The 72089-nt window shown below is 36.7% G+C and overlaps 1 protein-coding gene across 3 annotated transcripts; it reads right to left on the bottom strand.

The window, feature by feature from the left end:
• Nucleotides 1–24332: 24332 nt before the first annotated feature.
• On the bottom strand, nucleotides 24333–40827 carry LOC140164217 (uncharacterized). 3 transcript variants are annotated; one of them, XM_072187461.1, is made up of 13 exons: nucleotides 40710–40827; nucleotides 39911–40092; nucleotides 38396–38443; nucleotides 36509–36556; nucleotides 35204–35539; nucleotides 34079–34462; nucleotides 33165–33476; nucleotides 32441–32770; nucleotides 30145–31185; nucleotides 28918–29214; nucleotides 28029–28325; nucleotides 27139–27444; nucleotides 24334–26403 (listed from the first exon to the last, which is right to left on the bottom strand). In XM_072187461.1, the coding sequence occupies exons 2-13, from the start codon at nucleotides 40014–40016 to the stop codon at nucleotides 25541–25543; spliced, it is 4368 nt and encodes a 1455-aa protein (XP_072043562.1). In that variant the 5' UTR covers nucleotides 40017–40092; nucleotides 40710–40827; the 3' UTR covers nucleotides 24334–25540. The 3 variants fall into 3 exon arrangements, with proteins under 3 accessions (XP_072043564.1, XP_072043562.1, XP_072043563.1); XM_072187462.1 differs by having other exon boundaries at nucleotides 34079–34393; XM_072187463.1 differs by lacking the exon at nucleotides 28918–29214 and having other exon boundaries at nucleotides 24333–26403.
• Nucleotides 40828–72089: the final 31262 nt, after the last annotated feature.

Raw genomic sequence — 72089 nt, 5'->3', positions numbered from 1 at the left:
TGAGATACAGACGAATCAGACGATTGTGAGATAGAGACGAATCAGACGGACGATTGCGAGACGATTGACTGTGAGAACGAGACGATTTTGAGACCGAGACGATTGTGAGACTTATCCTGAGAAATCCTTCCATTTAAATGTTTTGCAATCTGATCTATCCATGCACTGTTAGATAGTCACTGCAATCAAGGAGATTCACATTAGGGCGATAATGACGATTAATATTATCGATTTGTTATTGGCTACTGTATCTAACCAATAATAAATGCCCGGGAATAAATGCACTGTTGCAGTCATGCAATCAAGGATAGTAGACCTGCTATATTGTAGGCTATATGTTAGTACTGTTAATTTCTCATTAGTTCCTGCAAGCCCTTTTGCAATGCTGCAATCAGGTACAGTTAAAGCCTGATTAGGCCTACGTCACGTTTGACACACCCCCATACAGCATGACAGTGGGAGAGGGAGTTTATGGATATGAATGCAAAGAAGTACAATATCAAAATAAATTGTCGATTCTTACAAAAATGGACAAAAATATACTTTTAATACAAAGTTCCGTTTGAAGGTATGTGCAGATTGTGTTGGATATTGTTTGCCTGTTTGTTTGTTAGCTCGTTTATTTCTTTTTTACCCATGGTCCATATTCAGAGAGAAATTTAAGTATCCATTTTGTTTTTACACATCAAAGTGGCAAAAAGTTAGATAAACCTTGTTACTAGTATTAGTAATTATTGAATTGACTAAATTTATGTTATGACGTAGGCCCTATAACTCTGGAAAGCCAGTTCAGACCTTCCTTTTCACTGACTAGATTTTCCCATCTTAGTGTTCTTAAATCATATAAAACGGATTCATTGGGTTTTTTTATGATTATCTATTCCATTTTGAACCAATTATAAACCTGACATTTTCTGGCGGCTTCGGTAAAGTTTATTTTTTTTAATTGTAAATCCTAATACGAACTACAAAAAGGGAGAGATTGCAACCCCCTATATTTTTTCTATATTATATCCCTGGTTATACTGTCATACGGTATTGTGGTACCAAGGTCTCCTCTATCCATGCCAAAATAAGTAGGGCCTACATGTACAAACATTCCCGTGACATGCCGTGATATGTAGCTCTGACGTCATCAAATTAGGAAATTCTGGATGTACAAACCTGAGACTAGTATTCAGGTATATACTACAATACCGGAAAAAATGTGTTCGAACACCCACTTCAATTTCCATGTTCTTCTTAATTATTTTAGTGCGCACGCTATACATGTATGAGTCATATTATTGTATGTACCTACTCCCCTTTCCCCCACCAAACAATGTTGGGAGAAGATACGATATGCGGTGAAGATGAGCATATTGGACATGCCAATTTGTACGGGGGGAGGGGGGAGGGGGGGGAGGGCAGAAGGTGGACATTTCAAATAAGGCCTGTAAAGTGTTCGACGGGGTGTTCGAACAATTATTTCTAAGATTGTAGTCCCATACAAAGATAGACAGAATTGCGAATTTTACCATACCGGATTTTCTGCTAAATATGAAAGAAGTGACCATTTGACAGTCAACATTTATGGGTATATTTTCACGGGAAATTTTTCTGGACACGTGACCAATGCATGTGAGTGTGACCTCGAGCCTGATCTCTGACCCCCGGCGGTGACCTCGTTATTCAAGTCTTAGTAATTTTGAATTGGAATAGTATTCTAGGCTGCAATTTCGATAGAAATTTGTGTATTGCAAATTTATTGAATATCATGCAATCTTAATTTCTTCACAATATCATCAAAACGTAATTTCAAAAATATCTACCTACGGAAAAAAATCTTTATCTATGGAAACTCTGACCATAATATTATTAACCTGCGACAAGTTACTTATTTTGCATCAAAGGAGGACTTCTTCCTATTCAAATACATTGGTACACCACCCGCTGTGCTCGGGGTCACATTCCATAATGCATATCTGCGCCCATGGGTGTCACGTGTCCCGACAATTTTCCCGTGAAAATTTACCTATTAATTCTGACTGTTTGAACGAACCAAGTTTAAAGTTATTCCGTATCCCTTGAAATAAGAACAGAAGAGCAAAATAAAAATCATGCATTTTACTGTGGTTATCATCTATCATCATGGTATGTGCAGGGGCACGCATGATGTGCGGAGTGATGTGCCTGTCAATCATTGACCCCCCCCCCCACCCCCACACTTTTTGCCTTGAAGCTACATACAATGACCTTCTTTTATTTTTCAATATTGGACATATTATTTAGGTTGCTTTCAGCATAGCCCCAACACAGGAATCAATCACATTTTAGTCCACCATTCCATTTTAAAGACAATTTTGAGTAAAAGTGGTTACATTTGGCTAGACCTACGGAGCCTACATGCTAATTCTAAAGCTAATGCTAATGCTAATGCAACGGTTAATGTAGTTGTGAACAAAAATGGTTGAATCGTTTGTTGCACTCTCTGGATGCTACCAAAGATGCTACCTAACGGTACTTGAGTATCTTTGGAATAAACCTGTGTACACGCAGTACTTATATGATATAATTACCATTAAATGGCCATATGTTTCAAAATTAGTCTTTTGGTAAAGGGCTTGTAATTGTTGGACATGTTAGAAGACAATTTCTTTGCTCTTTATACAAATTATACCATGTATTTTCGGGACAGCTATATATGTTAGTGCACTATTAACACATAATTGTCCCGAAAGTACTAGTATGCGTTTGTATTTTCGGGACAATTATGTGTTAGTTACAGAATAAACGATAGGAATTTTTATTTTGCCTATCCTCTACCGTGTGATAGACGACAGGCAGGTCCAATATTTTGAGTAGTGGATGCCGGCGCAGCCGGTATCCACTACGATAAAAATATTGGACCTGCCTGTCGTCTATCATAGGTAGAGGATAGGCAAAATAAAAATTCCTATCGTTTATTCTCATTCTTAGTCAGCTATAAATATTATTTTAATAACTGTAAAATATTTTTTAAAGGAAAAATTAAGTTACCGTCATAAAAAACTCCCCTTTTCTAAAATGAACGAAACTTGTTTACAACTTCACATCTTTTGTTGCGCGTTCTGCTAGCGCGTGCGAGTATTTCGCACTGCGTCTACGCATACAACGCGATACATACGCGCACCTCTATGAGCGTGTTACGCGTTATCAACACTCATGATGACGTGGGGTCATCTACCGCCTGATAGACGACACCCAAAATCATGCGATTGTCCAATCAGATTATGTGTCTACTAATAGACCACTCCCACTGACTAAGAATGCAATATAAATAACCAAAAAATTACTTTTACCAATTACGAGCCCTTTACCAAAAGACTTTTGACACCTGTTTTATTGGATTTATATTGTCATAATATAGGCACTGTATGTACACAGGTTTATTCAAAGTACGTAGCATCAAGACAGTTCACAACTACATTATCCGTTGCAAAATTTAGAGTGTGGTCTCGGGTTCGAATCCAGGTTTACAAATTACAAATGTGTACCGGCTTTATTCAATTGTAGGAAAGGTAACAGGCTTGCTGTGGAGGTGGTCTAGCACCCCACACCATACGGTATTCTTTTAAAATCCTGTATTGGTGGTCAACTCCTACCCAGCAAAACTGAGAGTTTACTTCATTTCTTTTTGTCCATTCTAAACTATATATAATGCAGCACATTATTTGTTTAATGTGTATTGCCCCATTTGAACGGTCCAAAAATGGGTCTATTTGTAAAATCCCAATTATCTCGGTGATGCGTGAATGGATTTTGATAATTTTGCACCATTTTACAGAAGAAACGTTGTGGTTTATGAATCTTCAAAAAAGTTTATATTTTACTGGCGACATTTTAAGTTAACTCCCCCCCGATCCACAGGGCCTATTTTTTTTAATGAGACACCCTGTATATTGCTTGTTGAAAATTAACATCGTGTTTATGAACTAAACATAGCGTTTTAGATTTGAACGCCAAACTAAAACATATCCGTTCCTAACTGATTTACTCATCAGATCATTTGGGTATCAAAGGTATATTGCTTGTAGAAAATTAACACCGTGTTTATGAACTAAACATCTTTGTGTTTAAAGTTAAGAAATATATAGACATTAAGTTCATAAACAGTGTGTTTAATCGCTTAACTTTTGCTAAAAATAGTAAGTCCAGTATTTTGATTTAATTCCAAACTTCATATACTACAACTGGATGACTGAAAACATTCATCAATTAGTGTGTTTAATCTTTTGTAATTAATGCAACTTTGCCGAATTTTATACAATTTGCCGACAAGTTATGCACCTTCGCGTCATTTAACTTTCGGAATTTACAGAAATCTTATCACATTTTGAGATTGTAGAGACATGTGTACATTTTATGCTACATTTAATACAATGTTTGTATGCGTTTTTCAATTTTATGATTAATTTTTTTTAAATAATAAAGTTTAACTTGATGATAGTAAAGCATCGAGTTGAAAAATAATAATTCAATTAAATTGATTGATATTTGAAATGAAAACCTAGCCTCCAAATATTTTTTCTGATTATTACATTTTACACAGACTGCAATTTCATGAAAGTGTAGGCAGCTGTGTGCATTTTATGCAATTTTGCAAAGTTTGTATTCGTATTTGCATTCTGATTTACATTGTATAACAATAATACCATACAATAAACGATATTAATGAACCTGGTTGTACTTTCATGGAGCTGTAGGTAATTAAAAATAATGACAAGTCAATTAAATAAAGTTATATTCACCCTTCTAAATACCTCAAACAAATTTCTTTTCTGATTTTTAAAATAGCATTGACATTAGTGAACCAGGCGTGTACTTTCTTCAAGTGGATTGATATTTTTAAATGAATATGATACGGGCACATAAAAAATATTGTCATGAAGTGAAATAAAAGAGTCACAAAAACCACAATATTTTAAAACTTGTGCTATGTCATAAATCGGGAATTTATTATTCTCGTATTAAAAATCAAGATTTGCGGTTGGTTAAGACTGCACCCACGAAGTTTCATACCTATACGTCAATGTTTAGTATTTTGACCTCAGATGACCCCTGGGTGACCTCGAATGACCCCAAAATGACCTTCCAAAATTTGACTCTAAATGTTGACTGTACCTCAGTAAGTAATAAAAATAACAAAAGAAAACAGCAACAGTTGTGATACCATGATTAAGCATGCACACTGCGAATAAGAGGGCCTGACAACAGCAACCAACGGAGAGTATAGAGGGACGAACCCGGAGGGGGCCCCGGGGTGGGATGACTTAACAAACATAAACCACTTCTTACCAGGACAGAACTACACCCACTCACCGAGTTTGAGCCCCGTACGACCTACGACGGCCTCACATTAGCAGTCACAGACAAACAAACGGACAAACAGATCTAAACAAACGGACAAACAGATAGAGAATAACGTATTATTATATAGACGAATCCAACGAGCCAAGTCATGGTCAGGATTTGGTCGGCCATATTTGGTTACCCGCATGCACCAAACAGGTGTTGTGAGTGCCCAATTAGGTGGATTAAACCCGCTTAAAATTCGATGTTATTAAATAGATTGAACATAGGTGACAGAATGCAGTTTATAATACCCTTCAAGGGCGCACCATCTCACATTTTAGGTGGGATAGTTGGGTACCCGTCGCGGCTAATGGCTGCCATTGAGGAGCAGGAATGCATGAAATTGGATTCGTCTATAGATTCATGAGAAATGGAATAATGTGATACAACAGTTGTGTGTATGGTAACCTTGAATGTAGAAAGGAATTTTGGGTAGAATCTTGATCACATAGTGCTGCTGAATGGTTAAAGTATTGCGCACTTTTTGGTGAAAAGCCCCAAAATTGGCACAGATGTACCTCTTGATATGCTTAACACATTTGGATAGGGGCGATCGAACTTTATACAGGAAAAAAAGTTGTCCAAATTGTTTTTAAATCATAAAGCCAAAGTGTTCCTATGGTCATAAGGATTCAGAAAAAGTATAGTTTGACCTATCTGTGATGTATGGTTCTCAAGTTATAAGCAAAATGGTCAAAGGTCAAGGATTGTTCCTATACCAGCCATCTTGGAATGAATTTAAATTGGCCCTCTATCCAAATTTGTTAAGCATATCAAGAGCTACGTCTGTGCCAATTTTGGGGCTTTTCATCAAAAGTGAACAATATGTTTGCTATGATTCACCATTCTGCAGCAAAACATGTGTGCTACGGTGGGGCCCCCTTATTAAGCTTGACTTTGCAAAATGCTTCTAATTTCGGTCTTGCTAGATTTACTTTGCATACGTTTTGTTTAAAAGTATGTGCTTAGAATAAATAACACAACTAACTTGGTTTTGATTTTGATTTTATTACTGTTTTCTTATATGCATTGAATGCAAGTAAAGTAGTTCTATATACAGCGGGAATTAACGCTTGAAATAAGAAATTAATAAAAATGCCTTTAGGTCTTCTAAAAATGCTTTTCAAGAGATTATGATCGCAGAGTATGATCCAGGTAAAGAGCGGCATGATTTGATGCGGCAAATATCCAAAAAGATGCTTTGTCGATCAAGGAACCAGGAATTCCATGGATAAACATGGTTTCTTATTTAAAAAAAAGAGGGGGAATGGTCTCTTATCCCTGAAAAATCCCAGGCGTATAGGCTTGTCATATTTGTTTGAAATTCAAAATTATTGGGTTAATAAAAATACCCAATACACCGTGACTTTTGTGTCGCTTTAACATGTTTCTCCTCTATCCAGTGATTCCAAAAGAAGTCCACATTCCCCACATAATATCGCTATGACGTCATAATGTGAGCACACCCTTGTAAAATTGAGAAATCCTGGTTATCTACAAAAGTATAGGCAAAATTGATTTTCGGCCAAAAAAATCTACGAACATGCGATTTTCACCGAAATTCTCATGAATATAACAAGTAAAGGGTCAATATATCTTGGAATAATTGTACTAGAGTGAAATGAAAATCATGGATTTTACTGTAGAAACCTATAATGGGCCTCACCACCCCCTGGTCATCTTTGATGGTCGGTCCTACACCCGGGTAAAGTGCTTGGGAAAAAATGTTATCACTAAAATGAGCGCAAAGATGGATCTACGATTAGCTTATGTCGTTTGGGCGTAAATTTAAAAACGGGTGGTTTTTTTATGGCGGATGAAAAACCTTAGGGGGTGGTACAACCCCCTACTTAGTTCTAGGGTTAATCACTTAACTTATTGCGTTATAATGATTATTATTATGATGTTTCATAGTATGGCCGCCAAGGTCTTCAAATACCCAGGTTTAGAGACAGAAATCGTTTACCTTTTACGGGATATATATACAATAGTTTCAATCGTCTTTGCACGATGGACATCAAATGTAATACTTACTTTTAGTCATGTACACTATAGGGGCCGATATGTCACAAACATAATACCGAGGCACCAATATCGCTACCATCAGCCTAATAATATGTTTCAAGTAATTTTTACTAAAACTCATCATTTTAGCCGACATTTTGAATTTTGGACCATATAGGGCAACTATTTTGGATTTGGGAATTTGTAAACTAGCTGAATGACTTTATCATGTCCTCAAACATATGACTGGATACCAAAATCACCACCATCAGCCTGAGATTGCCGTTCAAATAATATAGACTAATATTCGACATTTTGACCGCCATTTTGAATTTTTGGGCATAGGGCAGCCATTTTGGATTTTTATTAACTATATAAATGACTGTTTCATGTCCGCAACATATACCTACCCGCAAAAACGAACATCGGCCCGAGAGCGCCGTTCAAATAAGTTTTGTTTGTATTGAGGCAGATATTTTGGATTTTGATAAACTATGTAAATGACTTTTTCATGTCCACAGACATATTCATAGACACTCAAATGACCACCATCGGCCTGAAAACCCCGTTCAAAAAGGTTTGACTTTCGCATGTCCATAAACATATATTTAGACACCAAAATTACCACCATTTGCCTTAGAATACATTTTTAGTAATTTTGACCGCATTGTAGGGGCACCCCCGGAAAAAGTACTTTGGGCACATTTTTAGATAAAGTGGACTACGGGAGCGTGTTCTACTCAAACATAAAGTGAACATTATTTCCCATCCGCGCGTGAATGAGAGCCCGACTACACGGGTTGAGTAGGTCGGGTGTCAACCATATAAAGCATTGTGGAAAAATGTTTGCAATGTCAAGTGCATGATTTGAAAACCATGAAGATTTGGAGATCAAATTGCCTGGGCAATAGTAAATCATGCATCAAACATTAGCAAGCTTTGTAAACAAGACTGATATAATAACCCAGTAGCTCGAAAAACGTTTAGATCAATTAAGAGCAGCCAGCCAGTAACGATCATGTACTGAGACCATTTTGAGTACAAATACAGAAAAATTATTTCAAGAAATTATCAACCATAAGCGGTATAAACTGTATGGTAATGCAAGCAATGAATAGAGGGTTGGAGATCAAGATACCTGAGCAAAGAGTAAATCATGCATCAAATACTAACAAGTTTTAATCAAGAAAAATGAAGTGACTTTAACAGACTTTAATCAGTGAATAGATTGGTACAGACTTTATTCAGCATAAGCCAATAATGTTTTTATATCAATTTAAAAACAACCAGAAGGTAACAATCATATACTGAGATCACTTGGAATCTAATACATAATGAAATGATATCAAGAAGACCTGGGTCGACGTTCCTTTAAAAAACCGTCTCATAGTTTGTGTCTTTTCTGCATTAAATATATGGCAACAAAACAAAGTGTGACCCCGATGGTGTCACATGAAAGAGAAAAATTCCAATACTGTGATAGTGGTACCGAAGTCCCATTGTTCAGCTACGGTGCGGTAACCGCTCTACTTCATTGTTTGGTACAGTCAATAAGTCTTAACAGTAATTGAACTCATTGAATTCAATATAAATCTGTATCAAAGCAGACCACCTACTCAAGGTACTGACATTGACATAGGAATGTGTTTCTTTTCAAATCAAATTCAAAACAATTTTTGTTTATCATAGGGATATGTTTAAATGAATAGATGAAATCCTGGCAATACTCCAATCCTAGTGAAAGATTGTGTCAAGGTACTCTTGTCACATCTGTGTTCAAAAAATTTGTATATTTCGTCATCAGTCAATATAATATATAATTATATCTGTTTTCGGTTATCCTTGTTTTTATTCCTTCTTTTCTTGTCCTTTTCTTCTTAAGCTTCCCTCCTGATTCTTTCCTTCTTTTCTTTAAAACAAAACTATATAACTATTTGAAAATAAAATGTCAGCTTAAAACATACACATCTTTGGCGATTTTCCCATTTTTTTAAAAACTAAAACTAATACATTAGTTGTATTGTTTTCTTGCTACTAAAATATAGTACCATTGATGTATTTAATATGGAATAGTACAATAATAATTGGAAGGCTGATGGCCCCATGATAACGATGATATTTCCCCCTCACGATCTCATGAGTAGTCAGTATTAACTTCAGTGGCGAAGGAAGATTTTCAATATATGGGGGGGCTGACAAAATGAACATTTGTTGATGACACATTGTGGGGGTGCTCGAGGGTTAAACATTCTGCAAAAAATACATAAAAAGACCCATTTTTCCTGGTTTATGATGAGTCCCCCTTTTACTAAGCCAATGAACTTTTATTTATTTATTTATTTATTTATTTATTTATTTATTTATTTATTTATTTATTTATTTATTATATTTTTGTTACACTCGTTTCAAGTTTGGCAATGCTACTTTGCCTAAAATTCATATGTTTTGGCATATTTTGAACAAAATTATTCGTAACTTCTTACATGATATGAATAGGTGATGACGCAAACAAATTGTATGGAAAACAATAATGAAATTTGCTGTTCCTCTTTAGTTTTACATACCTTCAAAAGACTACATCCATTGATTTTTTTTTGCATTTTTTGCATTTTGTGAAGAAATTACAAAAAAAAAAATTGGACAAAGTGGTATGCAAAATGAAGGGCAAATCTTCTCGTTTTATTGGTGGCATCGGTATCAACGTAGCTTACATGCTTTTAAAAGTAGAAGCCAAAAGGTGGTACATCACTGATGATTTAAATTCACTTCATTTTGGAAAGCTTACTATCAACGGATTTCGTTAAAATTTTGGATATGTGTTGCTAACACGTTAGGGAAATAAAGTTGATATGTAAAATGGGAATAAGTGGTTCCTGATTTCTTTTATGACTTCATGAACTTGGTGCTCCACAACTATCAAAAAGGAACTGGTTAAAATGCTTCTATTTTCAATGTTGAGCTATATTTTGTATTTTTAACTTGCGACATTATTTCACTGAAACATAATTAAGCCCCAGGTAACAGGTTACCACAACCATACTGCAGCAATGTTGAAAAAAATTGTATTTCTTGTCACCTATACCACCATATTGGGTAGTTTTCCGTAAGCTTAACTTTTGTGATTTTGGTAACTATTTTATATTTATTTGTGAAATCCATCTCAACTAGGCATTCTAAATTGTACTCACCATTTACATCCCAAGGTATATTAGTATATCCACTTTGCACTTCTCGATATATATCCAGTTAAAGACAGAATATCAAAATTATTCCTCATTATGATATCACAGACTCTTACATGTGTATTCAAAATTGATGCTTAAATTTGACCTGAAGTCCTGAACCAATTGACCTATAACCTGACATACGGTGACCTAATAGCCTTTCTTCTCCTAACAACACATTATATAATTAAATTGACTAATGACTATTCATCCATTGTGTAAGTGTTTATTTAATTTATTCAGTGTTATATATTTTGCATGCACCACTATATATTTTCTATAGAGAGTATAACAAAGGATTTAATGTATTCTATTCATGTACCCTACTTGAACATGTTGAAAAGAATAAATTATAGTTTGTTATGAAACACAGATCTGAGTTACTAGGATACACAGTAAACAAAAAATATATAGGGCTAAAATGACTTACTACAATGTGTAAAAGCATTTTTTTCTTATTTTTTTCTTTTTCTTTTATTTCACATGATCCGTGCATATATCGCCTAGCTATAAATGAAAAAATATTTTTTTAGACCAATCAAACCAATATATGGGTGTAGTATGCCCTTAACGAAATCATGTGATTTCAACCAAAACGGATGACTCGTTATCACTAATGCATTCCTTTACGCTGGTGACTTTAACGTTGAACTTCATAATGAAATCAATTTAAATACCGCTAGCAATATTTTAATGAATATATCATAACCATGATAATATCTAAAAGTGAATTGTGGAATTATATTAATCTTAAAAGGTGAGATGGAGCGGGGTCATGGGGTAGAGCTATTCTGGCCCATTCATTTATGAAAATCTGGGAGAACTACCATAACGTAATTGAGATTACGTTCTTCCTTATTCCATAGGGTTTGATAACCCATACTGATGCCATGATAATTAAATGGAGGGGGGTGGGGGGGGCAAACATGCAAAACTTTCCCCAATTTTAAAGACCAATCCCTAAAGATATTTTTTACGACATGGTTTGATGCCCGTACGGCCCTCTCTGCGTACGGCCCTCTCTGGTTTTATAGAAAGCTAATAAACTACGGCAATAAACCATTTGCTATAAACTTTCATTTTATGTATATGCATTAACATGCATACATTTAAGGCAGCCGTGTACTCTCAGACATGCATGTAGTAAAAGTGCAATAACTTAGTAATTAAAAGTAAAATTAAAGTTAACAATTATGAAGAAAATCGCATTTTTGGCAATATTTTGGCAAAAAAAGGACTCTTTCCAAATTTTTTTTCTTGATCTTCAGGCTCGATTAAAAAAAAAAAAAAAAAAAGACACGTTTTTTTTTTTTAATTTATTTTATATTGGCCTTAATTATGATAATATATTGACCATACAAGGCATTAAAATGAACTTTTTAAATCCACAAACGCTTATCGGCATTAATGATGTCTACAATCTTAAATGGACCAAAATATAAAAAAAACCCACAAAAACGAGAAATCAGTTTCTTGATTCGATCTTGCTTTTTACGATGAGCAAAATTGGTTACCTTAAGGGAAGAAGTGCAGCAAAAACATCCACTTATACATGTAGTCATATTTCATTGTCATTCCAGGTAAAAGAGCAGAGTTTTCACATAAATTTTATTCCACAAAAATCGCACTTACTGTTCCCAAGAAACTGCAATGTGAAGTGAGGTATCTTGCACGATCAAATGTATTATTAATGTATTTTATTGTTTTTCAAGCAGTGATATTTATTATGCATTTTATTGTTTTTCAAGTGGCGATATCATAACAATTCTACAGTCAAAAATCTGTATCTCAAAAACCAAATAAGCTTTTATCATGTTATCTTCACAACATATTGTAATAAATCAGGTGCCTGCTTCTTTTTTACATGTTATATGTAATATATTGCCATCTAATTTGCATACAAAATTAAAAAGGTGTTTTTAGATGTTTTTAGGATTTTTCTCGTTTGCGCCTTCAAAAGAGTAACTTGAGGCCATTTTACGACGGATTTGAATGAAATTTCACAGAATGATTGTTTTGTTATTTGTAAAAAAAAAGTGTGGAAGTAGATTTTTGTATTTTGTTTTTGTTTTGACGCATTTTTGGGTGTTATCAGGTTTTGCACTTTTTTTTTCAAAAAATGAAGCATTTTATAAAAAATTTACTTCCACACTTTTATTTTGCTGCTTTTACATTTCATTAAAACAAGTACCGTCGGATCCGTAGCGGTCGCTGCTGGACAAGGAATTCAATTTTGCAGTTATGGTGTCTTTGAAGCAGGTTTAAGTTTGACCCTATTTTGACCTTAACCCTCTGTGAGCTTAACCTTTGAGGGCGCTCATCTTGCCAGAAAGGGTATTTCCATCCACACTAAAAAAAAAATCAAAAATGGTGTTCGAAACCAATTTCGGACACTTTTGATGTCCAAACGATTTCGGAAATAAGCGTCTTGACATCAAAAGTGTTCGAAACCGATTTCGGACGCTTTTGATTTCAAACAATTGTCGGGGAAAAAGCGTCTTGACATCGAAAGTGTTCGGACACCGATTCCGGACACTTTAGATGTCAAACAATATTTGGGGAAAAAGCGTCTTGACATCAAAAGTGTTCGGAAGCCGATTTCGGACACATATGATGTCCAAACGATTTTCGGGGAAAAAGCGTCTTGACATTAAAAGTGTTCGGAAACCGATTTCGGACACTTTTGATGTCCAAACGATTTTCGGAAAAAAGCGTCTTGACATCGAAAGTGTTGGGAAACCGATTTCAGACACTTTTGATGTCCAAACGATTTTCGGGAAAATGCGTCTTGACATCAAAAGTGTTCGAAACCTATTTCGGACACTTTTGATGTCCAACCGTTTTTTGGAAAAAAAGCGTCTTGACATCGAAAGTGTTCGAAACCGATTTCGGACACTTTTGATGTCCAAACGATTTTCGGGGAAAATCGTTTGGACATCGAAAGTGTTCGAAACCGATTTCGGACACTTTTGATGTCCAAACGATTTTCGGGAAAAAAGCGTCTTGACATCAAAAGTGTTCGGAAACCGATTTCCGACACTTTTGATGTCCAAACTATTTTCGAGAAAAAAGCGTCTTGACATCAAAAGTGTTGCAATAACTTAGTAATTAAAAGTAAAATTAAAGTTAACAATTATGAAGAAAATCGCATTTTTGGCAATATTTTGGCAAAAAAGGACTCTTTCAAATTTTTTTCTTGATCTTCAGGCTCGATTAAAAAAAAAAAAAGACACGTTTTTTTTTAAAATTTATTTTATATTGGCCTTAATTATGATAATATATTGACCATACAAGGCATTAAAATGAACTTTTTTAAATCCACAAACGCTTATCGGCATTAATGATGTCTACAATCTTAAATGGACCAAAATATATAAAAAAAAACACAAAAACGAGAAATCAGTTTCTTGATTCGATCTTGCTTTTTACGATGAGCAAAATTGGTTACCTTAAGGGAAGAAGTGCAGCAAAAACATCCACTTATACATGTAGTCATATTTTATTGTCATTCCAGGTAAAAGAGCAGAGTTTTCACATAAATTTTATTCCACAAAAATCGCACTTACTGTTCCCAAGAAACTGCAATGTGAAGTGAGGTATCTTGCACGATCAGATGTATTATTAATGTATTTTATTGTTTTTCAAGCAGTGATATTTATTATGCATTTTATTGTTTTTCAAGTGGCGATATCATAACAATTCTACAGTCAAAAATCTGTATCTCAAAAACCAAATAAGCTTTTATCATGTTATCTTCACAACATATTGTAATAAATCAGGTGCCTGCTTCTTTTACATGTTATATGTAATATATTGCCATCTAATTTGCATACAAAATTAAAAAGGTGTTTTTAGATGTTTTTAGGATTTTTCTCGTTTGCGCCTTCAAAAGAGTAACTTGAGGCCATTTTACGACGGATTTGAATGAAATTTCATAGAATGATTGTTTTGTTATTTGCAAAAAAAAGTGTGGAAGTAGATTTTTGTATTTTGTTTTTGTTTTGCACTTTTTTTTTCAAAAATGAAGCATTTTATAAAAAATTTACTTCCACACTTTTATTTTGCTGCTTTTACATTTCATTAAAACAAGTACCGTCGGATCCGTAGCGGTCGCTGCTGGACAAGGAATTCAATTTTGCAGTTATGGTGTCTTTGAAGCAGGTTTAAGTTTGACCCCTATTTTGACCTTAACCCCTCTGTGAGCTTAACCTTTGAGGGCGCTCATCTTGCCAGAAAGGGTATTTCCATCCACACTAAAAAAAATCAAAAAATGGTGTTCGGAAACCAATTTCGGACACTTTTGATGTCCAAACGATTTTGGAAATAAGCGTCTTGACATCAAAAGTGTTCGAAACCGATTTCGGACGCTTTTGATTTCAAACAATTGTCGGGGAAAAGCGTCTTGACATCGAAAGTGTTCGGACACCGATTCCGGACACTTTAGATGTCCAAACAATATTTGGGGAAAAAGCGTCTTGACATCAAAAGTGTTCGGAAGCCGATTTCGGACACATTTGATGTCCAAACGATTTTCGGGGAAAAAGCGTCTTGACATTAAAAGTGTTCGAAACCGATTTCGGACACTTTTGATGTCCAAACGATTTTCGGAAAAAAAAGCGTCTTGACATCGAAAGTGTTGGGAAACCGATTTCAGACACTTTTGATGTCCAAACGATTTTCGGGAAAAGGCGTCTTGACATCAAAAGTGTTCGAAACCTATTTCGGACACTTTTGATGTCCAAACGATTTTCGGAGAAAAAGCGTCTTGACATCGAAAGTGTTCGGAAACCGATTTCGGACACTTTTGATGTCCAAACGATTTTCGGGGAAAAATCGTTTGGACATCGAAAGTGGTCGGAAACCGATTTCGGACACTTTTGATGTCCAAACGATTTTCGGAAAAAAAGCGTCTTGACATCGAAAGTGTTCGGACACCGATTCCGGACACTTTAGATGTCCAAACAATATTTGGGGAAAAAGCGTCTTGACATCAAAAAGTGTTCGGAAGCCGATTTCGGACACATTTGATGTCCAAACGATTTTCGGGGAAAAAGCGTCTTGACATTAAAAGTGTTCGGAAACCGATTTCGGACACTTTTGATGTCCAAACGATTTTCGGAAAAAAGCGTCTTGACATCGAAAGTGTTGGGAAACCGATTTCAGACACTTTTGATGTCCAAACGATTTTCGGGAAAAATGCGTCTTGACATCAAAAGTGTTCGGAAACCTATTTCGGACACTTTTGATGTCCAAACGATTTTCGGAGAAAAAGCGTCTTGACATCGAAAGTGTTCGAAACCGATTTCGGACACTTTTGATGTCCAAACGATTTTCGGGGAAAATCGTTTGGACATCGAAAGTGTTCGGAAACCGATTTCGACACTTTTGATGTCCAAACGATTTTCGGGAAAAAGCGTCTTGACATCGAAAGTGTTCGGAAACCGATTTCCGACACTTTTGATGTCCAAACTATTTTCGAGAAAAAAGCGTCTTGACATCAAAAGTGTTCGGCAACCGATTTCGGACACTTTTAATGTCCAAACGATTTTCGGGAAAAAGCGTCTTGAAAATGATGATGACATCAAAGTGTTCGGAAACCGATTTCGGACACTTTTGATGTCCAAACGATCTTCGCGCAAAAACCGTCTTGACATTAAAAGTGTTCGCAAACCGATTTCGGACACTTTTGATGTCCAAACGATTTTCGGAAAAAAGTGTCTTGATATCGAAAGTGTTCGGAAACCGATTTCGTACACTTTTGATGTCAACAACATTGTTCCCTTAATTCCCCTCAATTTTCCCCAATTTTCCTTAATTCACCTGAATTTCCCTGAATTTCCCTTAATTCTCCTCAATTGTCCCAAATTTCCCTTAATTCCCCTCAATTTCCCCAATTCCCCTCAATTTCCCTTAATTGCCCACAAAATCAATTAATTCACCTGAATTTCCCCCAATTTCCCTTAATTCCCCCAAAATTGCCCTTATATTTCCCCCATTCCCCTCAATTTCCCTCATGTTCCCCACTTTTCCCAAATTTCCCTTAATTGCCCTATAGGCCCTCTCCCTCACCAAGTAGTACCATAGCCATGCGACAAACGATGTTGACGTAACAGCATTTTTTAGAAATTGTTGAAAATCGTGTAATGCCCCTTTAATGACCTAATTGGCATATTTCGGGACGAAACTCTTTTCCAGTATGGGGCCGGTATAGGCCCTCCCCCTCACCAAGTATCATAGCCATGCGACAAACGATGTTGACGTAACAGCATCTTTTAGCGTTTGTTACTAACGGACGGACGGACGGACGGACGGACTAACGGAGAGACATGGTGACTTATAGAGCTGCTACCCGCAGCTAAAAATCACATCTCTAGCATCTACGGTTGCGTTCCGTTATGGTGGGTTCATACTACGTCTTTTTTCCGTCTGCAGAAAAAAATTTCAACTTTTCACGCCGACGACGCGGCGATAGCCAATCAAATTTGCGAATTATTTAACCTTTCACTTGTTGTGTGTTGTATTTGGTAAACAAAAGCACTTGTAGCTGGAGCATTGTGTTTATTGTTTATTGTGTCTATTTCATTCAATTCAGAACGATTGGAATACTACTGAATCCCGTAGCGTTAGCACTTACAAGTGCCGCAGCCAGGGGGGAAAGGGGGCGAAACTTCCCCCATGTGAGAAGTCATCCCCGGTGGGGTGCTGGTACCGTGATATTAAGATGCGTATGCTCTTTTCTTGTACGTTTTAGCCCATTTTGACCATTTTCGACCTTTGCCCACTTATACGCTATCACACATAAAGATGCTAGATGTGAAAACACATTATTCGTTTTTGTACATTAAAAGTTCATTCTTTGATTCTTTTTTAGGTTTTGTATATAAAATTGTCCCAGGTTTATTTATTTTTTTTGGGGGGGCATAAAAAACGTGTTTGTTTGTTTTGGACATAAAGTTCACTCTATGTAATATTTTGGATTTGAAGGGCCTGGAGGAAATCATATTTCGTTTTAATTTATTTGTACCGATGTCAAGTTTCAAATGAAAAATCTTGGGCATCACATGTGGGGAAAAAGATGTCAGGGTTAACATTTTTGGCAAAAGGTTAACATTTACTGATTTTTTTAGTTTATAATTTGCCAAAAACCAGGAGCTTCCCGGGCCTCTGGACCCCGCCGGGGCTTTGCCCCTGGACCACACCAGGGGCCATAAGGCGGGACCCCACCCGTTTAACGGAATTTCGCTCGCATACTCAAACTTTTGATCAAAAATTGGGAAACTTTTAAAACTGCCCCCCCCCCCCTCACCCCGAAGGTCAGGTCTGGTTACGCCACTGATACACCCCCTATGAAAAATATGATATAAATCTCTACATAGGGGTGTAAACCTCAAATGGAGTCACCCATTCGGGTAGCCTTGTTTGAAATTCACACTTCCTGTGTGGAAGATTAATCATGTCTTCCATAGGGGGTGTATGGATTTCAACTGGAATAGCCCATTGTTTGAAGGTTTTTGACGTTATAAAAATCCTTGATACAATATGTTTGAACACTATTCTAACAAGCACATTTTTTCAGCAAGTTATTTAAAACATTTATGTTTTTACAGTGACTAACTTTAACATTTTATGGTGCTAATTTTGTTAACGTCAATATGAAATATATTGAAACGTTGTTCTTAAAATGTTTGCCACTCATATAATTTTCAATTTACGACTATTTCAGTAACATGTTCTACAGCCTTCCCCATACCTCATATTGTAATATTTACAGTGCAAAATTTACCATCATTTCATTCACATTACTTTGAAGTAACATTTGAAGATAGCAATATAAATGTACAAAATGTATTGTATTCTAAAATATTTTCCAGGCATGTGTTTTATACAATTAATAACGATAAACACGTTTGTCTTAAAACATTATGTTTTTCCACGTTCATGTTTCAGTACAAAAAAAGAAGAAAAAAACATCTCTTCCACTTTAAACAAAAATTGAATAAACTGATTTGAAAATGATTTATTGTTAATAATTTCCTAAAACGTTATAAAACCTTTATAAAATATGTTTGAACACTATTCTAACATGCGCGTTTTTTCAGCAAGTTTACAGCCACTAACTTTAACATTTTTTGTGGTAAATTTTTTAACGTCAATATGAAATATAATAATAATAATAATAAAACACTTTTATAAAGCGCATTACATACAAGAGCATATCCCAATGCGCTGAACAGTAAAATATCTTAAGTACACTACAACAAATATATACAAAATGAATTCATGTTTAAAAATATATAAAAGGTCTTACACTACAACATACTTAAATTACACATGGCAAAAAGACAATGGTTCAGGACGCCCGTGATAATCAGAACTGGCATGGCGTGATGAAAAACCCAAAATGCAGAGAAACACAGACTAATCACCGGTTCCTCATCACAGGCGCCCTACAAAATATGCATAATAATTAAACAAACGACTTGAGAAATAAATGAGTCTTGAGATGTTTCTTAAATTGGTCCAGTGATGAAGCATTCCTGATGTGAGGTGGGAGATCGTTCCACAGCATAGGCGCAGCGTAAGTAAAAGAACGTTGGCCGTATGTGACAGTATTTACAGAGTAGTGGCAAAGTTGAGTGACAGAGCTAGATCTCAGAGTGCGTGCAGGGTTCTTGATAGTGATAAGATCTTGGATGTAAGTTGGTGCGAGTCCAATAACCGCTTTGTAGGTGATCAGCAACAATTTGTACACTATCCTTTGTTTAACTGGCAACCAATGGAGGTCGTTTAAGACAGGAGAGATATGTTCGGGCCTTTTTGTCAGCGTCACCAAGCGGGCAGCGGTGTTTTGGATACGTTGTATCTTAGCCAAATCTGGGAGTCCAAACAACAGACAGTTCGCGGAATCCAGTTGCGATGACACAAAGGCGTGTACCAACTTTTCAGCACTTTCTCTGTCCAAATACTTTCTGATACGGCCTATGTTTTTGATGGCAAGACACGCTTGTTTGCAAACCTTATTCACTTTTATCGACAATGACACCAAGGTTCTTGGCTTCCGGAACCACTTGCACACAGGTATCACCAATTGTGATAGATTATATCTGGTCAGAAGTAGAGTACCGAGAGGAAATCTGGATGACTTCGGTTTTTGAGTCATTCAAGGACAGCTTATTTGCGAGTGTCCAGTTCTTTATATCGCGAACACATTCCTCAAGTCTCCTAATACTGTCGCGTTTACTGTCAGCCTTGAAAGTCACATAAACTTGACTATCGTCAGCATAATCACGCATAATTCCCTCGACTGGAGCTGTGTACATGGTAAAGATCTGGGGGCCGAAAACCGAGCCCTGTGGTACTCCACACGTAAGCTGTTTCAACGCAGACTAAGAATCACCGATTTTCACAGATTGATATATAGCGTCCACTGATGTATGAGTCAAACCACTTGAGTGCCGTACCGGTGATACCATACAAGGTCTGAAGACGATCGACGAGAATCTTGTGGTCGATAGTATCGAACGCGGCACTGAGGTCTAGTAAAACCAGTACCGCGTCCTCCTTCCTGTCCGTAGCGAGCAGAAGATCATTCATAACCTTGACGAGGGCGGACTCTGTGCTATGGTGCTTCCTGTAGGCACTTTGAAGATTTGAAAACAAACCGTTGTCCTGCAGATGGTGCTGAATTTGCTCAGAAGCCGATTTCTCAACAATTTTTGAAATAAAACTGAGATTGGAGACACTACGATAGCTCTGAAGACTGTCCGCATCAAGATTTGGCTTTTGATGAGCGGTATAACCTGAGCAATCTTGAACCTGTCAGGAAAAATACCCAAGCACAACGAAGAATTGACGATCCGCTTGATAACAGGCAGCAGTTCATCAGGACAGAGTTTTAGCATCCACGTGGGTAGAGGGTCAAGGGGGAATGACTTTGTAGACATGCTCATGATCACTTTGCGAAGTGCTTCGTCGGTAAGAGGACGAAAAGTGTTGAAAGTACAAGCAGATGACTCCGATTTGTCAAAGCATTCTGGATCACAGGGTGTACAATCATCAAGATTCTGGCGAAGCTTCTGGACTTTGTTACTGAAAAACTCTGCAAACTCATTCGCTAAAGCGACGCACATAGTGTTAACCACCTTAAAGAGATCTCTTTGATCAGATTCTGAGATCTGAGTCTTGTGAAAGGTAGTCTTGGAACGATCAAGCATCACTCTGTAATCTTTAGCCTTGTCGTTAAATATCTGCTTGTGATCCTCCAGCATAGAGGTTTTCCACCTCCTCTCGCAACGCCGTAATTCCTGCTTTTCAGCACGAAGTTCATCAGTATACCACGGGCAGTGAGGACGCAGAACACGTGTACGAGATTTTGCGGGAGCATGCTTGTCCATAAAACCGCGTAACACGTCGTCATATTGAGTAACCAGCGAAGCAACATCATCTTCAGGATTAGTGAGCAAAGGTGACGCTACAATATCTCGCTTCAGCTGGGAAATATTGACATCGCGAAAACGACGGACTTTGACTTTCTCCTTTGTAGCTACCGGGCGAGCAATATCGATCAAGCTAGTAGTGGTAAAGTGATCTGAAGGAAGGTCATGATTGATGGATATATCACCGACAAGAGCCGACTCATCGTGTGTAATGATTAAGTCCAAAGTATGACCCGAAATGTGAGTTGGTTCCGTGACGTGCTGCTGGAGATTTGCGGAGTTCAATAGGTCCATGAACCTAGTTGCTTCACGGTCTGACGGGACATCAACATGAAAATTGAGATCACCAGCAAGGAGAAAATTTCCTTGAATGATGGAGACTGATTAAGAAATGTTGAGAATTCATTGAAGAACATTGGAACAGAAAGACCATTTCTCTTGGTCGGGCGGATTCTGCACATAACAATGAGTCTAAGTGCCGCCGAATTTGATGAAACTGTCAAATCTCCAACTTCAAAAGATTTGAAATCAGGGGAAGGGTTTTGGGTGACTTTAAACCCCTTGCGAAGAAGGAGGAAAACTCCTCCACCAGTGCGACCGACCCGTGGTATACTGTAGTACGAAAAGTCTGGCAGAGTGTTGGTAAGATCGGCGAACGCGTGATCGTCTCGTGCGTCGCCATTCGTCCAGCTTTCCGTAATCGCTAAAACATCAAGTTTTTCAGAAATCACAAAATCGCATATGGAGACCGTTTTCTTCACCATAGAACGTGCATTCCAGTGGGAAAAGCGGGCACGGGTCACACGTTGATTGTAAGATGAGAAAAACTTCACATGAATAAGATTGTCTCTGTTTATACCTCGAAAATGCTGTGTTCCGACACTTGAAGTAGGACCAATTCTTGTTGCAATTTTGTCGATAGGGCGCAAATGATTTTTTCCAGCTCGACAACCACGAAATTTCTTACTTATATCAAGACCTTTCAGTTTATTCAACGTTCTACTGTCTAGACGTGAAAGTCCTGGTTTGTTTATTACACCCTTATTGATTCTAAGCAGAATGTTTCGGCTGTAAGTGAGAAATTGTTTTCCAATTCCGATCATGATGGAAACGAATCGATGAACCAATTGATACACAAATCGATGTAATTTGGTAGGCGAATATACACAGTACATACGAGTCAAATAACAACTATGGTAAACGACGAATGAAGTAATATTTACCGAAAATTACGAACATTTACTTCGTTCCAGTTCAGATTGACAAAACATCGGCAATGTTGAACTACTTACAAAATTTCCTTAGCGAAAATTAGCCCAATCCGCGTACGATATTAAATAGGGTGATTTTGTAGGTTTTTGGGAGAGCACTTTTCTCCCGTGGCAAGCCAAGCTGGCGCCCTTCTATATTAACACATTGTTCTTAAAATGTTCGACACTCATATAATTTTTACCATTTACAACTATTTCAGTAACATGTTCTATAACCGTACCAATACCTCATTGTATTAATATTTACATTGCAAATTTTACCATCATTTTATTCACATTATTTACAAAAGTTAATGATTTCGTATAACATTTTTTGCAGTAACATTTGAAGATACCAATATAAATGTACAACATGTATTGTATTCTAAAATATTTTACAGGCACGTGTTTTATACATTTAATAACGATAAACAAATTTGTCTTAAAACATTATGTTCTTCCACTTTGAACAAAAATTGAATTAACTGATTTGGAAATGATTTATTGATAATAATTTCCTAAAACGTTATAAAACCTTGATACAAGATGTTTGAACGCTATTCTAACATACACATTTTTCAGCAAGTTATTTAAAACATTATTTTTTTTTACAGTGACTAACTTTAACATTTTATTGTGGTAATGTTTTTAACGTCAATATGAAATATATTAAACGTTGTTCTTAAAATGTTTGCCACTCATATAATTTTCAATTTACGACTATTTCAGTAACATGTTCTACAACCTTCCCCATACCTCATATTGTAATATTTACAGTGCAAATTTTACCATCATTTCATTCACATTATTTACAAAAGTTAATGATTTTGTATGACCTTATTTGAAGTAACATTTGAAGATAGCAATATAAATGTACAAAATGTATTGTATTTACACAGCGAATTTGCAAATTCGCTGTGTTCTGTCTTTTGCCAATTCTTACCTAGCTGGGGGGTTTACACCCCCCAGCTAGGTACTGTAATGCTATCCATTCTTTCTTCTGGCAACAAATTGCACATTATTTGCTCTAGCTCAGACACCCTTTGACCGATTTTGACCTAACTTGGTCACAACCATCATTGACCACGACCATACACGTCACCTGACTTTTGGTAGGGTAAAGGTTACAGAGGGGTCAAATAGGCTAAAAATGTGATTTCAGCTAAAAATTCTTCTTCTCCTACATGTAACATTCTACAATGACGTCACTTGACCATAAGCATCGGCTATACCCAGTGCCCATAGTGTGTAAACAGAATTGGGTTCAAAGGTCATTAAGGGGGCATTACAGGTATATAACCAAATACCTTCAAAATGCTTCTTCTACCACAAATTACATAGCACACTGACGTCACTTGCACATATGCATCGACTATACCCAGTGCCTATAACTTGTACACAGAATTGGGGTCAAAGGTCATTAAAGGGGTAAAATCTTACAATTGCATTATCTGGACATATGTAAGGGATATGTGGCTCAAACTCATTGACAACAAATCTCATGACCAGGGGAAAATTTTACAGGGGTTGGGTCATAGGTCACGCAGAGGTCAAATCTTAGAAATGCATTTTCTGGAAATCTATAAGGGGTATGGGGCTCAAATTTGGTGACAACAAACTTCATGACCTGGGGAAAATTTTGATACATTTGCAGGGGTCATGTCAAAGGTCATCTTAGGTCAAATCTTAGAATTTCATTATCTGGATATCTGTAAGTGGTTCAAAGCTCAAACTCGGTGACAACAAACCTCGTGACCAGGGGAACAATTTGAAGGGGTCAGGTCAAAGGTCATCTGGGGCTAAATCTTATAGTTGCGTTATCTGGACATCTGTAAGAGGTATAGGGCTCACTCTCGGTGACAACAAACCTCATGACCAGGGGAACAGTATTGGACATATTGCGTGACAACAAACTTGATGACCAGGAGAACATTTTTGGAACATTTTGCAGGGGTCAGGTCAAAGGTCATCTGGGGTCAAATCTTAGGAATGGCATTTTCTGGACATCTGTAAGGAGTACGGGACTCAATCTCAGTGACAACAAACCTCATGACCAGGGAAATATTTTTGGAACATTTTGCAGGGGTCAGATACCTCCACAACACCAACAAGCCCCAGCTAGGTTTGTGGTCTATGACCACCATTTGCCACTAGTTCTTCTTCTTCTTCTTCTTCTGGCAACTCGTGACATATTGCGTGACTTGCCACGTTTCGCCCTAGCTCTGTTTTGCTTTGACCGATTTTGACCATACTTGGTCACAAACAACACTGACCATGTCCCCACATGTGACATGACATTGAACTCCATTTGACCTTTGACCTGCTCACAATGGCAAAAATGCTATTTTACTATAAAATGTATCTTCTTCCACAAATAACATGTGATGGTGACATGCTTAGGTCATGTGACTTGACTTTGGTCGGTGTCTATCGGGTGTTCACAGATAAGGGGTCAAAGGTCATTAAGGGGTTCATTTCCGGTCTGAAAGCTAAAAACATTCAAAAAATCACTGTTTTTACAAATTACATAGCAGAGTGTTGTCATTAGCACACATGCATTGCTACCAACCAGGGTCTTTGGGGTGTCTACAGTTTTGGGGTCAAAGGTCATTAAGGGGTCGCTTCTGGTCAAAAACCAAAAATCATAAAATATTTTTATTTTTTTTATCTCAAAACGTAGAGTGACATAAACTTCATATATGCATTAGTGTTACCCGATGTATGCACGGTATTTTTATTTTTTTGGTCAAAGGTCATTTAGACGTCATTTCCGGTTTTAAGCTAAATAACTTCAAGAATTTTTATCTCCATAACTAAGCATAATAGATTGTTTTAATTTAAACTGTAACAATGCATTTTCTCGGTGTATATGAGTTTTTTTTATATTGGGGTCAAAGGTCATTAAGGAGGTCAAATCGTCAAATTTGCAAAAAAAGTTTAAAATTGGCCCAATCGAGCTCAAATTCAACAGGAACGATTCTTACGACATTGTAAACATGTTAAAAATATTTATGACCCCTAAGGTCAATGTTTACTTTGGGGTCAAAAGGTCAAAATATGGTTGCCAGATAGCTATTCGCTGTGTACCCAGATTCTATTGACTCTAGTCTAAAATACTTTACAGGCACATGTTTTATACATTTAATAACGATATAAACTTTCCACCTTATGGTATGCCACTAATATTGCATTTGTTTGTAAAACGTTTAAAAACATGTTTGTGTTTCCTGGGTATATGCGGCAATGACGTCATTTACACTTGCTCATACACTAATACCGATTTGGAATTAGCCACGAAGAGCTTCCCATTTGATATTGCAATACCACAGGGTGCATTCATATGTCTGATAATGCAACCCAAGTATTGCCCGCCAATTGTGTATCGATGTATGTGACCTGTATTCGGTATGTGCTGATGCATCTCGTTGATCTCTTTCACGGCTATGTACACAAGATCTTCATTACATACCACACCATAAGGAGCACCTGTTTTGCCATCCACCTTAAAGGAATCTATGCAGCACGTCACATCTCCATTGCCACTCAATCTAATCACTTTGCTGGCAAAGCAATCAGATGCCCATACATTATTGTCTCTATCACAGGCCAGATGATATGGCTGGATAGAGATTGGCACCATCTTAACTAGCTGCTCGTCCGTAGTATTACGCAGTGTTACTACGCGTCTCTTGATGTCCCCTGCGCCCACCACTCCCGATGGGGTTACTGCTATGCCATAAGTGCAATACTTTGTAGTACTATCACATTCTGCTGCAGCAGTAGAAAGACTATTTAGATAATCTCCACTAAAATCAAAGATTTTTACGAGCTTTGATGTATCCGAGATTAAAATATCTCCACCTGTAACCGCGACGCGCATTGGGTATAGCAGTTTGCCATTAGGATTGGTTAGATGGGATTGGAATGTAAACTGATATTTGCCGTTACTGTTGAAGAGGTACGCTTTTGTAGTTGTTGCTCTATGATCTGTTACAACGATGTCTCCATTGTTACATACAGCAATTCCATTGGCCTTTTTGAACTGACCTGGACCATCTCCTTCCATGCCAAATTCTTGTATCAGTTTCCATTTTTGTGATACTGAATGCTGTGATTCTAGATACATAGAAACAAATCAGATTATTAATTTTATGTACTGATTTTATTGATTTATTCAATTTAACCATTTATTTTATTCTATTTTGTGATCCTTAAGCGATGCAGCCATGTGATTATATATCAATGGAGTATGATACAACCGGGGTCCTTGAGCTCTATTAGGCTGCGATCACATAGAAGTATACGGTATACAGTATTCGCTATTCGCTATACGAAATACGCTCATTCGATCAGGCTGAGTTCACATAGGATAATAGCGAATAACGTATACTTCTATGTGATCGCAGCCTTAAGGTGAAAAGGATGGGTATTCCATCGTATGTCCCTGGTATACGGTTGTTTGATGTGATCATTTTTTTTAATTCTAGACCTTTACAATACCAACAGCTATCACACTTTTCAATAAATTTTATATTTGTGTGCAAATTGAGGCCGCTATTTATATATTTTAAATTTAATTTAGCCCAATAATATGAGTTATTACTTTCATGATAAAAAGTAGTTTGAAAATTTCCTTGCTATATTTATTAATTAATATTATCCTTGTAAAGATGCAAACAAGATTTAAGATAAATATCGCCTTCAGTGTTCAACTTTGCTTAGGAATGAATATGGTTCTACATGCCATCAAACAACAGCGTGTATTGGAATGAGTCTACATATGCAAATGACTCGTCCCTACTCGTCTCTATGCAATATTACAAATACCATGCACATATTAAACCTACATACCTTGTTGTGACTTAAACAAATCATGGGCATCATCGTCATCAAGATCCTTGAAACTTTCAACAGGGTGAGCAGCAGTGATGGTGACTGGTTTGTCCAAAGATTCAATTTCACCGTCAGCTGTCATCCGATGATCAGGATCGATTGATGTATTCTCTTGTATGGACATTGGCACATCTACCTCTGACATGTCCCTCATGGGAGCCCCCTCTGGAATTTCATATCTTGCTCCAATCTCTGGAAGTAAAAGATTTTCCTCTTGGAAGTCCTTTTTACTCTGGTCACTTCTGTTGTTCTGTAACAGTGTTTCTGAAATTAGAGGGGAAAATGTATACAACAGAGATAATACAACGATACTCTTCCTCCTGTTTTTCATTCAAAGCCAACATTAATTTTTATTTTAATACACTTACATCATCGCACATGCCACATCGCAAGCATGGCCTTGTTACACCCACGAGGAAGGCACTCAACCTCATTCTGCTCCACTAACCGTAATCTCACCGTATACAGCAATATACTTCATCCTGGGTGTCTCTCCTTCAGCGGTCGGGAGCTGGCTATACATAGGGCACCTCAGACTAAACCAACATGAGGACGTTAGGCTAAGGTGCATAATATGCTAATATGTCAACATGTAAAATAGTCTAAACTCTTCTCTTGTAACAACCGTATACTGACGATTAAAAACAATTATAAACCGCCCGTGTCATTTTGTATGATATTGACTTGTTTTGACGTTGTCAATTTTTTTGTACAGCGAAATGCTCCAGGAAAAGCCATTTTTACTTCAAATCGCCCAAGGCAATCCGCGGGTTATGGTTTCTAGGAATATGCGGTTCGTCTGTATGAGATACCACGAATGCCATGCACACGTAAAACTGCATACGTACTTTGCTTCTCGTCACCAAGTTTCCTAAAGTCAAGATCCTTGAAACGTTCAACAGAGTGAGGAACAGTGATGGTGACTGGTTTGTCCACAGATTCAATTTCACCGTCAACTGTCATCCGATGATCAGGGTCGATTGATGTATTCTCTTGTATTGACATTGGCACATCTACCTCTGGGTTATCCTTCATGCGAGCGCCCTCTGGAATTTCATATCTTGCTCCAATCTCTGGAAGTAAAAGATTTTCTTCTTGGAAGTCCTTTTTACTCTGGTCACTTCTGTTGTTCTGTAACAGTGTTTCTGAAATTAGAGGGGAAAATGTATACAACAGAGATAATACAACGATACTCTCCCTCCTGTTTTTCATTCAAAGCCAACATTAATTTTGATTTTTATACACTTACATCATCGCACATGCCACAAGCATGGCCTTGTTACACCCACGAGGATGGCACTCAACCTCATTCTCCTCCACTAACCGTAATCTCACCGTATATGGCAATATACTTCATCCTGGGTGCCTCTCCCTCATCGGTCGGGAGCTGGCTATGCATAGGGCACCTCAGACTAAACCATCATGAGGACGTTACGCTAAGGTGCATAATATGCTAATATGTCAACATGTAAAATAGTCTGAACTCTTCTCTTGTGACAACCGCATAATGACGAGTAACAACAATTATAAACCGCCCGTGTCATTTTGTATGATATTGACTTGTTTTGACGTTGTCGATTTTTTTGTACAGTGAAATGCTCCAGGAAAAGCCATTTTTACTTAGTAGCTATCAGCACTCGTCAAATCGCCCAAGGCAATCCACGGGTTTCTAGGAATATGCGGTTCGTCTGTATGCGATACGACGAATGCCATGCACACGTAAAACTGCATACGTACCTTGCTTCTCGACACCAAGTTTCCTAAAGTCAAGATCCTTGAAACTTTCAACAGAGTGAGGAACAGTGATGGTGACTGGTTTGTCAAAAGATTCAATTTCACCGTCGGCTGTCATCCGATGATCAGGATCGATTACTGTATTCTCTTGTATGGACATTGACACATCTAATTCTGGAATGTCCTTTTTGCGAGTACACTCTGGAATTTCATATTTTGCTCCAATCTCTGGAAGTAAAGGACTTTCTCCTTGGAATTCCTGTTTACTCTGGTCACTTCTGTTGTCCTGTAACAATGTTTCTGAAATTAGAGGGAAGAATGTATATAACATAGATTATAGAACGATATTTTCCTGTTTTTTGTTAATCAAATCCAACATTAATATTTTTATAACCATGCCCTATGCCAAAGCGCATTCCCTTGCCACGTCCAAGAGGTAGGTGCCCAACTTCATTCAGCTCTACTAACCTTCAGCGGTCGGGAGGTGGCAATGCATAAGGCATCTCCGATCAAACCAACCTCAGGACGTTACGGTTAAAAGCGTATGTGCATGTAGAATACCGGTAGTAAAACAACAATATTGTTGAATAAAGAGTATAAGGCGGTGCGAGGTGTATATCATGTTTTGCGTCTGAACTTTTCTCTTGTAAATAACTGCATAATGATGGAGTAACAAACAACTACAAACCGCGCGTGTCAATTTGAATAATATTGACGTTGTTTTGACGTTGACGACTTTTTTTACAGAGAAAGGCTCCATAAAAAGACATGTTTTACCTAGTCGCTGCAGTACTCAACCAACGACCCCCCTATGATCTCTCTTTGGCAGCACTACTGATCATAGCCTCACAACTAAACCGCACACGTCCAATTTTATTGACTTGTTTTAATACTGTCGATTTATTTAGAGTGAAATGCCCCTTGAAAAGCCATTTTGACTTTATAGTCACTGTCAGCGATCGCTGAATAGTCTAAGGCAATAAAAGCAAGGATTATATAAGAGTGGTTTCTAGATCAATCAATCAATCAGTCAGTTACATTTATGTCATCGCGCTAAAATCATTTCAAAATGTTCAACGGCGCTCATTAGCTCAAAAGCTACTGCTGATAAGCATCCTGAAATAGGTGGCTCTTCAGGAGCTATATAGATATATGCGGTTTGTCTGTATGCATTATTCAGGTCGTCTTTATGCGGTGTTCACAATATCATTATAACATAAACCTACTTACCTTGCTTAAACAAAACATGGGCATCCTCGTCATCAGGTTTCCTTGTGCCAAGATCATTGATACTTTCAACAGAGTGAGGATCAACTTCACCCGCAGCTATCATCAGTTGATCAGAAGCGACTGCAGAGAAATCATCAATATTGTTCTCTGGTATAGACATTGAAACATCTACCCCTGGAATGTCCATCCCATACACCAATATCGATTTAGAATTAGCCACGAAGAGCTTCCCATTTGATATTGCAATACCACATGGTGCATTCATATGTGTGATAATGCAACCCAAGTATTGCCCGCCGATAGAGTATTGATGTATATGACCTGTATTTGGTATATGCTGATGCATCTCGTTGATCTCTTTCACAGCTATGTACAAAAGATCTTCATCACATACCACGCCATAAGGAGCACCTGTTTTGCCATCCACCTTAAAGGAATCAATGCAACACATCACGTCTCCATTGCCACTCAATCTAATCACTTTGCTGACAAAGCAATCAGATGCCCACACATTATTGTCTCTGTCACAGGCCAGATGATATGGCTGGATAGAGATTGGCATAATCTTAACTTGCTGTTCGTTCATAGTATTACGTAGTGTTACAACGCGTCTCTTAATGTCACCTGCGCAAACCCCTCCCGATGGGGTTACTGCTATGCCATAAGTGCAATACTTTGTAGTACTATCACATTCTGGTGCAGCAGTAGATAGACTTTTCAGATAATCTCCACTAACATCAAAGATTTTTACGAGCTTTGATGTATCCGAGATTAAAACATCTCCACCTGTAACCGCGACGCGCATTGGGTATAGCAGTTTGCCATTAGGATTGGTTAGATGGGATTGGAATGTAAACTGATATTTGCCGTTACTGTTGAACAGGTACGCTTTTGTAGTTGTTGTTCTATGATCTGTTACAACAATGTCTCCATTGTTACACACAGCAATTCCATTGGCCTTTTTGAACTGACCTGGACCATCTCCTTTCATGCCAAATTCTTGTATCAGTTTCCATTTTTGTGATACTGAATGCTGTGATTCTAGATACATAGAAACAAATCAGATTACTTATGTATTTTTTTTTATTCATTCAAGTTAGCTATTTATTTTAGTTTGTGATCCAAAAGAGATATATAGAAACAAGCACGACCATGAGATTAGCTATTAAGGGGTGACATGAAATAGGGTATAACCGGGCGGTTCATTGAGCTGTATTAAAAGTGGAAAAGAGGGCGTTCCATCATAAGTCCCTACCCTGGTATTGCAATGCGTCCACCTATGCAAGTGTCTCGTCCCTACATAAGTGGGGTACTTTGGACAACTGCTCACCAAAGAGCAGGTTGAGTGGGACAAATGATTGGATTCCATGCCCCAGAATAAAATTATGCTGGCTGAAATACAACAACTTGAGGAAGTTGCTGGTGGTCACCACAATTTATAGAGTGTCAGTATGTAAGCAGATCATGACTCAGTGCCGAAGTCATAACTCTTTGATGAGATAGCTTCCATGATCGTTTACCATTGCAAGCCCCATTCATTTGGACGCAATCATCACGAGTGCACACTGTTAGGGTCTACACCCTGGACGGGGTGGGGTACTCAGTACAAATGACCATACGGGGATGTTCCGCAATTTTGGTATATCGATAGACTTTGTTTCTACTAATTTGTTTGTTTGTTTGTTTGTTTGGGTTTTTTAATCCAAAACTGTACGGGGCCAGACAGTAGCACCAAAGGGGTCCCGCCCATTTAGTATCATGGTATTATTCAGTTGAATAGACAAATGGAATAAATCTTCTTTTTGCATTGGAACTGTTACAAATTGGGCATGTTAGGATGTACAAAAATACCAATGACAGCAAAGTTTTCCTGTACAGGGTCCCTTAAGCGGTCGGGAGCTGGCAATATATAGGGCACCTCCTATTAAACCAACCTGAGGACGTTGTGGTTATATTAAAGTTTATGTGCAAAAAATGTCAATGTGTAGAATAGTACAATACCGATGTTGTTGAATAAAGAGTAACACAATGCCGTTTGTGGCGTATATCATGTGTTGCGTCTGAATTCTTCTTTAATAACCACATAATGACGAGTAACAACCAATTATAAACCGCCCGTGTCAATTTGTATGATCCCGACTTGTTTTGACGTTTGTCATTTTTACAGTGAAAAGCTCCAGGAAAAGTCATTTGGTTAATTACGCAATTTACTGGTTATATAGGAACGGTTTCTAGAAATATGCCATTCGTCTCTATGTAATACAACAAATACCATGCACAAATAAAATCTACATACCTTGCTGTGACTTCAACAAATCATTGGTATCCTCGTCGTCATGTTTCCTTATGTCAAGATCCTTGGAACTTGCAACAGGTTGAGGAAGAGTGATGGTAGCTGGTTTGTCTAAAGATTTAATTTCATCGGCAGCAATCATCAGATGATCATGATCGATTGCTAGGAAATCGTCAATTGTATTCTCCTGTATGGACATTGACACATCTACAGCTGGGACGTCCTTCCTGCGAGCGTCCTCTGGAAGTTCACATGTTACTCCAATCACTGGATGTGAAAGGTTTTCTTCTTGTAAGTCCTTTTTACGCTGGGCATTTCTTGGTAGCAGCATTTCTGAAGTTTGAGAATGTATATAGCATAGATTATACAATCATGATTTTCTGCTGTTTTTTATTCAAAAGCTCACATTTATTGTTTTTCTTTTACTTTCACATTTTAATTTAGGAGAAAATACATTATCGGGGGGGGGGGGGATTTTAAGCCTTATTTCTACATAATTCTGATTACCAGTGATGGGCCTTCCCCACCACCATGGATATAGATTCGCATTTGCCGTAAACTATAGGCGACTGAATCGAACACTTCCATGAGCGGGCCCTCTCATCTGCCTTGATTTAAAGAGTTGTCGGGACTTATAGGAACGGTTTCTAGAAATATAGAATAATTAATATTCTGTATCTGTTTGCGTCATTCACAACGAATAGCATGCAAACATAAACCTACATACCTTGCTGTGGCGCAATCAAAACATGAGCATCATTGTCATCAAGTTTCCTTATAGCAAGGTCCTTGAAAGGTTCAATGGTTTCTGGTTTGTCCAAAGATTCAATTTCACTGGTAGCTATCATCCGTTGATCAGGGTCAGTTGCTGGGAAATTGTGAATTGTATTCTCTTGTATGGACATTGACACGTCTACCGCTGAGATGTCCTTCCTGTGTGAGCCCTCTTGAATTTCACATCTTGCTCCAGTCTTTGCTTGTGAAAGGTTTCCTTCTTGCAAGTTCATTTTACTCTGGTCATTTCTTTGTACCAGTATTTCTGAAGTTTGAGAATGTATATAACATAGATTATAAAATCATGATTATTTGCCTTTTTTTTATTCAAAAGCTCACATTAATTGTTTTGCATGCTTTCACTATCAAATTTTCATTGGATTATTTTGGGAGATTTTTGAGGCCTATGTTTGCATAATGTTGACAACCAGGGAGGGGCCTTTCTCATCGCCATGTACATAGATTCGCCTTCCGTAAAATGTAGGCGATGAGTGGCCCCTTTCATCTGACCGTGATTCAAGAGAGTTGTCAGGATCTGGAAAGTTGCCTACAAATGGATATACATGTAGTAGATCAGTAACCTTCAAGGATCAGAATTGATAGAGATGTTTTTAGAGTATTATAATTATTTTTACATGTAATTACTTTGTACTTTTAAATTGTGTTCAGTATCGTCCAATTATACTCTACGATTAAGCAATTGTGTTGTTTGAATTGTGCTATTAGCACATTATAGAATGCATGTACAAGGTTTACAGACAGCTTATATACAATCAATGAGTTACATAGGAACGGTTTCTAGAAATAGTCTGTTCATCTGTATGTGTTATTCATAAAGAATACCATGCACACATAAAACCGGCATACCTTGCTCTGACTTTATCAAAACATGGGGATCATCGTCATCAAGTTTCCTTTTGGCAAGATCCTTGAAACTTTCAATGGTTTCTGGTTTGTCCAAAGATTCAATTTCACTGGCAGCTCTCATTCGTTGATCAGGGTCGGTTGTTGGGGTTTCAGGTTTGTCAAAAGATTCAATTTCACTGGCAGCTCTTATTCGTTGATCAGGGTCGGTTGTTGGAAATTCGTCAGTTTTAATCCTTTGTTTGGAAATTGGCATATCAACCTCTGGGATGCCCTTCTTGCCTGCGCCCTCTGGAATTTCACATATTGCACCAATCTCTGGAAGAGAAATGCTTTCTCCAAAGTCAAGTTTACTCTGGTCACTTCTGTTCAACTGTAACAGTGTTTCTAAAATCAGAGAATATTATTATAGATCATAGGTTAAACAATGGTATTCTACTGCTTTTTAATCCATCCAAACCAAAGAACGTTGCGGATATAAATGATATATAAATAATAAATTATGGCTTTATACGCTTAAAGCTTATGTACGTCAAAAATTTAATTGAATAAAGAGTAACACAATGCAGTGCGTGGTGTATATCATGTTTTGCGTTTGAACTTTTCTCTTATAATAACCGCATAATGACGAGTAACAAACAACTAGAAACCGCCAGTGTAATTTTGTATGATGCCGACTTATTTTGACGTTGTCTATTTTTTCAGTTAAAAGCCCTGAAATAGCCATTTTTGACTTAGTCGCTAAATTGCACACGGTAACTACCGGGTTTAAAAGATGCCTATTACATGAATTAAAAAATATAATACAGTATGTTGTTTGTATTGTGCTGTTGTATGGTGAATTCTTGGGCTTGATATTTAAAAAGTGCCCCTGTAATCTAGCTTGTAAAAATCTACATCACATAACATCAGCACGAATTTGAGAAAAAATACAGACATACATTTTTAACCATACACATAGGTGCAAGAGTACCTGCAAAACAGTTCTCTAGTTATAACAAAATGATTCTGATGTGTCTCAGTAGCAACGGAATATAGTGGTGAAATGTGCTGTTACCTTAATACGGTAAAGTGTTCGTTTATAACAATAATAGTCGTATTACGTAACGTAATTTTCTATATCCCTACCTTCGACCTTTTCCTGCTGGAGTTTTCTGACCTGCCTATATAAATCTGGGCTTTCGCTGTACAAAGCATCCAGGAAGATAACATTTGCTGTGTTAGCTTTTCTGCATAACATATCTAGCAAATTCTCGGTTTTGTCAATATCGGTAAATTTAGTTGGGTGTTCCTGGATTCTTTGGACGTCATCGCGACTCAGAGCTCCATCAGCTTTCAATCTCCTCAGGATATTGTTGATGTTAGATTTCGTCAGAGATCCACCAAGGATGTCAATTGAGGCCGTGAGGGTATCCTGTTTCAATTTATTGGTGTCTATGCCATGTTTCTTTGCATTATCAAATTCTGTAACATGAATTCAAATAAGCCTTTTATTAAATACCCACGGTACATAAAACAAATTGTGGTTAAAGACAATGTGTCTCAAAGGTTTATTCTGTTAAAACTGTTTCATTTCAAACCACCTGCAAATTCAAAGATCGAATTCGAAAATATTTTAACAGCCTATATAACCGCAGTATACAGTTACATGTATATTAATTTTCTGGCCAATAATAATATTATATAATACAAACTTATGCAAACTCGAGGGTTGAGGGCTGAAGTATTGTTCGAACTGGCTAACCCTAACTCCACAAGCGGTAACCCTAACACACACCTACACCCCCACACACATATACATAAGGAGCATTAGAACAAAATACACGTCAGACTCATCCATTTTCAAGGAAAACTGATATAGGTACCAATCAATTTGATACAGCTTATAAATCTTCAATGTTCTGCGCTGTAAGTATAGCTGTCATGATTATTTTTATTGCAATCCATTGTCAGAAATTAATTTAATTAATTGGCATTTGGGTTGTGATGAGCGTATTGGCTATTGTGGGACGGTATTAGAGGTGCTTGGACCTGTTATAAGCCTTTTTGAAATATGGCGGGCAAAAAAGCAGATGACGTACTTTGAAGTGAGTAATCATTATTGTACATGTAGCTGACAAAAGATTACTCACTTCAAATTACGCCCTCTCCTTTTGTGCCCGCCATATTTCAAAAACTTATTGTCTTTACCTGGTGTTTTAAACGTATAATATTATTGATGTTTTTATATTCTTCACGTGAAATATTATGCAACTTGTTAAGCCTTGATCTAAATATGTATGTACCAGTGGTAAAGCATAATATTAAAAAAAAAAGAATAAAGAAATAAGAGAAAAACATAAATTAAATACATTTAAACATGATAAACACATACATTGATAGAAATGAAATAAAGTGATAACAACTATTTTGCAAACTACAATATTGTCATACCCTGTTGAACGTCCTTGTAATCAGGAGCATGGTTCTGGTTATCAATGTCTGCAATCAAATCAAATCAAGAAATACATTGACTATTAATTTATTTACTTTAACTCGATACAGTGTAAATTTTAAACGTGAGAATATGATTGGAAACACACTGCATTAACATGACGACTTTTATTCATCAAAACATGACATTTCAATCCGGGGGCTTTTAATTATTCATCAACATCAAATTATATTGATCGATTTTTTTTGTTAATTATTTATAGGTTAATGAACGAGTATTACTTTTTCGGGGCTGGTGCATTAGACGCATCAACATCAGCGCGCGTGCATTATTTTGTCTAATTTCTCGGCAATAAGTAATACAAGATTATTAATCTCTTTCATACACAAGAAGAAAAAACACATGATTTTTACTTTTTTTATATAACAAATTATCACTAAAAATGTTGGAAAACAGAACCAAATATAAATGCATCAACCCGCCGGAAAAATGAATCAATCCTACGCGACGCGAACGCAAGCGAGAAACACTGCGCGTAGTAAGCGGAGTGCACAATATACACAATCAATGCATGTTTCGTACTTTACTAACAGCGTTTCTAATTGGCTGCTTTGATATAGGAGTGTATGAATATTCTGCAGTGTATAAAGTAAAACCGAACACTTAAATAACATTATGATAAAATATTAGCAGTAGGTTATCAAAAAATGTTTTTTGATGTTATGAAAATGTTTTATACCCTTTATATAACCCGACATTTAAATGTTTTCTGAAAACCTTTCATAACCTTTTGTGAATGATGTCGAAAACGTTTTGTGTTTGCTGGATCAATAATGATTTATGACTTATATGACTACCTATTCTGGAAGGTTTGTTCTTTGAATTTATATATATATATATATATATATATGTGCTATATGCACGAATGGAAATACCCATCCGATCGTCTACCCAGGGTAAGGTTACCCAAGGTAAGGTTACCCTGGGTAGACAATGTGATAGGGACATTGATATAGAGTTACGATGTATGTACATTTGTATACACCCTAGAGCTGTTCTTATAAATTTAATTCCCGTTAAATAAGGACATTTGTACAGTGTGCGCAGGCCTACATCTTCATTCAAGTTTGCACATTAATAAATAACAAACATGTCAACTACATGTAGAACATCATTTGGCCTCTACGTAATATCGGTTTGTGGCACTCATGTGCTATAACAGAGTGATGGGACTGGAGTCTGGGTATTAAAAGAACATACAATATCATTATTGATGCATGCAGCGTGACACGCCCGTTGGATGTAATGCCGCACCGGGGTCAAAGCAATAATGTTTGGTGGTGTTTGTGTAGGAAACCCCCGACCAGTTCATGAGTATGACATTAGCAGCGTTCCCAGTGTTTACACAGCACGGAACGTCCGTAGCGTGTAAATGGCCTTGGTACATGTTACGGTAGTCCAAGTTAGTATTTACAATTTAATATGGCCAGTTTTATTAATCCATAACCATGATAACACGTGTAAGTTCAGAATATGAAGAGTAAGAAGAGATGGGGTTTGTCCGGTGTTTGGAATGTTAGAAAGATAAAGAAACTAAAAATATAAAGGAAGAATAAAGTAAATAATACAAGTACTGGGTAATAGAAAGTTAATGTTCATAGGTGTATATTTTTCATAGACATTACACGTTGGCAAGAAGTCATACGTCATATACCCTGTCTGTGTTAGCATGGTTAGTAACAGCACACGGATACATATCCAGATTTTTACAAAGTAATAATAGAGTCTACCCAGGGTAAGGTTACCCCGGGTAACCTTACCCTGGGTAGACGATCGGATGGGTATTTCCATTCGTGCATATAGATATATATACATATAGTACTAACCAGATGCTGGATTCGGCAGTTCCGTCATCAAATTTGAAAGTGGAATGTCTGAAGAAAAAAAATAGAGTTGATGCTTCATCATTACCCATGACATTAAACAAAATGGTCATGTCATTATATCATTGCAAAGTTGTTTATTAATGATCCCGGTAAATAATGTCGTCGCTGAGGGGGAAAAACTGTATTTTCAAAGGTCAATATCAAACTTAATATCGAGGGTTGAGAACCAGAACGAAATGCCATTTAGAGAAAAGCAATTTTTAATATTTCTGTGTTAAAACTTATTTACAACTTACAATGTAAGTGTCTGATTTAATTCAAGTATTGAAGATACACATTTTTCCCCCAAAAGACCTACATTTTTTTGGTGTTTTAGGGAGAAAAATCCAACACAAAAAAAATCAATACAAAAGGTCAAAAAATTTTATTGATCGTCGGCTTTTCATCCCAGCTAATACTTTAAGTACATCTCATTAGATTTATAAAGTTTACTGCGAGGACTGTTCAATATCAAAAATATCAATTTTAATGATTTGCCATAAAATGGGTATTACATCGCGAATTTCAAAAAATCTAAATTATTTGATATCAGAAGGTCATTATTCGTATTCAGAATGCAATTTGATGTGTTCTCATGTCTCACAAAAATACTGTCCAAACGTTGCAACAAGACCCCTTAAGTACCAAGTTACGTCTTTCTGGCGCAAACTGAAATCTATGATCTCTGAATTACGGATTCTAACTTTTCATGTTGTCAATGGTGGATGAATGTGTTATTCAATTACCATTAGTTTGAAGTGTTCGGTACTTCAATATAATTGTTAACCTCAAGTGGCTTGAAGGATAAACTGTGTCATCTTAGGAATGTATTATAAAGTATGCACAAAAAGTAACTCAGCTGTTATATATACGCCTATAGATTCAGAACTAATAATTGTTTTCACAATGTTTCAACATAAAAAGAAGGATGATTTATTTACGCGCATTTTGATACCCCATTTGTCCAATTTTGTTCAATATTGACAATACAGGAGTGTTTTGAAAGAAAAATACCCCAATTTAAAAGTTGCAGTTATTTGTATTGATTTGAAGTAAGCGCGAAGATAATGGCGGGCTTTACGTGTTTACAGTGCTGGCATTATAACCATTAATCGCTGTAAACTGCAACTTTTAAATTCGGGTATTTTTCTGTAAAAGCACTACTGTGTTGTTAATATTGAACGACATTTGACGAACGGGGTATCAAAATGCGTGTAAATAAGTCATCCTTCTCTCTATGTTAAAATAGTGTGAAAACAATTATTTGTTCTGAATCTATAGGCGTATTTATCTTAGGAATGTATTATATATAGGAATATTATACTTATGCAGGCAAGAGAGAGTTATCTCAGTATTTGATCAAATTGAGTTCGGGCTGAAAGCCTCAACCCAGAATTGAGAAAAGTGGGCCCCCACGTAAATGTACATGTATAAGGCAAGTTTAGGTCAATAAAGAAAAGACAAAAGAACATTTACCTATTGCATCTTGAAACATATGGCTGTCAAAGAAGTGATCTGTGATTTCGCATTTGATGTCTTGTTGTTGCACATCATATCGACCCCGAAGCTCCACAGCTTTCATATCTGTAAGCTTCTCCAATCAGAAACTGACAAGATGATCCCGAATCTCCTGCCCGAAGTTGATTATATGGGATTTTCTGTATAATTATGTGTATAATAGCATTAAATTTAATCATCAATGTGCTGCAAATTTTCCATTCTACAAAACATAGGCGTAGATCCCGGGGTAGGGATGCAACGGGGGATCCTTCCATTCCCCCAAATATTTGACAAAGGAGAGATAATACATGTAAAGATCATCCTCCTGATGTTGGTCATACGTATGAAAAAAATTACTAAGCGTATGTTGTAATTTGCTATCAGTCAAGCATTCATTTGCGGGAAGATAGAACCTAAAATTGCCTTCAAGCGGCAGCTAGAAACAACAGATGTGGAAATGATAGTATCAATTGACCAGTAGATATTGCAGTTGTAGTCCTACTAATTCATGTGACATTGGATGGCCCAGGGGAAAGTAAGGTATTATTTGCAAGACTATCCGTCTTCGAGACGAAGTAAACCTACTTATCTGCTTATGTTACCCTCTGGCTATGGTCTGGCTTGTTGTCTGATCTTTTCCTGGGAAAGATGACATTCCAATCTTTCCCTTTAAACTTGAAGCATCTGGTATAGCCATAATTTACTAGCTACGCTGACCGTTGGTTCGCTCTTCGCCGTTGTCGGTCAGTCGCTCCATACGTTGAAAACAACTTACCTGTACTTTTTGGGAGACACCCCAACTATCTGGCTCTATTTCCATCAATGTAATGTCAAGATCTTTCTGGTTTCCTCGGACTTTAATTGTTTGCTCTTTGGCGCATTCCACTTTTTTGTTTCGAGATTCTTTCACCCTTATCTCCTGTGAAGAAGAAAATTTTGATGAAATAAATATTCCGATCATGTCGATTATATGATATTTAGCTACCACAGCTCTGCAAAAGTCTTGAGTGTGTTGGTTTAAATCTACTATTATGACATTAACCATAATAGGTAAGGAAATCTGCCATTATTATGTTTGAATTTCAGATTTCAAGTATATGGTGCATTCAGCCCTCTTAAGGAGCGCAACATTTGGTTTCAAAGGGGACCATGTACGTTTTTGAAAGAAAGGAACAAACTTGTTTATAATCACAAGTATTTCTTCTATGGAGTTTATGGCGAATTTAATCCAACTAAACTATCAATTAAGGGATCTGGAATGAGCATTTTGAGCGTTTCGACAGCATTTTTGTGTGGACATGAGAGCACATCAGACCTATCGAATTGCATTCTGAATACGAAGAATGTCTTTCTGATATCAAATAATTTTCATTTTATGAAATTTACGATATAATACAAATTTTATGACAAATTATTAAAATTTGATATTTTTCACATTTTGGAGATATAACAGTCCTCGAAGTAAATTTTATCAATCTAATGATATAGTCTTAAAGTGTATGTAGCTGGGAGGAAAAGCCGACGATCAATTGAAAATGTTGACCTTTCGTATTGAAGATATGGATTTTTCCCCAAAAGACCTAATTTTTTGGTGTTTTAGAAAAAAAAATCCACATCTTCAATACGAAAGGTCAAAATTTTCAATTGATCGTCGGCTTTTCATCCCACCTACATACACTTTAGGTAGAAATCATCAGATTTATAAAGTTTACTTCGAGTACTGTTAAATGTCAAAAATATCAATTTTTAATGATTTGCCATAAAATGTGTATTACATTGCGAATTTCAAAAAATCAAAATTATTTGATATCAGAAGGCCATTCTTCGTATTCAGAATGCAATTCGATATGTCTGATGTGCTCTAATGTCCCACAATAAATACTGTCCAAACGTTTATACCCCTTCCCTTAAGTAATACTACAATGATATTTTAAACTAGAAATACAGAAATAGTATATTTTCTATTAGGGTAAATCTCCAAAACACGGCGAGTCAATCCGTTTTGCAGCTGTTATAGAGGGATCCATCTTGTCTAAAAAGCTATCAACGTCATGCAAAATCTACTCTGTAAATGTAAAAGAGTGACCCTAGTAACGCACAAGGTCAAATAACGTTGTCAAAACGCTGTCAAAACGTCATAAGTTGTAACGTTGCTGTTACAAATTGTGACGTTATGACAAAGTTCTGATAACGTTGTGTGTCGGATGTTGGAGTGAACATGTTTTAGCTTTATTCGAGCTGGAATTCGGTATCAAAGAGCCAAAACTGTACACTCCCAGCAAACACAAAACGTTTTACAGACAATGTTTAAATATCTGGTTATATAAAGGGTATAAAACGTTTTAATAACATTCAGAAAGCATTTTTCAAAACTTAAAACAACATTGTAACATAATATTATTAAGCGTTGATAAACTATTTTAATTTTTTTTTCAAATATGCTTTAAAAAATAAGTGTACTTCTTTATCATGGCTTGGCCGTGACTTCTCTCTAGTCCGAAGGGTTGCTAATCCGAAGGTTCTCTAGTCCGAATATAGAATAAGGGTTAGGTTAAAATTAGGGTTAGGGTTGGTGTTTAGTGTTAGGGTTAGGGTTAGGGTTAGTGTTAGTTAGGGTTAGGGTTAGGGTTAGAGTTAGGGTTGGGGTTTAGGGTTAGGGTTAGCGAACCTTATTCTATATTCGGACTAGTATAGAACCTTATTTATTATTCGGACTAGCGAACCTACGGACTAGAGAATCCGATTTTCGGACTGGCGAACCTTTTTCAAAATCCGGACTAGCGAATGGTAAATTACGTGTTCGGACTAGTGAACCTTCGGACTAGCGAGCCTTCGCACCAGGGAGCCTTCGGCTTGGCAATATACTTTTGGGTAGCCAGCTCGATTTGCATCATTATAATACCCGCAAATGGTATAAAACAGTGGGGAAAATGTATAAATCTGTTTCCCAGATGAAGTATGAAATATATTATAATATCCAAAATCCTTTAAACATTCTTACCTCAGCGCGACTCTCATGTACAGCATATACTGTCATATACACCGATGTTTTCTTTGCTATGTCAATTGCATGTGGCATAAACATTAGCAGCTTCATATTGAGAGACCGGGATGATGACACACACCACTTACTGATGTTCTTAGTTTCAAGTATCGCTTTGGTTTCTGTAATGCTCTTCAACCGAACTGCTTCAGTTGTACCTCTAGCAATGTTGCCTGGAACCTTCTCCCAACCTTTTGTAAGTAAAAAATACACATGAGGGTTGACCCTAATAGCCCTGAATTCTACAAGACCCTACACGCTGGGTGCCTCTCCTCAGCAGGTGGCAGGTGGGGTCAACCATCTTTGTTATTGTTAATAATGACCGACATGGTGCCGCTGGTCCGTGCCCATGACAGAACTGCCAAACAGTAATTAACCCTCCCCTATGTGTTACAAGTTCCCCGAAGTAAAGAGTTTTAGCCTAAAATATTATTTATTTTAACGTCTTCTTTAGATTGGACTGATTTCTAAATCTTGATACTTTATTTTGAGTGTACAGAAACAATTGATTTCGGCGAATTTAAAAATGCGAAATTCTCGAAACACGTTATAAACGGCACATTGACGAGTAACACTATATTACTATAAACCGCCCGTGTCTTTTCCCCTTCGTATTATATTGACTTCTTTTAGACGTTACAAATTGTTTTACAGTAAAACATCCCCGGCAAAACGTTTCTGGACTTGGTCGCAGCCAGTGCTCGCCGACCGAAGCTCCTTAGACATTCAACGGGTTTTATCACAACGCTCGTATAACTCTGTTAATAGGAGATTCGTCTGTGTGCTAGTCTTTTCAATGAATACCACACATAAGCCTACATACCTTGCTTTGGTTTATACCAAACATGGACATCATCGTCATCAAGTTTCTTCATATCAAGATCCTTGAAACTCTCAACAGAGTGAGGAAGAGTGATGGTAACTGGTTTTTCAAAAGATTCAATTTCACCCGCAGTACAACTGACAATTGGAGTTATCATCATATGATCAGGATCGATTGCTGGGAAATCGTCAACATTAGCCTCTTGTATGGACATGGATACATCTACTGCTGGGATGTCCTTCCTGAAAACGCCCTCTGGAATTTCACATTTTGCTCCAATCTCTGGAAGTGATAGGTTGCCTCCGTGGAAGTCCATTTTACTCTGGTCACTTCTGATGTACTGTAACAGTACCTCTGAAATTAGAGGTGATAATGCCTTGTATCAAATTAAAAGTTTTAGTTTCTCTTTTGTTCAAACACCAAAAGTTCGGGATTATAGAGGAAGAGCAGAAAGATGGGTACAATATAGCACATTTGTGTTCATCATGTTCAAGTTGAATGTAGACGATATGGATCGGATATCAATCACGCGTGCACGACTGCACAGTGTCTGAACAATTATGATATTATCATTAATTATACAGAAAAACATCTTCAAATATAGCCGCGCTGCTAAGAACCGCATTGATTGTCGCACAAACTCTCCTCAGCCTGGATGGGTAAAATAGTACTTTCCATGAATTTATGGGAAGTGGAATGCAAACTGTCTATAGATTTGGATGGCGACAAAAAATGCCGTAATCTACATTACCAGTCAATATCCAAGGACTCGAGGGAGGGTCTATAGAGAAACTTACTTGATCTCTCGATGCCTTTTCGCCCGCTGAAGACCTGTCAAAATAAAGTAAACAAACAATTATTTTCTCATACACAAAAAAAAAAAAACTTAAAAGAAATAAAAAGAAATATTATTATGGGACTACTTTTTGAAAACAATCCGAAATAGTACGCAAATTTGACGACTTAAGCATAATTACCTCAAGATCCGATTTACGTCTCATGTGAATACATACGCATTACAGGGAAGACGTATGTTGACGAGAATTGCTCGCGTGATGACGTGAACGCTTGCAAATGTCGCGCATCAGACTGCGTGGTGGCAATAAAACAAAAAAGACAATACTATATCTTATTTAACAAAATTCGACTAAAATGGTAAATTAATAACCTACCTCATCTGGCGTACAATGACAGAACTGCTCAATATATGTGATTATTATGTTTTCATCTGTTTCAGGATTCAGAAAGTTCTCAGCAGTCACAAGCTTGGTACATAAACAAAGAGGAAATTGTTAGTCATATTATGTAAAACATTCATACACTCTAAGGTAGCGAGAACCAATCAGAGCAAGCGTTAGAAAAATCCAAACCATGCATTGATTGTGTATGATGTGCACTTCGCGTACTACGCGCAGTGCTTTCGCACGCGTTCGCGTAGCCTAGGCTTGATTCATTTTTTGGCGGGTTGATTCATTTATATTTGCTTCTATTTTTCAACATTTTTAGTTATAATTTTGTTATAAAAACAACAAAAATCACGTGGTTTTTTCTTCTCGTGTATGAAATAGGTTAATGAACGCGTATTACTTGTTGCTCGAGAAATTAGACAAAATAATGCACTTGCGCTGATGTTGATGCGTCTAATGCACTCCCGTCGGGGCTCGTCCATTAGACGCATCAACATCAGCACGCGTGCACTATTTTTGTCTAATTTCTCTCCCAACAAGTAATACGCGTTCATTAACCTATAAATAATCTATAATTTTAAATGTAGATTTCCATACCAATTAACTGTTTAAGAGTAAGAGATGTGTTCCACCGAATGGAAGTATGGCATGGCATCATATACTAGAATGAGACTATTATTTAAACTTGGGGAGCTACGTACTTTATAAACGTTGAGCCATTTATCAGCGAAATGCATGGCTTCCTCTAGGTTTTCTCTTGCATCTTCTTCTTTCAATTCTTTCCAGTTTGGAAATGCACCTGTTATCAAATGTAAAACGTGAACAGATTAAATGCGTAGTCAATGTTACTGTATCACTAAAATTACGTCCAAACTTAGTTCGGTAGTGACGTAGGTGCGTATTTTGCTGGTCACAGTATCGAGTTAATCATGCAGATCATGCATACACGGTGGTTTGTCGATCTTATACTTATTGTTATATTTTCAGTTTTTAACAGAATATGACTACTTTACCTGGAGCTATAACTTCAATAAGTGCCCCTAATGCTCTTCCGTCTCTCCAATCTTCCTTAAAATTGCTGATCTTCGGTGACGGGAGTTTTTCCCTGAGCCATTCTAATAAATTCTCCTTCAGAGATGGCTGTTTTTGTCTCCTTGCTGTTGGGCCCACTCCTCGTCCTCTTCCTCCTCCACCAAGTTTGGAATAATGCTGGATTAATTGCCATACTAGACCCAAGATGAACTTTCGGTCACAATCTACAATGTTTTCCTTCCCTGTATTCAATTGCACAGAATGTACGACTTAAGAGAATGTTTATTTAAAAAAAACCAATATAACCACTGACCAAGAACAGGCTGCTGAAATAAACTGATATATTTAAGACTAGGAGTGGGTGGCGCTAAGATTAGGGTACGTCCAGACTGGGGCATATGAAAAAGTCCATTGCACAATTAGGTAAATGATCAATGAGGTGGTCTTCATTTACGGAGACCCATGCCTGTTCAAGTAATTGCAGTCAGTCTCGAAAAGAGAGTGCTTACCCTTGTTTAGTTTTGTTCATTGGGAGCGCTTTAGAATAATGCTGTAACTATTTGCTAAGTTGTAGGAGCAGAATAGAAATAATTAAATATGTGTTTTAATCAACCACTACACGCCCTTCTTGGACAGGGCTAGCGGTTAATGGATACATTTCAGAACATACAGCTACATGGTCGTGTTCTCAGTACAAAGTACAAAGGAAATGATAGAGTGGGTTTGAAAGGGTTAAATTAGGCGTACATACCTATGCCTATCAAGGGTACATGCTCTGTGTCCGTGAGAAATGTCAACGCCGTTGACACCACATCAAGCTTGCGAATTCTATTGGTTGGTTTCCGTCTGCTTCCAGGTACATCCTTCTTGGACAACGATTCTACTAAAGCAATCAGCTTCAAGCCATCTGCAAAATCTGTTTCCAAGTTGTCAATGTGTTCGTCAACGGTTTCTAGGTGTTTGTTGCACCAGTTACGAAAAGCCAGCAGCTGCGTCTCTTCAATGTAAGTAGCTGCTTCATTGGACCTGAAATAAGCAAATAAATAAGTGATTGGATACATGCATAAACATTCGATTGTACGATGTCCATTGCAATTTCACTAAGTGTCACTTTTGATCTGGACCATAGCGGACTTTTCGCCCAAAATCATGTCGTTTTCTTCTCGATTTCAACGGTAGCCAACCTCTTCTCTTCTTCTCGTATCTCCTGGGCAACTTTCACAGCAGAATGGTTTTGAATTGACAATTCTCTGTTGTGCGGCATTTCCCGAACTCTCATTATTAAAAATGTCTGCGCATTTTGACACATTTGTAGCAATTGTCTAAATATTGACGTCGCAGCGTACATTTAAATCAATGTAACCCAATATTTAAAAGTTGCAGTAAAATCTATTGATTGGACCTCACACATTAAATTGACCGGTGTTTTATTGTTTTCTGGGCTATCAAATGAGGTGTCAAAATGCGCAGCAATAAATTCTGCTTCGAACATATTTTACAGATTTGCAATACAATTTCGAATAATGGGCATTATTTTAGGGGGGGGGGTAATTACTTTTTTGAGATGTTTATAACTACATGGTGTCCCCCCAAAAAGAGAACCCTTATTGTGCCCTCGTGTTCTCCTATTTCTGAAAAGTTAATCAAATATTTTTTGGTATGTAAAGAAGCCTTTAATCGTTAGCTTTAATAAATCAAAACAATTATTTCAATCAAACCAAACCGCCTTTTTCAGGTCTACCTTTTATCCCCCATAAGAGTTGTAGATAAAAAAAAGTAAGAAACAATAAAGTAAGAAAGTAAGAAACACAATAAAACAAAGAGGCAAGATAAATTAGCAAGAAAAAAATATGTAATTGTAAGTATAGCAAAAGTATAGCATCAAGAGTAAAGCCCAATCCCTGAATTAAGTTGTTATTTTATGAATTTATCATTAAGGAATGTTTGATATTCATGCATGGTACGTGTACTCCTTTTCAATCTTTAAAGTAGCCAAACCTCCTCAGAGTGAAAAACGGGTACATTTCGTAAAAATCTTCAAAAGTTGTGAGCCGAATAAAATAATTGTTGTAGTTTATTAAAGCTAACGATTAAAGGCTTCTTTACATTCCAAAATATATTTGATTAACTTGTCAAAAATAGGAGAAAAGGAGGGTGCAACGAGGGTTCTCTTTTTTTGGGATGTAAATAGGGCCTAAAATATTACAAAATGCTATGAAAATTTTAATTTTAATATTTATATGAATTTTTATGGATGATCTCAACCTGAAATGAACAGAAAAGTTTAAAAAATAAATTTCTTATTAAAACGACGGCCTCTCTCTCTGTACCACTACTTTTTGTATAAATGTAACAATGGTAGAATAACAGTTATATTTTAATCACGAATTCAAATATTTTCTAGGGAGACTCCCGTTTTAATTTTTGGAGATTAGTCAACAGAACTGGCCAAAAAAATTAAATTTCCACGTTTGCTATTTTTGGCAATATCAAGATTTGTATAGAAAGAAAAGCCTTGTTTTTGTCAAAAATAAGACATATTTGACCATGCATTTTAAAGAAACTAAAAACGTTTACAGCCCAACAAACATGGTTTAATGAACTGGTAGTTTGTGTTCTATTACTGTTCCAAAAGCCAGCATTCTCTATTCTTTAATTCCCGAGAAAATATAAAAAATACAACAACACCTCATTTCAGCCTCTTATTTCCCTTAACAAAAACGACTCAATTTCACCAGGTGAATCTAGACCATTGATTTTATGCTAATGCTGTTACGTAATCATGTGTGTGATATAATTTTTGCATGTGTTGCTTGACAGTCAGCTACCTGCACAACGGATTCTTTTGTTCTGCAAGGCTCACTCAGTCATTTAATGAGGCAATACAAACGATCGAAATTGGTGTTGAAATGAGCAAAATTTTGAGTTACACCTTTTCAGTGTAAAATTTTTTTTCTCAGCCAAATGAAAAGCAATAATTTTCATTTTTTTTTTATTTTTCTGGAAAAACTATAATGCTTGATACTGATTTTTTTTTCAATCCTGGTGTTAAACTTAGGCCTGAAATTCAGTCATTTAGTGTAAGATATTCGATTTTTATAGGCTTCAGCTCGGCCCGCGAGCTTTTTCTTGGATCAACCTTTTAGCTTTTCAAAGTAATATAGTTCGCTAATGAAGGATTTTCCCCAACTTTCTAAAGCACATCACCGTGAGCTATATATCATAGTTTTGTCAGAATTTCCGTTTTGATTTCACCATCTTTCACTGTCGGCTGATAAAATTTCTAAATCAACACGTGAAATCTAAAGGCTAGTACTAGCATTGTGGATCGATATCCCTGGGTTTAATAGGAATACCGGCATGGCTATAGTGTTGCCAGAACTTCATTATAGCAAAGAAATTCCCAGACCTATAGCGCTCCTACTGATCATGTTTAACCAGAACACCCAATTGGGGATTTAATCGCTGGTCGGGCAATTGGCTTTCAATGAAAAATTGACCTGGATAACAACAAAGGAAATATCGACTATTTCAGCTGGTTGCTCTCGAGATAAAAGTACTCACCATTGCCTACTTTTACTTAGTTTGACATTTTCGGAGACTGAATGGAAAAAGGGTAAAACAAAAACGGAAATTCTGACAAAACTATAACATATAGACCCACACGATGTGCTTTACAGAGGTGGGAAATATCTTTCTTTAGCAAACTATGTTAGTTTGAGACACTAAAACATGAATTCCGTAAAAAGCTCGCAGGCGAATTCAAGGCCTATAAAAATCAAAAATATCACACTAAAAGACACAATTTGATGCTTAATTTTAACACCAGGATTTAAAAAAAATGTATATCCAAGCACCAAGTTTTTAACTGACATTACTGAAGAAAAAAAATATTGCTTTATATTTGACCGAGGAAATTAATTTCATAGCAAAAAGGTGTATCTCTGAATTGTGCTGATTTTTACATGTATCGATCGACTTTTAGCGCGACTAAGCATTTCTAAAGAATTGGTTGTCCAGGCGGCAGACTGTTGAAAGACAAAGGTACAGTGTTTATGTAATCATTGAGAAATGCCATGAAAACAATCCACGTCACGAGTCCACTCTTAAAACATACTGACTGCCCCTCGTATTTACTACTTACATGTTGAGGATGATTTATACAAAGATGGTTCAACTTTGCATCTATTCAAGCTGCCTCGAGTTCCCGATTGTGATGTCAATGCTACCTATAGATGAATATCAATAAAATATATATGTTACTTTGTCATGCAATGACTTTTTTCCTTAAAAACTTAAAGATTAAAATCAATACTGTTGATTCTATCAACAATCAATAATAATCAAGAACAAGCTCGTGTGCCAAGAGATTTCCGATCCTAATACCAAAATGTTTATTACCTTGATCCATTATTTTGCTAATAATTAAATGCTTATATCAAAATGCTAAACTTGGACTACGGTCTTCTTCGTCTAAGCCGAACACATGATTGTCCACAGCGACATGGTCCATAAGAGGGCGCTTTCAACTGATGCTTTCTTTGTGCCCTGATGTAGGGTTTTGCAGCAGATTAACTGATTGACAACCATCAGAGGGGCCAGGCTAATACATTGGAGACAAAATTATGGACAATCAGTGGTATTGGAAGTAAGGAAATACGAATGTCAAGAGGAATTCTGATTTTAGAATCTACCAGTTCGCGAAAGCCCGAGTAAAAATCTTGGGAAGCTAACAAACATAACATTTATAACATTCGGCTGAAGCCAGGCAAAGTCCAATTGTGCTCAGAGGCTACTAAATTCAAGGAATGCCAACTGGACTTTATGGGACAGGGAAGAGATCCGGCACTGTGGGGAATTGAACCCGGGACGCGTGGTGATGGAGAAGACCACTTTACCACTGTACATACTAACCAGTCCTTTTATGGTCAACACGAAGTACCGTAGAGGGCGTGCATGATGAGTTGGTTACAGATCATGCCTGGTTACAGATCTTGATGAGTACGTAGGTGCCCTCGTCTTGTTTAGAGTGTCATGTTCTTTGTTGCGGATCAAAATAGCTTCTGTGAGCCACCTGGCATTCTTATCAGCTTCACGATCAATTACTTTAGAGTCTTTCCAATTGATGGACTGATTTGTAGAGGCTACATAATTCGCCGGTCAGTACCATTGTAGCGAGCTTGTATATGAAGTGGCTCGAACAAGAAGTGCTAGTTACAGCCCCCCTCGACATAAAATTTAAAAGGATTTTGTGATATAAATATGTACGATTTATCTTGCAGGCCTCATCTCGTGTTTTTATGCTGGAGACACACACACGATATATCCGATTGCTGGTACATGTATGAAATACATGCAGGGCTAGTAGAGGCAAAGCCACTTGGTGCTCTGTGGTTAATTTCTGTATAAGGAAGTAAACCATGAATTTATTTTATTCATACATGGCACCGATTTTATTTCGAATTAGCAATTATTGAGACAAATGTGTCACTCGATGCCTATTCAACATGCCCGGTCAACATGTTAAACGCCATTGTTGATTTACGTCAATACCTATTTGTGTAGTTCTGAGAACCGGATTCGTGTGTCACGAGCCTAAACTTGGCACATTGTTCAATACTCTTTAGATAATTTAAGGATAAATTCTGTCTTTAGTTTGATCTTTTCCCGTGATCTTTTCCTTACGACTGTAACATAGAATTGGACAATAATACATTGCATACTTCTTATTAACAATGAACTTAGTTTGACTTTTTTGCAATAATTAATTACTATATTACTAAGATTTGCCATTTTACATGCAGATATCCAGTTTAACAAATTCTTTATTTCTCAAAAGTAAGATTCCGATTATAGGTTAAAGGGAACTTGTACGTAGATGGAGTAATAAAGACCATACTGTATATCACGGAAAAGTGTCATAAAAATGGTCAAGACCTTCGGATGGCTTCTAACACCAACGACGTCAATACATGGAGCTTATCCATTTTACTTATCATGCATCAATATACTATTTCTAAGTTGAATTATTTGGACATAAATATTCATTCAAAGCAGTAATGACAATAGGAAAAAAACAATGCAGGCTTATATTACTTAGATGTTGTTTGATAATCAAGATCTGCCCGCCTTCATGTAAATGCAAACTTTTATCTTTCAATATTAGATTGCTTTCAATGTTGTCTTTTCGCACATTTCACTTAAGTACGTTTATTGTCGTTCCAAAAATGTAAACACTGAAGTTTTGTACGTGTAGACAGAATAGGTATGAAAAATGATCAGAAATAGTCCTACCTTGAACAAAATTGGCGAGTTTCATCACCTTCTTTAATGGAAAAGGCCCGAGTATCAATGTCATGTTAATCAGCGTTTGAAACCTATCTGCGTCATTGGACGGGCCCACAGGCTATTGTGATGCCGAGGCCTTTTTCCTTTAATCCGCCTCAGGTTCTGTTGTATGTACTCTAATCATGTATATCTAAAGTGTATGGTACGTGTATCTAAGTTCAATTCAACACAGTTGCCACTGAGCGGACAAAACCACATGGTTGGGCTACATTTTATTTGTTTACACCCGGCTGATTGCTCTATTTCCTTTAATGACAAGTATTGCAATAGTATTGTACAACCTATATATAGTCTCAGAGAGTACTTTGAGCTACTTAGCTACATTTGTCTAATATTAGAACATTTGTCTACACTTGTTAATATTCATATCTAACCTACTCTGCACTTTAATACGACAATAAAAAAGTGACATGAGGCTTAATAATGATATCTTCGTCTTGACTCTGGAATTTTTTTTTTAAACCTCATTTTGCATTTAGGTTTTTAAGCCACCTATACAGGATCTCATTTCGCATAAAGGTTTTAAAGCCACCTACAGGAAACAAATTTGGCTATAACTACGAAGAAAATTGTATCAAAATGTCCACTATTATTGCATGTTGGCAATATCTTAAATTTGCAAAGATGCAAGATGCCTTATCACTACAGTAAACAAATTACACAGCTAGTCTTGGTCTTGCTTTTGTCAGGGATATTTGTATCATACTTAGCCCTGCTTTTATGAACACCAATTATTGTTTTGTAACAGAAAATATATTATACAGGTTTATACACACATTGCTGGGTTATTACAAGAGTCAATAAACATTCAATTAACTATAGATAATGGACTTAGTTTTGTGCAATGTAGTTTTCTGAAGTAAATCGCCTATTCATAGTTTTCTATACAGATGTTTATGTTTATAAAAAAAAAGGCTAAAAAATTCCTACACTGAAGAGACTCACTACCAAATTTATGGGCTAATTTTGTCCTTGTCATTGGGGCAGGATTAGATAAAGGCATACAAACTATGGCATGAGATATTAGGAATTATTTCCTAACCTCTTAACCACATGGCTGGTGGGCTACAATACCTATTAATGACACAGGATAAGGGATAAACTGTGCATATGAGATGTGGGGGCAAGTGGCATCATTTTACTACCGTGAAAAAATCATCGTAGTTTCATTATTTTTCATTTCCGAATCCCATGTACAAATTACCTGTTTCATAATGATCATGATGATAACTGCGTACATCACATGTACTCATGCTCGTCGGCGAACTTTAAAAACACCCCCTTTTGCATCTCATTTTTTAGGATAAAAACACCCCTATTTTGCCCTTCAAAAATGCCCCTGTTTTAGCTAAAACGCGAACGATATTTCTATTATACCCCTTTCCTACGGAAACGCGTATAACGGCACGGTTGTATGCGTCATGGGGTCCATGGGAACGCTTAGGAACCCCTAGTCCAGTGGCCTAGCCATTAGCCAGGACTTTTTAGAGGGGAAAGGGAAGGAGCTGAGGGGGTAAAACAACTTTCAAGGTGCAAATGTTGACAAACTGTCAAAAACGGGCTAAAAAGTACAAAAAAGGTATACAAATCTTAAATATAAGTGTCTCTATCATCCGGGGGAGCAAGGGGGTAGACTTCTCACAAGGGGGTAGCTACCCCTTTGCCCTCCGTGGATACGCCACTGCTCCGATAGGGGACCAGAGGCGAAGATATTGGAACCAGAGATATTTAAACACAATTGTTCCAATTTCTGTGATAGAATGTAGAATTGTGTACTAAAAGAGCTGGATGGAATTAGGCAATTCGTATATTTTTTATTTAGGTCAGAGATAATTAAGTGGTCACTACCAGTCTAAAACAAAATGCCGTCAACATTTTTTTTGTTTGCCAGGAAAAACATAGCAGAGAGCCGGTATGTTCACACATGAATTATTGTTACCCAGTGTATGTGGTCTTTTTTTATTTGGGGTCAAATGTCATTAAGGTTAAATGCAATTGATTTTCAAGGCTTGATTCCAGAGGGGCGGAAGTTAATATTGGAAACAGCCATGCAGAAAAGAATGAACTCACGCGTACAATAATGTATCAATCTGAACTAGAACACGGACAAACCGCGGCTCGTGAGCCATCCTATATGTTGCAGGGATAGGGAAGGGGCGACCATGATAGGACCATATGGGCTCAGTGATATGGGGGCGGTTGATTGTGGGCAGCCGTTTTCGGCATTTTTTTTTTTTTTTTGCTACGTCGTCCACCTTTAAAATTATCCTGGATGATATCTGTCGTGAAATAAATCAATGCTTCTATAGGCTATAATAGCCCTAGTATGCCTATTTATACCCTGATTATGCAATATATAGGCCTACAACAATAACAACAACAACAATTAACAAAACCAACAACCAATATTTTGTTAATCTAATTTGTAAAAATATATTCATAGGCCGCGCCTAGACTAGTATAGCCTAAAAATTCCTGAATTATATAATGAAAAAAAACGGGCAAAAACAATCAATCGCTGCAGTCAGAAAGAAAGAAACGAACAAGAAAAAAGAAAAAAGTGAGAGAAAAATAAAATAAAATAGATGGAATGGACCACACAGGGACTCGAACACGTACCAAAGTTTTCCAGCTCAAAACTATAGTATTATATAGTCGAACGTGAGCCCAGCGCGCTAACCGATTGAGCTACTGAGTGATCTGTGAAATCGATTGATCTCAAACTGACTATTATGGAATAGTGCATACCAGGCTCTTATGATAAACAATCTCATCACCGCTGTAAATGTCGGAGGTATCGATGGCGAAAAACCTCGAATTTTGCAAAAGTAGCTTAAATTTGGAGTGAAATTCAAATGGGAAAGGAATCAACAAACTTTTGAGAAATAATGTAGGCAGTTAGAAATCAAAATTAATGTTCCACAATCCAGATATCGATAATGTAACATAACAGTGTTTTGTGGTACAAGATTCTCGAAAATTGTTCCCAAAAACGGGCTAATAAAATTTAATCGGTACTGTTTTTGTTTCTTCCCCATGGCAACATTATTTCTTTGGTCTATTTGTAGTTCAATACAAAAAAGGAGAAAACAATCACTCGGCGTAGTTTTATACGGAGCGAATATTTGAAAAAAACTGCATGGAACGTGCTTTTGATCTTGTGAACACGGTGCGTAAAAATGATTTAAACGAAGGATTTTCAAACGGATTCTAAAAATTTGTATAAAGACACAAAAATAATGTTAAGATACGTCCATGCACCAACATTTGACTCACTGCGATATTTGATTGCTGAGAAAACGCGGTTTTAGAGAACAACTTTATACGTCTTTTATACGTTTTTTATACGTTTCTTCGTGTAACCTTAAGGGGTCACCTTCGGTCTAAAACCAAACATTATTTAAAACCATTAAGCAACATGAGATGATGATATGATTTGGCCACAAACACCAGTGATCAAGTCCATACATGTCACATGATCACGACTAGAATTAAGGTGACATAGGGGTCACAGTCAAAAACGTGATCATTGCTAGAAAATCCTTCCACAAACAACATGGGATAGTGACATTCATGGGTTGGTCATGCGACTCTACTTTGGTCGGTGAGGGTGTACACAGGTTTCATATCTGCACTCAGATCTAGTTCTTTGGATTATCATTTCTAAAGTCATTTAATTAATTTAATTGTGTATCGTATTATCTGTAATATATATAGTTAATGTAGTATTGAATTTATCTCTGTAATTTCTTGCATATTCTTGATCACAAAACAGGCTCTTTTGGTTTTTGTTAGGGTAAATGAGGGGGGGGGGTGTTTTTGACATTTTGCGGTATATTTTGTTGTTGTATGTTGTTATTTTAAAACTTGTTAGGACAGGGGGTTCGTATATACAGGCCATCCGGCCTTCCGAGAACCTCCTCATTCAATTTATGTGTTTAATTGTTGTGCTGTTATATTTTATATTTGAATGAAATAAAGATGAATGAATGAAATGAATTATAACGGAAATCTACTGTGGTATATAACGAATATCTACTGTGAATATAACGAATATCCACTTGTGTAGGAACATAATAATAATATTATTCAGTGGAAGTGTATTGTCCCGTTTCACTCGACAAATGAAACAACCCAATATATCAACCTTCACACTCATAGACATAACAACATTCAGCTACCACAATAACGTCAAGGTATGTGATATACCAAAATGGCTAAAGTCCTTTATGAACAGGAAATATCTTAGGATAAAAACGATTTAACATACAGGGTGTCCCAGAAAAAATTACCGAGTGAATAAAATTGAACGTAAGTCGAGAAATATACATTAGAAATTACCGATTATATAATGCGCGCATCAATGCAGTTCATTCCAAGTTTGATCAGCAGGCGCGTTTTCATACTCGCTCACCGCTTCCTAAAGTTTGTGTATCTCACTAAATTTAGTCCGCATTATCTATTTTATAATGCGACGGTGCTATGTTTTTCATGCTTTCACTGAAGATAAATAATAGTTTGTCCGAAAAAACTTTGATTTCTGCAATTGGAAGCTTTCCAACTTTAATTCTTTAGGTTCTGCAAATATGAACATTTGGGCCAAGAATGACAATAATCAAGTGCTTACAGTTTTACGTTTGATTTTTGATACCATGCAACATTAATGTTTTGCATTACAAATTAATTAATGTGTGTGAGAATTTTTAAGCCAGCTGGAATTATTTTTATAATAATTCTTTATGCAATATTAATAACAACATTAACGAGAAAAAAGATATTTACAAGTACCGAGCATCATCTTACATGCAAGCTTTCATATTCAATATCGTGCAGGTTTTCAAATTTGACCCAAAAAAAGATGTTTTGAAAGAAACAGATTGTTTAAAAAGAACGAAAATGATTTCACCGAACAAAATATGAAGCCCAATGACAATGTTAACCACTAGTGTGCATTGTGTTGAATGATCTCTCTTTCAAACTTGGAATGAAGTGAATTGAGGCATGCGTTATGTAATCGCTCATTTGTTCGCAATCAATCAACCGATTCCGGTACAATTAGCGTATAAGACACAGAATAAAATGGGCTACGCGCTGATTTTTAGATTTTTGGATTCTGATGTCTATTTCCCGACTTACTTTCAAATTCATTCGCCCGGTAATTTTTTCTGGGACACCCTCTATTTAACTTTTTTGAATCTGCACAATCTTGTGTGGCATCAACATGACTCCAGGATGAAATAAACTTGCTTTCCACACTAAAATTGCGGAGGATAAAGTATCCACTTATTAGACTTTATCATAATGTACAATTCTGACAAAATGTTGCCATTTGCCGCTCTACTATAACAGGGGCGCGCCAGTTTTAAATAGAGTGTACCAGATGGGGAATGCATTATTTTCAATTGCTTCCTGGTTGCGGAACAATTCAGAAACCAGGATCTCAAAGTTAAGTTGCCACAAAAAAGAAGTGTGTAGGATGACTGAGAAAGTAAAGACCTTGATGCCAATTACCATGTTTTTCAAGTTTAACGGCATGCAAGAAAGGCATATCTGCAATTAAACCCGGCAACAAATTGTGTGAACTTACTCCAAAAATATTATCTTGTTTTGCCACATGAAACATATGGTTCAAATATAATATTTTAGTACGACCTTAGAGGGATTAAAAGTTACAATTCATATTCATATAAGACTCATGTACCCATTATCCATAATTCCTTAAGATCAAACGCCGACTTCCATGTTTGTACAACTTACAACAATTTATGTATCACTTCTCTATCAATCTTGAATATTTCCTCCGGAGGAAATATTCAAGATCGAGAGAGAAGTGATACATAAATTTTCCGCAGCTAGGCAAGTCTTCTGAAATCTGGTAAGCCCACCGAGTTATATAGGACTAAAAATATATCGGTAATCTAAATAACAATATGTAAAATTGTACTTGTGCCATGACACGTGATATCATATAACCTTGTATGGAGACAGACATGGATAGCAGACCCATTCCATGTCAACTCCAGGGATGTGCACCGCAGCACCTCTTCAATTTTTTTCTTTTTCTGTGTGGTGGTAGATATTGATGAGAAAGAAAAATCCCGAAAATTTGAGCTTCATACTCCATTTCGTTTTCCCGTGGCATCAATTTGAAATTTAGGGGGGTCAGCGTAAAAATTGGTCGCAACAAATCTGGCATCAGAATACTTGTAACTCCTTTACTTTAAAAGATATAGGGCCCTCAAAATGCAACTTCGTCCATCCAGGACCAACTTTGGGGGGTCAGAACTCCAAAAGTAAAAATAATTTTATTGTCCATTTTTTGCCAGTCAGAGCCCTTTGGTAGGATATTACTCTTATCAATATTGAGCCTATTAGAATACTTTTAGCTGAGATATTACCCATGCAAAACCCCAATTTGTACATTTTGACCCCCCCTGGAAACCAATGTCAGACATTTTGATCGACCATCAACTTCAGGTATGTTGAACATATGTCCTTGGACAACATTTCTGAGAGATATTGGCTTGGGGTCTCGATGGCTTCAACACATTGCATTGCATTCTCCATAGAGTTGTACGTAAGTCATTATACATGCGAAATCAAAAATGTGTACAACTCTATGGAGTAGGCAAACCTAAGTGATGTGTTGAAGCCATCGAGACCCAAGCCAATATCTCTCAGAAATGTTGTCCAAGGACATATCTTCAACATACCTGAAGTTGATGGTGGGGCAAATGTCTGACATTGATTTTCAGGGGGGTCAAAATGTACAAAAAATGTACAATTGGGGTTTTGCATGGGTAATATCTCAGCTAAAAGTATTCTAATAGGCTCAATATTGATAAGAGTAATGTCCTACCAAAGGGCTCTGACTGGCAAAAAAATGGACAATAAAATTATTTTTACTTTTGGAGTTTTGACCCCCCAAAGTTGGTCCCGGATGGTCGAAGTTGCATTTTGAGGGCCCTATATCTTTTGAAGTAAAGGAGTTACAAGTTTTTTGATGCCAGATTTGAATTCTACACAAATAAGTACCCCAGGATACATACTTTTCAAAGTTGTAAAGGGTTCCCTTTATACATTTATGGACCTCCAAACGTTGTCTTTCGCGTTGCGACACATTTTTTACACTGACCCCCCTAAATTTTAAATTGATGCCACGGGAAAACGAAATGGAGTATGAAGCTCAAATTTTCGGGATTTTACTTTCTCATCAATATCTACCACCACACAGAAAAAGAAAAAATTGAAGAGGTGCTGCGGTGCACATCCCTGGAGTTGACATGGAATGGGTCAGCAACGTATTATGATTTGTTTACCGAAATATATTTTTCACTGCTAACTAGGCTTGTAACAACAGAGTAAGCCAAATAAATAAGGTACCAGTTGTGACTTTGTGTTCACCGCTATTTATACCAAACAAAGAAAAAATATGTCACAATTTAAACAAACAGCCAAAACCTGTACTCTTTAGCTCTGATATAAGACATCATTTGTTGAAATTGGTAGAATTAAAGAAATGGTGATCTAAAACCTAAGAAAGAAACGAAATCCAAAGTTGCACTTTTGTGTTCTAATCAATGAATGCACGACGCTAGTTTAACGTGCTAATCAATGGAAGCACGGTGTTAGTTTTTTGTTCGAGAACGCTTTTAAAAACAAGCAGCCGGTACCATTTAGCTCTGATTTAAGACCTCATTTTTTTGGTTGATAATTAAAGAAACGTAGGTAATCTAAAAGCCCAGGAAGTATGTTCTAATCAACGGGAAGCACAGCTATAGTTTTAATGTGCTATTCAATGGAAGCCGATTTGTAACGATTTTAACGAACGGGGTCTTAAATTCAAGCTATATATAAGATGCAGCTATTGGCTGCTGGTTCTAATTATGACATCTATCTTAGCTTGGTTTAAGATATAAACGGTAGAACATAACTGATACCTTTGTTTTGCGGTCGGTATTAAAGAGCAATGCTATGTAGGCCTATACAACGCCTCATGTGGGAGGAAGTTTTTTAAATAATTATTTGTGACACCAACATTTCTTGAGCATGTTTTAACAATATTATCAATGTGTTCCTTCCAAGTGATGTTCTGAATCAATTTAAAGACCTAGAAACACAGTACTTCAAAGTGAGTGGCAACAATGCTTTTTGAATGTAGACACTGAAGTTTGGGATAAAATTAGCAGCTCTCCTTAGAAATACAAACCGGTTAAACTTTCTTTCACACTTGGTCATTCTGATTGTTCCATAACAGTTTATCATCAACTTCAATGCCAAGGTGTTTACAATGGTTTACCCTTTGATGTTTACATTAAGATAATTGTTACATAAATAAAAAAAAAATTGTGGAGTAGCAATTAACCTAAAATGGGTTTTATCAACGACTTAGTTTGTCACTTGCAAGCCAGTTGTCAATATCATTTAAATCATTATTCATTATTCTAACAATATCATTAACATCTTTTGAAGGATAATACATTGCTGTATCGTCAGCATACATGCTCACCTTTACATTATTAACATATTTAGGGAGTTCATTAACAATGACAAATAAACAATAGCGGCCAAAGTATCAGGCCTTGTGGAATACCACAAACACTTTCTTTACATATACGCCGTAGAAGTGACGTAGTTAATCGTATTAATTACCATAGCAATAGATGAATACAACGTTCACGCGGTACCGATGCATTGAACCATAGATGTCAAAGAAAGGCTAATCACTCGCACCTGTAAGATAAGTATCTTTGAAAAGAGCGATATTGTATTCAATCTATGTTTGCTGACATACACAGGTGATTAGTGCAATCTGCTTGTAGTATAGAGCGGTCTAAAAATTTTATTTATCTATTGCTATGGTAGTTAATCCGATTATGACGTCACTTCTACGGCGTATAACGCATCACCCCATTAATCAAATGCCACTCCTATATTAGTTTGCGCAGGTCCCCTTTGTTTTCATGTTGAGAATAGACTTGCTAAATGGGTCGACAGTTAAGAAATAAACATATTATTCAAGATCTGGACTGCTCAGTTCATTAGGATGCTTCTTGTCACTATCGACCCATTTTCAATCTAAACAAATGAGTGGTGTCACCCACCACTATTTGCAACAAAATTTTTGTCTCTTCTAAGCATTCTAAGCATGTCTCCTGAACAGCACACCAAAAGTGTGCCAAAATATACTTGCCGGAAAGGTAGTTTTGGCGGGAAAAGGTCATACAGGGTCAAATTTCAAAATTACTTCGATCCTTTTCTAAACTATACCAAAGAATTTCTCCAGTCATAAGGATTCAGAAAAAAGTATAGTTTGTCATATCTATGATGTACCGTTCTCAAGTTATAAACAAAAAGTTCAAAGGTCAAGGTCCTTGAAAACCACTCCAAATTAAAACTAGTTTGCCCTATTTTAGATGTTTCGTTACCTTGGTAGTAGGGTCAAAGATGTCCTTGTAATTTATGTCAAAACCAAGGGAGCGACAACACACCCCTACATGTATAAGCCTACTTGCGCGATCGATACTCAATGATAGCATTTGAGTATACCGCCCTTATGTATGCATCTGCTTGACATGCCTGGTACCATAATAGCTTCCAATAGCCTACCGCACCGTAAATAACTCTCTTCATATTCGCGCTGAGGCAATATATACGTGTCATGTACGTAATTTCGAGGCAAATTGTGTTCAAAAATGATAGGAAGGGACTGTTTTCAGCCAAAATATTGGCTGTCACCAGATGCGCAATGGTACCGGGAAGTGTTGCAGAAAAGTAGGAAGGGACTGTTTTCAGCCAAAATATTGGCTGTCACCAGATGCGCAATGGTACCGGGAAGTGTTGCAGAAAGGTAAGCGTACTCATTATTTATTCAAAATATCATATTTTAATGAATTCGGATACGAAATCCGAAAAGGGATTGACAGGTCAAAATTCTCACACTAGAAATATTGTGAAATAAAATCAAATCAAATTTAGGCTCCGCAAACAACGTCCAATTATTCCCATGGTGTTTGCTACACGTGTATAATAAATTATGATTTGGGGCTACTTTAAGAAGAGTTATGGCCTCGAACTTCAAAATACACCGAGTGACGTTTTTTGATTATAAACCTCGTCAATTCAAGACTCTGTAAAAACAAATCAAGAATTTTCTGGGATAATTGCAACTAAATTAAATGAAAGTTATGATCTATAAGCTACCAGATGCATCATTAATTTCCTGACTATGATATTTACATACTGCAGTTACTGTCCGTTTTCCTATACACAATACACAGTGCTCTCACCATTGACGCGTGACCTCTACAAACAGTGTATGTTATAGGTATATGGGCATTGCCTAGTTAACATCACTGTGTGAAAAATAACCAGCCAGTATTTAAACTATTCTCCAAACTTCTAGCAAATATATTTCTCTAACATGACCTAAAATTACAGCTAGGTTAGATGTTCAGAAGGGGTCGCACTTTCGTAGAATATGAGTAAGGGCAAAGCATAGCTAGCTCATAGCTAGCCAACTCCCCGTGTTAATTGAATGGATATTTGACCGAAAATATTGAGCTATCGGACCGCTCACTTCTGAAGGATGCCACAAAAACGGTACAAGCTACATTTAAACTATTCTATGAAATTCTAGAAAATATAGTTTTGTAACATGTCCTAAATTTTTAGCTAATTTAGGTGTTTGGAGAGGGTCGCACTTTTGTGTTTTAGGAAGGATATGTAAACGACAGATAACACCAAACATATGAAGAAATTATTTCCAAACCGTGTTAAGTCAACAATCGTTATGTTGCTCATTTTCAAGAATGCTGGTTTACAAAAAGCAGGCCATTGTCTCATTTCGTGAACAAAGGTACACATACCATTGTTTCCTTTATAATCGGTTACCCAACTGAAGCTATAATACCAGCTTTATTGCGATATCGCACATGTAAAACAGAAACTTGTGCACAACCAGAGAAGATCCGATTTAATCAGTTGAGCTGTTTCAATGAGCGTTATCTTGGTTTAATAGCTTTTAATGGGGTTTAAGTCCTGCAAAGGTCGAGATGAATTCTACTGTAGACATGACTGCATCATGAGTTGTGGGAAAAGATTACTTTAATATTTGTGCGGGATTATTTCCCGCCAAAAATTTCAATCAAAAAGAGCATGTAACCTTAATGGCGTTTAATGGCGTTAATCCTCTCCATACACAGATGAACAAATACAATAGATGAAGGTCAACACGTATGACCTCCTATGTGACATGTTATATGCGATGTACAAGAACCTGAATATCATAAAGATCAGTATTCGTTTGTGCATATGAACTGTACATTTGCGTTGCTAAATATTACTCATTATAATGACAAATATTGGTATTATGACAATACGGTATATACATTGTATATAAAACGACTAATCGATCCTACTATCATGGCGTCAGGTCAATGTTCATCATATCCAGTATGTTTCTTAAAATTCATTCATATTTGAGACAAATTGCTGTACCCATTTTATAGGTGCACAGGTAGATCCGTGTTTTTTAAAATTTTCATTTCCTTTTAATGAAAGAATTAAGGTTTCCACTGCACGGGGGCCACAAGGGTGATACTAATTTTAATGCTATATTTTCAAAACGAATACGTGTTCCCGGTTGGCTCTATAGCGATTTCACAGAAAAGGTATTTCTAGTGCAATGCAGCGTCGGACTCTACCTGAGAGCGTAGCCTAAGTCATTACGGACTCCAAGAAGGGCTCTCCATACACAAATGAACAAACACAAAGGAGGGTAGTCTCCTCCGTGACCAGCTTGATTTCGATGGAGCGGAACCAAATTGGCTGCAGAGGAGACGGGTCATTTTGCTATGCAAATGAGTTGAGTGTCATAGCCCTGGTCTTTACCCAAGACGAAAATTTAAAGTGTGCGCTGAATTTATGCGTGACCCTATCATAATTAGGGTGCTTGCACGGAAGGTTATTAGTTCAAATCATCCACCAGACACGCTCCAGAAGACATGCAAATGCATGGAGTACAATACCAATCGCCTGTTTAACTGGTATTGATCAAAGTGTTTCCTTTGTACTCAATGCATATCTTCTGGAGCGTGTCTGGAGGATGATTTGAACCACGGAGGTATCATATTCGTGGAGGCGCAATGGATTACATAACGCATTGTAACTTTGTGCCGATTTGAAAATCCGCCAAGCTATTCATCGAAAGGAACCTTTTGTTCAAGACAAAAGAGTTCCGCCATTAAATCGGTAACTAACCTGGCAGCGTATTAACGCTTTACCAGGCAGGCTACTGCCAATAAGTGATCAAAAGAATGTCATGTGAAAGCGCCCACTTGACTGAGAGGTACCTATTGTCCTGATTAAACCCAAGGATGCGACTGAGTGTTCGCCAGCACACAAAATCACACTACACCGTCGAAGTACAATTATTTACGACCCATCTCTATTTAGGCACCTCATTTAAATCAATTCAATAGAGTTATTGATCGATTACCGTAACAACGTGCCATAGCTGATATGTATAGGTCTATCTGTGTCACTATCTATAATTAACTCCTTCGCAGTAGGCCTATATTATGTTGTTATCATGGTTATAGGCCTGTTCAATGAAGTCAAATGGGTTTCTTAATATCACGAATATCCATTTTAAAGGCAGAGGCAATTGAGGTAGTGAAGGAGGAGTCGAGGAGTGAAAAATGGAGAAGCGGATGTGTGATCGTGATTGTAGGGAGGGGAGGACGACAAAAAGAAAAAGAAAGGAAGATGGGGAGAAGGCGGAGAGCGATGGCGTATAGATCGGGGGGGGGGACAATCAGCCCCACCCCATGTTGACGCCTGTGTGTGGGTTTCTGTTCAAATCAACCTCATATTTGGCCATGTTAGCCAATTGTTTAGTGCTTCGCGCGAATTTATTCCACCTTTGTCCCATATTTCAACAGTTTAGTTTCAATAGGCCTGTGGTAACATTTTTCGCGCGCCACTGCTAAAGTGTACGAATAAGAAAGAATAAGTGCAGAGAAAGGAAAAGAAAGTGATGAATAAAGAAAATAATAATTATTATTAGAAATTAAGCATATAACAGCACCACACACCGACACCGCCTGGCTAATAATTATTTGGTGGAGCAGGGACACTAAAATGAATACACGGGATCGATACACATGAATTGCTATGCACGATTTTGATATCAGACGAAAATCTTCTCAAGAAACCAGATGTGGTCTCATACACCTGAAAATACGTGTTGAACAGATATGATAGTCGCTAGAATGCGCTTTGAAAATTGGCCGTGCGCTTTGAACTCAAAATCTGACAATTTTATATTGCGTTGGTCCTGTAATCATGGTAATAACCTGTATAGACTACAGCGTGTAGTACAGCTGCACTCACTGTAGGCAGTATAAAAGTCGATGACCATTGACCTCAATGGGGTATACAAGCTTATTCACGCACAACCAAGATCAATTACCCGGTATTGTGAGTAGCCTTAGTTATGTCCCTCGACTAATTATTAGTTCTAAAGAGCTTTAAAGGTTTGAACCAAATGGCTAATCGTGGCTGTGGATTCAACCTACCATGGCGATTCCTGCCATGAAGATATAGGGTCGATGACACTGTGCACCAGGCAGCATGATGCCAAAACCTTTATGCGTTACGTAATTAAAACACCCAGTCAGATGTATTTCACACCTCTCAAACACACGTCACCCAATATCGAAAACTGTACGTTGAATGTACACTCTAATGAATATTGATTGGCAACATTTTCCAATATGTCAGCGCTCTAATCGGAAACAATAGAACAAAAGACCCTCCAGAGCGTTGTTTTGAACTAATTACCTTTTGTGCAAGCACTCTATATTCGGGATCATATTCTTTAGGATAGGTCCTTTTAAATCGGAAAGATAATATGACATTATATTATCCATATTATCTAATCAGCACACTGAAGTTTTGAGTTGAAATGCCAATAGGCCATTTTTTCAGGGAATTTCCCAAACATTTCCGTTTAAATGAATTTCCGGAAAAGAATCTGTTCTAAAACAAGAGAGACTTGTGCCAGTCTAGGGGAGTGTTCATAAATACTCTGGGGGGTGGTGGTGGAAAAGTTGGAACCTCGGACGTCAAAAAATTTTGATCCCTCCTAAAAAAAGGTGGATTTTTTTATTCCCCCTTTTTATGGTCTAAAATTGTTTTTGATCCCCCCTTCATGTCCTAACCAAAAATATACATGTACATCACTAACATTAGATAGATTTCTTTTGGGGGTTGGAGAAAATTTCTTGAAGTCTAGTGAATCCAGCACCTTTTGCCGACAAAAGAAGTTTATGGTACAAATGCGCGCGAAGCGCGCAAAAAAAAATTGCCATATAGAAGCTAAACTGGTGAAATATAGTACAAATCTGGGATTAATTTGCGCGAAGCGCAACAAATTGGCACTTTTTAGTTTAAAATTACCAAATATGGGGTTAATTTTGGTTAGAAACCCATATAGAGGCGTCAACATTGGGGGATAATTGTATGGACAATCCCCCTATCAAAATATTAGGGGGATTTATCCACCATCCCACCGGGATCTACTGGTACCACTATGGTCATTAACTCATTAGCTAAAAATTACCGTTTGGAGTATTACTCATTGGAGTCATAGTGTTACACCCAAATTGTAAAGTGCGCACATTTTGTTGATTTGTAGCTTGAGATTACAAAATAGAATACTTAATATTCATTTAAATTTTTTTTTTTAAATGTACATGGCTTCTCGTACATTTTACCCCGGAATTTTACCCTCAATTTTTTTTTATCCCCACCCCCTATTAAGGACTGAATTTTTTTTTATCCCCTTTTTAGGACCTAAAATTTTTCTGATCCCCCCCCCCAATATCCTCCCCCTCCCCCCACCCACCCCACCACCACCACCATCAAAGTATTTATGAACACTCCCTATAGGCTCCAACGGCAAATCGATCTACATGGCCGTATGGCATTTTCCAATTATAGTCGGTTAGTTTTGGGGTTCATTATCGAACCCCAACGGTTTTAGCTTGTATTTATATTATTTATCAACATAGGCCTATTTGTTTGTGATATTTCAAGCGTTTTAAAATGTCAAAATAATCCCATTCAATTTAGAGAATGCAATGCGGCCACCACCTGATTGGCCATTTATTCATAGCCTATAGTATAAAGATACCACATAATCTACATTTTTATGTGAAAGTCTGAAAGACCATAGTTGAACCAGAGAAGGTGAGATTGTGAACATAGTTCAAAATTGAATAAAACAATATAAAATAATAACAATACTATTAAATATTGCTACACTTAAGGGCTGGGGTATGAACGTTTGGACAGTATTTATTGTGGGACATTAGAGCACATCAGACATATCGAATTGCATTCTGAATACGAAGAATGTCATTCTGATATCAAATAATTTTGATTTTTGAAATTCGCAATTTAATACACATTTTATGGTAAATCATTAAAAATTGATATTTTTGATATTTAACAGTACTTGAAGTAAACTTTATAAATCTGATGATTTATTCTTAAATTGTATGTAGGTGGGATGAAAAGCCGACGATCAATTGAAAATTTTGACCTTTCGTATTGAAGATATGGATTTTTTTCCCAAAAACACAAAAAAATATTAGGTCTGTTATATATCAAAAATTTGTAAAATATCACATTTTTATAATTTGTCATAAAATTTGTATTATATTGTGATTTTCAAAAAATGAAAATTATGTGATATCAGAAAGAGATGCTTCGTATTCAGAATACAATTCGATAGGTCTGAGGAGCTCTCATGTCCCACAAAAAATACTGTCGAAACGCAATAAACGCTAATTTTAGATCCCTTAATATATGAAAATAAATTAAACGTATTACTAAAAATGAAGCAACCTTCCCAGCAAACACAAAACATTTTCGAGATCATTCGCAAACGGTTAGAAAAGGTTGTCAGAAAATGTTTAAATGTCGGGTTATATAAAGGGTATACAGACGGTATAAAACGTTTTTCATAACATTCAAAAATATTTGTTAATAACTTACTGTAAATATTCTAACATTATTTAAGTGTTGACAAAATATTTCACACAAAAAAATGTTTGCAATTTTTACTAACAATAACATTTTGAAAACATTTTAAAAATATTGTTGTAACCTGGGGGTGACCAATCAATGCACTGGCACTGTTCTCCCTTGGTTCCCAGGTAAAATGGCGTTTTAATTGAATTTAGGGCCTACAAATATCGCAAAGCGCATTTTAATATAACATTTTTCTGCTAAATTGGATTGGTATTTTATTATTATTATTTATTATCTTTACCCAGGGTATGCCCGAATCAGCTTATAGCTGTTCTAACCGGGGCCCTGCAATATACAATTAAGTTACAACAATATTAAAAGACACTCATATAAATTATAGTAATTATACATAAAAACACATTTAGATATACAAACAATTATGGCACGTAATTTCATATAATCATAGGTATATACAACTTTTAAAAACATCAAATCATGTGAATATGCAATCTACTTCAGATGGCTACTTTTATACATTGTCTTAAACGACTGAATACTAATAGCATTTCTAGTAGGCGGGTCAATATTATTCCACAACTTAAGGGATCTAAAATGAGCGTTTATTGCGTTTCGACAGTATTTTTTGTGGGACATGAGAGCACATCAGACGTATCGAATTGCATTCTGAATACGAAGCATGTCTTTCTGATATCAAATAATTTTCATTTTTTGAAAATCGCAATATAATACAAATTTTATGACAAATTATAAAATTTGATATTTTTCAAATTTTTGATATATAACAGTCCTCGAAGTAAATTATATAAATCTAATGACATATTCTTAAAGTGTATGTAGCAGGGAGGAAAAGCCGACAGTCAATTGAAAATTTTGACCTTTCATATTGAAGATATGGATTTTTTCCCAAAAGACCTAATTTTTTTGGTGTTTTGGGAAAAAAATCCATATCTTCAATACGAAAAGGTCAAAATTTTCAATTGATCGTCGGCTTTTCATCCCACCTACATACCCTTTAAGTATAACTCATCAGATTTATAAAGTTTACTTCAAGTACTGTTAAATATCAAAATATCAATTTTAATGATTTGCCATAAAATGTGTATTTAATTGCGAATTTCAAAAAATCAACATTATTTGATATCAGAATGACATTCTTCGTATTCAGAATGCAATTCGATATGTCTGATGTGCTCTAATGTCCCACAATAAATACTGTTCAAACGTTCATACCCCAGCCCTTAACGCCACTATAGCTAAACGAAAATTTAAAAGACTCAATGTCAGTACTATGAACAATGGGTGGAAGAGCTAGCAAATCAGCTGCAGCTTGCCTCGTAACACGATCGTGATTGTCACGCACATAATTGAACATATTATTTAAATACTGTGGAGCAAGACCATTAAGACATTTATAAATCATTAGACATGTTAGAGCTTTGAAATAATCATTACGATCTGATAGCCGTGACCACCTTAGCTCTTGCAACATATAATTAGATGGAGTGTAGTAATTAACACCCAAGATCACTCGCGCACATCGCTTTTGAATTACATCAAGTCTATGACAATCTTCTTTAAAACGACCATACCATGCTAAGCTACAATAATCAAAGTGAGGTTGAACCATACTTTTATAAAGAACATTTAAAGTATCAACATTAAGATATGGTTTAACACGACGTAACAAAGCAAGTTTACAAAAACATTTCGAACAACATTATTAACTTGCTTATGCCATTTTAATTGATTATCAATTACAACACCCAAGCATTTAAAATTATCAACACATTCAAGATCATTACCATCAATTCTAACAGAAAAATAATTTGCATGCACATTATTAAGTCTAGCACTAGTACCAACTAGCATGATTTTTGTCTTATCAGAGTTAAGGAACATCTTATTCGTACGCATCCAAATCATAAGCTTTTCAAGATCACACCTTAATTTACTTGCAATATCACGAGCATCATCCCCACTAACAGACAGTGTGGTATCATCAGCATACATTGAAATATAACCATGCTCAATTACTTTACACATGCTATTAATAAAATGATGAATAATAGTGGCCCAAGTATGCTACCTTGAGGAACACCTGAATTTACAGGAAGTTCATTTGATAAAGCTCCCTTAAAAGACACTCGTTGTGTTCTATCATGTAAATAAGAACGAAACCATTTAACTGTGTGGTCAGTTGCGCCCATTTCCTGTAATTTATTCAACAACATATCATGATTGACTGTATCAAACGCCTTACGCAAATCAACAAAGGCTACGCCAGTCATTTTACCTGAATTCATATTACTCAACCAGGTAGGCTATTATTTTGTTATAATAATAACACAAAAGCAAATGATACGAGAAGCAATATTGTATAAATAAAGACAAAATGACAAACGTTTTCAACTAAGACGAAAATCTAGGTATTTTCGTCTCATGTTTTCAAGTTATTTGACAAGTTTATAATATTCATCATGTTCATGCTGTTTGTGTGGCCTATAAGATGTTGCGAAATGATATTTAGGCCTAGGCCTATATTTAACATGTTAAATTAGGCCTATGATAAAAAAATGTTTATAATTTTTTTAATTTAAAACAAAATCCTATATATTTATAGTATATGATATTAGTTTAATTATATTATCATTATTTCGTTGTTGTTGTTTTTTTTAATCGTAATCATAAAGAATAAATTAAGTCATGACATCCTGCTGCTGAATCCAGGTACCTGGCTGAATCACCTCGTAAAGTATTAAAGCGTGCCGCCATAGGTCGTCCACGATCTTCATCCTATTTTGACGATATTTTTGTCGGATCATTAAGTATTGGACACAATAGATGAAGTATTTGATTGACAAGGTTACCCCTGCGTCCCCACACCCGGGCCCCACACACTGTGTCCCCTAGCTGCTTGAATACATCTGGCCACCAAACATACTATCAGATATCTGACTTTTGCAGTTCTGAGTTTGATAAATGCTAATTATCGATCATCATGTCATCATTGTTGAGAGCTAATCAGCTATGATAGGCCTACACGTATGTTTCCAGTGCGTAAATTCTTATCCATGACGATTGTCGCAGACGATGGTGGACAACATCCTTTCAATGCCGGCAACAGCCAATAGCGTAAACAACACGGACAATATGACGGCAACACTGCCTGGACGTTGCATGGACGCAATTATTTTTCCCTGAGCTTTATTGGTCCGTTACAGGAAAAAAAATGCACAACATATATTTCCCAGTGCGTATACATGAAAATAAATAATTTTGGATTCAAAATGAATGTCAGAAGAAAATTATCTTCCCTGCCGGGACCAGGGATTGAACCCAGACCGCCTGCGTGACAGGTGCCATTGCTAACCATTACACCACGGAGGTATATGATTTACGTAGGGGAAATTTTAATATATCATAACATGTCGTGCGTTATTCATACACAAAATTTTAAAAAAAACCAGTACTTACAGTGAGGTTCATTGTCGAACCTCAACGGATTTAGACTGATAAAATATTGCTTGATAATATACATACACTTTTGGAATTATTTGAGACATTTTCGTGTTTACGTGTAAAACCAATGACGACGTCGAATTCAGTCGATCTTGCCCCCCCCTGGATTGTCGAACGATTTTACCTTGTATGAACTTTGAA

The sequence above is a fragment of the Amphiura filiformis genome, chromosome 11 (assembly GCF_039555335.1).
Source record: "Amphiura filiformis chromosome 11, Afil_fr2py, whole genome shotgun sequence".
NCBI classification, from domain to species: Eukaryota; Metazoa; Echinodermata; class Ophiuroidea; order Amphilepidida; family Amphiuridae; genus Amphiura; species Amphiura filiformis.
Note: the sequence above shows the minus strand (reverse complement) of the source record. Positions and strands in the feature narration are given on the sequence as shown.

Bases quoted from the DNA above. Each gene is read 5' to 3' on its own strand.
- LOC140164217 (XM_072187461.1), bottom strand. From the start codon at position 40,016: ATGAAAGCTGTGGAGCTTCGGGGTCGATATGATGTGCAACAACAAGAC. The intron at 29,215-30,144 runs GTAAGTAGGTTT...CTCTAATTTCAG, and splicing joins CCATGTTTTGTTTAAGCAAG to AAACATTGTTACAGGACAAC. The intron at 26,404-27,138 runs GTATGTAGGTTT...CTATGTATCTAG, and splicing joins TTTGTTTAAGTCACAACAAG to AATCACAGCATTCAGTATCA.